This window comes from Megascapheus bottae, chromosome X (assembly GCF_031878675.1).
Source record: "Megascapheus bottae isolate mThoBot1 chromosome X, mThoBot2.hap1, whole genome shotgun sequence".
In the NCBI taxonomy this organism is placed as follows: domain Eukaryota; kingdom Metazoa; phylum Chordata; class Mammalia; order Rodentia; family Geomyidae; genus Megascapheus; species Megascapheus bottae.
Genome location: NC_143547.1, coordinates 51818831 through 51890919, shown reverse-complemented (window position 1 = coordinate 51890919; position 72089 = coordinate 51818831). Strand labels below are relative to the sequence as shown.

Below are 72089 nucleotides of genomic sequence, written 5' to 3'. Positions count from 1 at the left end.
GAACTTCTACTGGTTTGGGCTTTGTCCTTGAGCTATTTTTGCTCAAGGCTAGTGTTCTACCCTTTAAGCCACAGATGCACTTCTGGTTTTCAGATGGTTAATTGGAAATAAGAGGCTCTCATAGAGTTTCCTTCCTGGGCTGGCATTTAACTGCAATTTTCAAATCTTGCTTTCCTTAGTAGCAACTATTGCAGGCTAAACTACCAGCTTTGGCTCAATCTCATTTCTTATTTTTGCTTTATTCAGGTTTTATTTTCTTCACCAGTCAATATGTGCACGAGTTCATCTTCCTATTCTAGTCCATGAAATTACTTGGCATGTAGTTCTTCATATAGTGTCTAATAAATCGTTTGCATTTTTGTGGCATCAGTTGTAATCTTTCAATTATATAAATGTATTGTAATGTCACAAATTAGCAAATGATATTTAAAGGTAGACAATTCATGGTTATTTGAAACTGGATAGGGAAGGGGGTAAATCAAGATGAGCGGGGGGAGGGAGGAGAGAAATGGGGACCATGACATAAGAAAGGGTATCAATGCTTCTGAAGAAATGCACTTTCTATCTGGTGAATATAATGTAACCCTTCTATTAATTACAACAAAAATATATGGAAAAAAGTAGACACTTCAGAAAAAAGTTATGAATACTATAGGAAAATATTAGAAAGACTAATAGTTTCAAGTAAAGAGGAGAAATTTAAAAGGAATGAGAAAGTAAACAAGAAATTGTTAATTGTAATGCAATATAAATATGAAGTGAACTATGAATTCACAGATTTAACAGGCTAAACAACTCACAGACGGAAGAATCATTAAGAAAAGCACAAAACACACAATCCATAGAAAACAAAAGCACTAAAACTAAGAATATTAATAGCAGCCAGAATAAAAGGCATACAATGGGAGAAAATTAGAAATAAAATCAATCTTAGAGATTTTGCAAGTCAGAAGGTAATGCAGTAACATCATTAATGAAAAGCAACTGGACCATTATATATAGTAAAATATCTTTCAAAAATGAAAATGAAGCTGGGTGCAGTGGCTCATGCCTGTAAACCTAGCAACTCAGGAGTCTGAGATCTGAGGATCAAGGTTCAAAGCCAGCCCGGGAACAAATGGACCTGAGACTCTTATCTCCAGTTAACCTCTAGAAAATGGGAAGTGGGGCTTGGCTCAAGGGTGGAGTCGTAGCCTAGAGCTGAAGAGCTCAGGGACAGCGCCCAGGGAGAGTTCAAGCCCCATGACCCACCAAAAAAAAAAAAAGAGAGAGAGAGAGAAAGTCTAGCCAGAGCATAAGAACCTGAGTTCAAGTCCTAGTACTAGCACATAAAAAGAAATATCCTACTTAAAAATGTAAGTCAGGGCCCAGCACTGGTGGCTCACACCTAAAATTCTATCTACTCAGGAGGCTGAGATCTGAGGATTGCAGTTCAAAGCCAGCACAAGTTCAAAAGGCTGTGAGATACTTATCTCCAATTAACCCCCAGAAAACTAAAAGTGTTGCTGTTGGTCAACATGGTAAAGTGATACCCTTGAGCTGAAGAGCTCAGGGACAGTGCCCAGTCCGAGTTCAAGCCCCACAAACCACACACACACACACACACACATGTATATATGTATATATGGCACTGGTGGCTCACACATCTGTAATCCTAGTTACTCAGGGGCTGAGATCTGAGATCTAGGGAGTATGGTAAAGCCAGTCCAGGCAGGAAAGTCAATGAGATATTTATCTCCAATAAACTACTCAGAACAAGATGCAAGTGGCACTGGGGCTCAAGTAGTAGAATGCTAACCTTGAACACAAAGAGGCTCAGAAACAGTGCCCACACTTTTGAGTTCATGCCCCAGGAATAACACACACACACACACACACACACACACACACACACACACACACACACACACACGAAAAAGATTTCTTTCTCTCATACTTTCTTGATATTACTTCTTAGCCAAACTCATCTTTTCCTGCCTGATGTGAACTCTTATTGCACAAAAAATCCAAAGACTATAATTAGTATATGTACTTATGTGCCTAATTATATGCAGGTTCATCCTGTGTGTTATTTGATCCATGTGTATTCCCTCAATTGCTGAAGCCAATATTTAATCTTGTACAATTGAAAGAGAAATGCTAAACATTACATTTGTGACATAAACTCTTTGGCACATTTAAAATACATTAGGGAGCACTGATGAGAGATTTGAGAAAAATTTAAGAATTGGCAGTATTGGGGGAGGTATTAAGGCTCTGGAATGGGAATTTCTCAAGGCTAGAAAATGTTCATAAAGACTTGATTCCAGTAGATATGACAAGGACAAGCAATAGTTCCTTGTGGCTGCTTTAATTTTGTTTCCAAATCTTTGTCCTAGGACTTTTAAGTCAGTATGCAACCCATTGACCTCAGATAACTTTGTTTAGAATAGAAGTTATCTTGCTGGATTTTATCACTATCTCAAGTTTGATTATTGTAAATAACAGTTATAAAACTGAATTAAATTTGGCCTTCAATAATTTAGAATATAATGGAAAAGTTGTTGGTATTTTCTTGCTGGGAAAAATCTATTTGTTATCCTTACAAATTGAAGGAAGGTTTCTTTGGGACCTACAAAGGAGACGATATCTGAAAGAAGAGGGTTGTTCTAGACCCAAACTGTGAAAAATAGTCTGTAAAGAATAAACCAGGCCAGGAATGTGGCCTACTGGTAGAGTGCTCGCCTAGCATGCACAAAGACCTGGGTTCAATTTCTCAGCACCAAATACATAGACAAAGATGGACGTGGTGCTGTGGCTCTCGTGGTAGAGCGGTTGCCTTGAGAAAAATCAAAGGACAGTGCTCAGGCCCCGAGTTCAAGACCCAGGACTGGTAAAAAGAAAAGAATAAACTCGTAACCTCACAAAATAAGGTATACTAACTAATTATAATGAAGAAAAATCCTAAGAAGAACTACTAGAGGATTTGAGGGATGATTAGAATTCAGGTGAATTTCAATGAAGTAGTGCTTTCAAAGATAAAACGGAGTTATTTATAAAGAAGTGGACTGTAGAGTGGACTAGAGATCCTTTTGCCTTGGAAAAATTAAAGGTATTGGAGAGGTGTCATGTTATATCTAAAAACCCCTTACTGTTCCTTGGTAGAAATCAGGGTTATTATAATCAGTAGAAACCTTGGGCTCTCCTAGCAGAGGTTCACAATAGAACAAAATCTAGATACATAAGGCCATATAGTATGACGCTAAACGAAAAAAGGACCTCCAGGATAAAGAAACAAAAGCCATATAATGAGTGATTGTTGTCCCTAATGTACTATGTTATCTCTCATCTCTTTTTCTGTCCCTCGGTTATTTCATATTATTACAATATTTCACCTTGCTATCTGATATATTTTATATATGCTTAATTGGTTATTTGAAATAGGAGAGGGTAGGGAGGAAATCAAGTTGTGTGGGGGGAGTGAGGGAGGGAAATGGGAATCATGACATGAGAAAGGGTATCAATGTTTGTGAAGTAATGCACCTTCTATCTGATGAATATAATGTAACCCTTCTATTAATTACAATAAAAATATCTGAAAAAATTGACCTAAAAAAAAACAAAACAAAAACAAAAACAAAAATCAGGGTTATTCCTCTGGGCCCAAATCATTGAGATCCTTCTTGCGTATTTCTATACATCATTCTACCTGATAGTTTCAAACACTAGTGTTTCCTATAGTCTACGATCCTTAGAGGAAGCAATAGTAACTCACAGAGAGTGATATTGTGACTGGAAAGATAGATATGTAGCTAAATATCATATTTTTGAAAATATATGCCATTTACTCAATTCTTTTTGCCTTGTGAGAGAACTCAAGCAAAATTCAAAGCATAAATAAAATAAGTATTAAAAAAGAAAATGAGATGTGCTACAAGTGATCAGGTTTATAAATAACCCATGATTGTAAAGGAAAGATATTTCTCAAGCTAGTAATGAAGCAAGATTTGAAGATAATTTCAAAAGCCCTTCTTGATTTGTTTGACGTTCTACTATATATAATATCTAATTATCATGTATGACCTAACATGTTCTCTTTTTAGTCCTTATTTTATTGTTTTCCTTTCAGTACTATGTGGGAGATTGGAGTAATTTCATTTTGTGTGGTTACAAAGGATAGTTGTGTCTCAGATGTATTTATAGCAGAGAGGAATCCAACTTAGGAGAGAACACAGAGGGACAGCCAGGTGTCTCCACCTGGCGAAATGAAGGCGTGCATGAGCACGCTCATGTACATACAGAAATCTGGGGTTTCAATTCAATTCAGGATCAGAACAGAGTTGCTGAGCTTTTCGTTTTTTTCTTTTTTCTTCTGCCGGTCCATGGACTTGAACTTGCTTGGGCACTGTCCTTGAGCTGTATCAAGTCTAGTCCTCTACCCATGAAGTACAGCACTACTTCTGGATTTTTCTGTATATGTGGTTCTAAAGACTCAAATCCAGGGCTTCATGCATGTTAGGCAAACACCCTACCATTAGGCTACACTCCCGGCTCTCCTTAGCTTTTCCTGTTCAAGACTAGTACTCTACCATTTGAGCCATAGCTCCACAGTTTTCTGGTGGTCAACTGGAGATGAATGTCTCACAGACTTTCTTGCTGTGACTGGCTTTGAACCACAATCCTCAGCTACTCAGTCTCCTGAGTAGCTAGGATTAAATGTGTGAGATATTATTGCCCAGCAAAGAAGCGGGTTTAATTTCTTTAATTCTTTGCCGGTCCTTGGACATGAACTCAGAGCCTGGGCTCTGTCCCTGAGCCTCACTGTGCTCAAGAGGCTAACGCTCTACCACTTGAGCCACAGCACTATTTCTGGCTAAAAAGCTTTTTTGAGCACTAAGCTAGATATATTAAAGAGATTCATGCGGATATAGAGGCAAAGGCTTGCCTGAGATGGACTTCACTGACCAGTGCAATAAAAGATGGAGGGGAAAATGACATGTGCATAATAATGCATGCTATTGTGAGGAGGGTAAGACTGTGAAAGTGGCTTTACTTGTTCTAAGGGTACTACATTATCAGAGTATGGAAGAGAAAATAACTTCATACAAAGGAAATTTATGAGCAAGATATTCACAATACAAGGAGTCTGAGTAATTTATAGTACATCTGGCAAGAAACTACCATCTTTAAGAAAATGTACTGCAAATGATGCTGGCGGTGGGATTAAGCCAAAAAGACTGTATTCTTTCTTCTGTTCTGTCTATTAACATTTCACCATAATTTAATCAAACAAGAACGATTTGTCCCAGGTACCTCTATGTAATAATTTCTGAAGGAGTTCTTTACATGGGACTTTACACAAGCACTAAGAAAATTCAGATAGGCTCTTAAATTCTCTTCTAAAAGCTAAACTGATATAATTATTCAACTATAAAGATATCCAGAGGAGCTTTGAAACAGGCTTCTAGCTCTTCCTTGCCAAGGACATGTGATAAACTAAGCATGTATAATTAGGAGAATAAACTTGTGCGGTCCAACCTAGAATTTTCACCCTGATCCTTCCAAAACTGTTTTATGTGTCCGTGGATTTCATGTTGCTCAATGATTTGTGCTTGAGTTCCTCGGATAATTTGCAGAACATTCCGGTCAAATTTTTCTTACAGTTCTCAGAGTTCCCTGTATACCTGTGTGTATGAGCATGCATGCACATATGTATAGGTGCATGCTGGGGCTTGAACTCAGGGCATCACATTATTGCTCAGTTTTCATGCACATGGCTGGTGCTCTACAAGCTTTCCATTTTTATGCTTAGAGTTGATGGAGTATGGACAACCCGGTAGAAACATGGTTGGATAAAAGTAAGCTTACAGTAAATGACTGGATAAAACTAAAAGTTTATAGTTAAGAAAGTGAGGGAGAAGGGGCTGGGAGTTTAGCCTACTGAAAGAGTGCTTGCCTAGCATACATGAAGACCCAGGTTTCATTCCTCAGTACCACATACATAGAAAAAAGCAGGAAGTGGTGCTGAGGCTCAAGCGGTAGAGCGCTAGCCTTGAGAAAGTCCAAGAACAGTGCTCAGACCCTGAGTTCAATCCCAGGACTGGCAAAAAAAGAAAGTGAGGGAGAAAATTTAAGTAGGTCTGTTTAGTTTCTTTATAACCTCTGTAAACAGCATTTTAAGAGGTCCTATAGGTGAGGATCTCTTATAAAATGGAGGTATTAGGATCTATTCCCAGACAAAGTAGGTCAGAATCGATTTATGGACAGCTCTAAGACAGAAAGGAAGGTAGCAAATGATTGTAGTAATAGTTCATGCTTTATAGTGTGATTGGAGAAAGGATGTTCTAGTTTCTATAATATCCTGTGGGAGAACCAGGTTAAATAGCATATGGGAAGAAAAGAAAACAGAGGGGAAATTTTCTTCTGAGTTACTCATTTTGGGCATCCTTTTTTTTGAACCCTAACAGGAACCACAGTGGATATGGATTTATTTTCTTTCTTTTTCTTTACCTTTTTATTCTATTTTATTATCAGGGTGATATATAGAGGGATTACAGTTACATTCATTAAGTGGGGGTATATTACTTCTTGCACATTGATACCCCTTTCCATGTTTTTCTCCCACTTTCCCTCCCATCACCCCTTCCCAATAATTTTGCTTTTCCTCTTCCCATTTCAAATAAACAAATAAACATATATAAACTATGCCAAGTACCAAAGTCACATGTAATAACTACACAAGATAAACCATAGAGGAAAAAAGAGAAAAGAAATAACTTCACATAGTACATTAAGAACAGCAATCACACATTATATGGCTGTTGCTTCCATATCCTAGAGACCTTTCATTTAGACTCATCCTATATGACCTTATATATCTAGGTTTTGCGCTATTGTAATCCTTTGCTAGGAGAGTCCTAGATGTGTACTGATTATTACAAATGAGGGAAACTATGGAGACTTATTTATCAAAGTTTTTGTTCTATTGTAAGTCACAGCTAGGAGAGCCCAAGGTTTCTACTAATTATGACAAATGAGGGAAACCATTGAGCCTATGTTTCTTTGAGTCTGGCTTACTTCACTTAATATGATTTTTTCCAAGTCTTTCCATTTCCTTACAAATGGAGCAATGTCATTCTTTCTGATGGCAGCATAGAATTTCATTGTGTACAAATACCACATCTTATTGATCCACTCATCTACTAAGGGGTTGGTTCCATATTTTAGCTATGGTAAATAATGCTGCAACAAATATGGTTGTGTTAGTATCTTCTTTATCCTTCACTGACCTTTTCTGCAAAGTATCACTAAGTATTTTTTCACTGCATTTTTGAATGAAATACTGAGTTACTTATCTTGGTATTTATACTGATTTATAATTTATGGTGTATAAAAGTCATTCTTCAGAGTATAGTAGTGTTGGGGTTTTGTAGTATATCCTCAACAAAGAGCTGGCAGAGATATGGTGGAGGTCTGGTGGAGATACTTGGTGTTATTTTTTTTTGTCTGTCATGGGACTTGAACTCTGGGCCTGGGAGTTGTCACTGAGCTCTTCAGCTCAAGCTACCACCCTAGAGATACTTCTTTTTGAAATGGGGTTTTTCCATGATACCCATGTTAGATTTGAACTCCTGGATTTAAGCCATCAAAACCCTGCCCTTAACTTATTGAGTAGGATCACAGTAACTACTTCCATACCTGGTTTGCAGGAAAGAAAAACTTTAGCCAGATCTGGCTTGAAACTTTTGGACATGCAATCCTAGTTTTGATTTTCTTCTGAAGACTTGGAAAGGTCTTTTATTTAGGAAGGCTCACCCTGGTAGAAGATAATGTTTTTTCTAAGAATTACAAGTGATAAGCAATATATACTATATATATATGTATCTATGTATATTAACTATACAAGGTAGAAATTTAATAAAGTTAGAGTTTAATATGCCTTGAAGACTACATATGACTTTTGTTTATAGAATGGAATTTTTTATTGCCATACAAAGAGTGATTGTTGTCCTTAATGTACTGTGTTATCTCTCATCTCTTTTGCTGTCCCTTGGTTATCCATATTGTTACAATATTTCACCTTGTTATCTGATACGTTTTTTCTGATATGTTTTATATATGCTTAATTGGTTATTTGAAATTGGATCGGGAAGGGGCGAAATCAAGATGAGCGGGGGTAGAGAGGCGTGTGAGAGGGAAATGGGGACCATGACATGAGAAAGGGTATCAATGTTTGTGAAGTAATGCACCTTCTATCTGGTGAATATAATGTAACCCTTCTATTAATTACAATAAAATATATGAAAAAAGAATGGGATTTTTATGAAAACACCCTACTCCTTCCCTTTAACATTTTTGTTCTTACCCAAATCCACAAGATCTTTCTAGACATGCAACCATCCGAACGAATGTTTTCCATTCACTCAGGATCTGTTTTTGTGAAGTTTAAAATCAGAGGTTAAAATAAAAAGTATTCTCTAAATAAAGAATTTAAAGCTAGAGTAATGACTGCATCTGTTTAATTTCTTGTGTATCTACATTCTCCTGTCATATGGGCTGGGAATTCTTCCAGGGAGAGGAAAATGTTTAAGTATTTTATATTCCATTTCAACAAAGTTAATTAGCCTGCCGATATTTGGACAATATAAAGGGATCAAATTAGTATGATATTTGGCAGGAAGACGTGAACATGTGCACAGAGCTGAGAGGTGTGATTGACAACTTACCACCATGTGAAAATGGCTTTACTTTTCTTTGTAACAAACCATACTCATTAAGATTTATAAGATATGCGATATTTAGGGGAGCATAGCAAATAGATTTATTGAGGGAAATAGAATGGAGAGGTTTATGTACTGCTTATTTAAAGGATATTAAGTTACTAGTAGGTTTCCCAGAAAAGGAAGAGACAAAGATAAACAAATAATGTTCCATTTTACTTTGCAATTAAGTTTACATTCGATTCGAATTATCAGGTAATTTTGGAAGTTAATAGAAAAACAAATTAGTTCCTTTTTTTTTCTTTTTGCCAGTCATGGGGCTTGAACTCAGGGCCTGAGCATTGTCCTTGGGCTTTTTCAAGGCTAGAGCTCTACCATTTCAGCCACAGAAGCACCACTTCTGGCTTTTTCTATGTATGTGATACTGAGGAATTGAACCCAGGTTTTCGTGCAAGCTAGGCAAGCCCTCTACCACCAGGTCAAACTCCAGGCCCAGAAATTATTTCTTATTAGCACATATTACTTAAAATAAGGGTTTCCAAGCCAGTTGTTAGTAGCTCACTCCTGTAATCCTAGCTACTTAGGAACCTGAGATCTGAGGATCACAATTCTAGGCCAAACCAGGCAAAACAGTCTGTGAGAGAGAATCTTATCTCCAATTAATCACCAGAAAGCCAGGAGTGGCAATGTGGTTCAAGTGGTAGAGTGCTAGCCTTGAGCTGAATGCTAAGGGACAGCACTTAGGCTTAGAGTTCAAGCCCCATAACCAACAAAAAGAAAAAAAATATGGCTTCCATTATTTATTTTCATGCAGGACTACAATGCAGTTTGATCATATTCTCCCTTCAGTTCCCCATATTGTCTAAAGCTTTTATGGAATATTTTAAAACTCGTTTCCCTGAAAACTTTTATGTATGTATGCAATGTACTTTCACTCTCCTTTCCTCTCTTACCTCCTGGGTACCAATAGCTTTTCTTTTCTTTTCAATCCTTTCTTTTTAGCTCTAGATTCTGCATATGAAAGAAATCATGAAGTATTTTTTTCTTTCAGACAGTGGCTTATTTTTTTAACATGATGATCACAAATTATTTCCATTTTCCTGCTAGGGACCTCATTTCATCATTTTTATGACTAGATATCCCATTGTGTATGTATGCCACATTTTCTTAATCCATTCATAGATTGATAGGCACCTAGGCTGATTTCATATCTTATCCATTATGAAAAGTGCTGCAAAAAAAATACAGATGTCTCTATTATATGCTGACTTACACACTTTTGGAACAAACAAGTAGGGGTATATGCTAGTAAGTGCATAATAAGATTGTATTGTAGTTCTGTTTTCATATTTTTAAATAATCTTCTTTTTGAGTGCCAGACCTAGGGATTAAACTCAGAGCTTGGACGCTGTCCCTAAGTATTTTTGCTCAAAGCTAGTGCTTTTCCAGTTGAGCCACAGCTCCATTTCAGGTTTCTTTTGGTAGTTAATTGGACATAAGAATCTCATGGCCTTTTCTGCTTTGGTTGTATTGCTACAACAGCCCTCAAATCTCAGCCTCCAAGGTACCTAGGACTAAAGTTGTGAGCCACAGGTGCTTGGGAAAGAACCTCAGTATTTATTTTCATAGTGTCTGTACTAAGTTACATTCCCACATCAGTGTAAAACGTTCTTTCCCCTGAACCACATCCTTATTAGCATTTCTTGCTCATTTTCTTCATGACAACCATTTTGACTAGGAGAAGATGGAATCCCAATGTCATTTTGATTTCCATGTTTTTATTAAAGAATTTATTAACATTGATTTTTATATCACATTTTAAATGTCATGTTTAACACACAAGTATTCAAGAAGGGAATCTCTGTATACAATCACTGGCACTTAGGTTTTAGAACATAATTAAAATTAAGCTGAGGGTTTGTATGTCATATATAGATATTAGTCTATATAATAAAACATTATGTCTATAGAGCATATTGCCCATCATAGTGATTTCCATTTGCTTTCTGACACAGGATGTCGAAAACACTTTTTCACATGTCATGTTCCTTTCTAGGACCATAGTTCTTTGGAGAATGCTTTTCAATTCATTTGCCTATTTTTTGACTAGGTTATATGTTCCCTTGTTGCTTAATTTTTGAGATCTGTGTACACTGTGATTATAAATATTTTATCAGATAAATAGTTGCCAAAGATTTTTTTATTTTTTGTTTTATTTTTATTTTTTTTATTGTCCCAGTAATGTATAGAGGGGTTACAGTTACATTCGCCAGATAGTAGGTGTAATACTTCCCACACATTGATACCCCTTCTCATGTTTTTGTCCCCATTTCCATCCCCCCACCCCCTACCAATCATATTGTTTCCCCCCTTCCGTTTCCTATTTCAAATATACAAATAAACATGTATAAAATATACCAGGTAACAAAGTCAAATACAGTAACAATATGAGATTAACCAAAGTGGCCAAGATTTTTCTCCCATTCTGTATTATGCTTACTACAACTGAGCCATACCTCCAGCAGTATATTTCTTTTTTTTTCATTTTTCCAGTTGTGGGGCTTGAACTCTTGGCCTGGGCACTGTGCCTGAGCTCTTCAGCTCAAGGCTTGCATTCTACCACTTGAGCCACAATGCCACTTCTGGTTTTCTGGTGGTTAAATGGAGATAAGAGTCTCACAGACTACTGTGCCCAGGCTGTCTTTGAAACATGGTTCTCAGATCTCAACCTCCTGAGTAGCTAAGATTACAGGTGTGAGCCACTAGCACTCACCTGTACCACACTGTATTTTGCTGGTTAAATTTAGGATAAGTCTTACTTACTATCTAGGCACATTCTGAACTATGGTTCACTTAGATGATTCATTGTTGCTGGGATCACAAGTGCACAGCACCAAGTCCACCTTCCTTTTAAGTGAGTGGAGTCTGGCTATAAGATTTTCATCAATGCAGATTTGCAGTCAGGAACTGTGCCCACAGTGGATGGCTCTTATAAATACCTATTTCAAGCATAGGTAAGACCTGACTTCCAGTTATTTTGATTGATCACTCTGTCGTTTGTCTGACACAGAGTCCCACTTAATCTGTCTGTAACCTCCATCCAGCCTGGGATCAGACCAACTTGGACATCTCATCCTAGGAAAGAACAATGAGGGACCATATAGAGACAGCTGGAAAAACTGCTCACATAAGAGGGGAATGTTCAGAAACACAACAAATTAAAGAAACTTTGGAAAATGGGACTGCATTAAACTGCAGAGCTTCAGTATGGCAAAAGACATAGCCAGCAAGATAAATAGGAAGCCCATAGAGTGGGAGAAGATGTTGCCATACAACACTCCCAAGTGTCTTATATCTAAAATATACCTATAGCTCAAGAAATTAAATCCTTCTGAAATAAGTCCTCAAAGAAGCAACCATCCCATTAAAATGTGGACTAAAGACTTAAAGAGAGACTTCTCTGAAGAGGAAATAAGAATGGTCATAGACACATGAAGAAATGACCGACATCTCTGTATGAATGAAGTCTACTCTCATCAATTATTTGAGATCACAGTAGTCTATACTCCACAAAATTACAGGCAGCATCCTTCTTTGACAGAAGTTGATACTGTGTTAGAAATTCAACTCTATTATATAGGGAATTTTGAAATAAAGATGCTCAGTATGCTAATGATCCATTCACAAATTCTAGTTCCCCTTATGCCCATTTTATTCTTCGTTTCCAGATTGGCACAGAAACCCAGTAATTAAGAGTGGATCTTAAACCTGGTACAGTGGCTCACACCTGTAATCCTAGCTACTCTGGAGGCTGAGATTTGAGGATCAAGTTTCAAACCCAGCTGGGGCACTAAAGTCTGTGAGACTCTTATTTCCAGTTAATCACCTGAAAACCAGAAGTGGCACTGTGTCTCAAAGGGTAGGACAGTTGCCTAGAGATGAAGAGCTCAGGGACAGTGCCCAGGCCCAGAGTTCAAGCCCTACGACTGTTGAGAAAGAGAGGGGAGAGAGGAGAGAGGGAGCAAGCTGGTCATTCTGATACCCAATACTGTGTTAAATCAGACATTTCTATAATAAATTGATCCAGTGGTTCTTAAAATTTTATTATGTCATTGAAGCTTTTGACAGTATGTGTTTGCACATTTTCCTTCATTTTAAACATGCTTGGTTTTTTTAGAGCAATTACAGTTTTAGAGTAAAATGGAGCATATGGAAGTAAAGATGTCAAAATATACTTCCTGCCCCCATGACCTTTCACAGAGTTTATGACTGTTAATATCCCTCATCACAGTCTTACATTTATTAAAGTCAAGGTACCTCTATGGACATATTTTTAACACCCACAATTCATAGTTTATATCAGGGATAATTCTTGATATTGTGTATTTTACGGGTCATGGGAATGTATAATACATATATCCAGTATTATAATATCACACACAATAATTTCATTGCACCCCAAATCTTACGTTTTTTACTGATCAGCCTTCCTGTTCCCAATAAGAAACAACCACTGAATTTTTTCAATGTTTTTTTAAAATTTTTTTATTGTAATTAGTAAAAGGGTTACATGATATTTGCTAGATAGAAGGTGCATTAATTCACATACATTGATACCCTTTCACATGTCTTGGTACCCAATTTTTCAATGTTATCTACAGTTTTAGATTTTCTAGAATGTCATATGTTTAAAATACAGTATTTACATGCTCAGATTGGCCTTTTTAAACTTAGTGGTTTGACTTAGTTTTATTTTCTTCCTTTAATTTCATAGCTTGCCAGGCCATTTACTTTTAGTACTTAATATTCCATTGCCTGAATATATCAAATTTTAATTATTTATCTACTGAAGGACAACATCATGATGCTTTTAAATTTTGGTGAACACAAATTAAGTTGTTAGAAGAAATATCTGTGTACATTCTTTTGCGTGAATATATGTTTTCACTTCTTTTTGGTGAACATCAAGGTATGACTGCTAGATGTATAGAACAGATTTAGCCAGACACTGAGGCTCATCCCAGTAATCCTAGCTAATCAGGAGGCCGAGATCTGAGAATGGTGATTCAAAGCCAGCCTCGGCATTACGAAGCAGTGAGACTCTTCTCTCCATTTAATCTCTAGAAAATGGAAAGTGGCTTTCTTCCATTCTAATTTTTTGGCTCCCTTATCAAAGATTAGGTGGCCATAGGTCTGTGGTTTAATATCTGGGTCCTCAGTTCTATTCCATTGGTCTTCGGGCCTGTTCTTGTGCCAGTACCAAGCTGTTTTGAGAATTATAGCTCTGTAATAGAGTCTAAAGTTTGGTATTGAAATTCCTCCTGCGCTATAGCCTCTTCAACAAGTTGTGCTGGCAGAATTGGTTAAGCACCTGCAGAAAACTAAAGTTGGATCCTTCTTTGTCACCCTGCACTAGATTTAACTCCAAATGGACAAAGACCTGGAGGTAAAAGCTGACACACTGAAAACTTTACAAGAAGGAATAGGAGATACACTAGGCCTCCTTAGCACAGGTTGAAACTTTCTTAATAAGGACCAAGAATCACAACAAATCAGAGAAAGGCTGGATAAGTGGGACTGCATTAAACTGCAAAGATTTTGTATGGCTAAGGACATAGCTAGTAAATTAATTAGTAAGCCTACAGAGTGGGAGAAAATCTTCACCAACCATACAGCGGACAAAGGCCTCATATCTAAAATATATCAACAGCTCAAAAAAATTGAATCACTCCAAAACTAATCACCAAAGTAACAACCATCCCATTAAAAAAAATGGGCCAAAGACTTAAAGGGAGTCTTGTATGAAGAAGAAACCAAAATGGCTAATAGACACATGAAGAAACGCTCAACATCTCTGGTTATAAAAGAAATGCAAATCAAAACAAAGCTAAGATTCCACCTCACTCCAGTTAGAATGGCCAGGATCAGGAAAACGAATAACAACAGATGCTGGAGGGGATGTGGCCAGGAGGGATCACTACTACACTGTTGGTGGGAGTGCAAACTCGTTCAACCACTATTGAAAGCAGTATGGCAGTGCCTCAAAAGGCTAAACATAGAGCTCCCCTATGACCCAGCAATTCCACTACTTGGCATTTACCCAACCATCCAGAAACTAGGGCATACTAGACTTAGAAAAAAATCATATTAAGTGAAGTAAGCCAGACTCAAAGGAACTTAGGCTCAATGGTTTCCCTCATTTGTCATAATCAGTAGAAACCTTGGGCTCTACTAGCAGAGATTTGCAATAGAGCAAAACCTTGATACATAACGCCATATAGTATGAAGCTAATTGAAAGGACCTCCAGGATATTGAAACAAAAGCCATATAATGAATGATTGTTGTCCTTATGGCGTTTTGTATCAAGGTTTTGCTCTATTGCAAATGATTGTTGTTCTTAAGGTAATATGTTATCTCTCATCTCTTTTGCTGTCCCTTGGTTATCTCATATTGTTACAGTATCTCACTTTGTTACCTGATATATCGGATATATTTGTATTTGGTTGTTTGAAATTGGATAGGGAAGGGGGAAAACAAGATGAGGGGTAGGGGTGGGGGGCAGGGAAATCGGGGCCAAGACATGTGAAAGGGTATCAATGTATGGGAATGAATGCACCATCTGGCAAATATCATGTAACCCTTCTATTAATTACAATAAAAATATATGAAAAAAAGAAAATGGAAAGTGGGGCTGTTACTCAAGGGTAGGGCAATAGCTTTGATCTGAATAGCTCAGGGATAGCACCCAGGCCCAGATTTCAAGCCCATAGATTCCTCCCCAACAACAAAAAAAAAGAATAGATTTAGTTTTACAAGAAAGTTCCCGATATTTTTTTCCAGAGACACTGCACCAATTTTTCATTCCTTTCCACAAGGAATGAAGGTTGCTTTTGCTTTACTTCCTTGACTGGATTTAGTGCAAGTGTTCTGGAGTGTTGCTATTCTAATAAGTATGTGGTTATATCTCTGTGTTTGTTTTTGATTTGAATTTCTTTCATGATATTTGAAGTGGAGTATCTTTTCACATATTTAATTTGCCATCTGTAATTTCACCATTTTGGTGAGTTGCCTATTTTACTTTCCTTATTGTTGAGCTTTTGAAGTCCTATTGTTAAATATCACTTTGTTAATGTTTTCTTCCAATCTGTGCCTTATCTTCCTATTTTTTTCACAATATCTCCCCCAGAAAAGTTTGTTTTTTTCATAGGGCTTGAACTCTGGGCCTGGGCGCTATCCCTGAGCTCTACAGCTCAAAGCTAGCACTCTCCTCCTTGTGTCACAACTCCTGTTCCAGTTTTCTGGAGATTAATTGGAGATTTGCATGGCCGGGCTTGCTTTGAACCGTGATCCTCAGATCTCAGCCTCCTGAGTAACTAGAATTACAGGAAATTTCTTTTTTAAAATTTTAATGAATTCCTTTTTTTTCATGCCCTATATGTTTTGTATTGTATCTAGTATGTCACCTCTGCAACTGGAAGACATTGATATATTTCTCTTATCTGACAAGACTTTCAAAAGTTTTCATTTTTACATTTAAGTTCCTGGTCCATTTTTATGAAGGGAATATGATCTGTATCTAGCTTCTTGGTTTTGGTGGATGTCCAGTTGTTCAATACTATTTATTGAAAGGATCATTTCTGGTTATATTGCTCTTGATCTTGTCAAAGATCATATACAAGTTCTATTGCATTTGTTTTTAGGTAGTACTTAGAACTCTCTGAGAGAATGCTGTTGAAAAAACACATTCGTGGCTTCCACAGACATCTAAATGGCTGGAGAGGTGCATCCTGGGATTGTGTACTTTCCTGTCTTCTCAATAGAATATTATTTGTTCAGATTGTATATAGGCGATTCTGTCTATAAGCTGGCTGAGATCTTGTTAAGAGCTTAGGATCTCTTTTTAGTATCTACATTTGCCACTCTTAATGAGTTCCTCTATTATAGTGGCTTTAAATGGTATTTATGTGTGGCTAGCTCTCCAAATGCGTGCACACACACACACACACACACACACACACACACACACACACACACACATCTGTGAAGTTCATCATTAGTATAACCCAGAAATTTAGAAATGCAAAAATTCAGGCTCTACTTGGAAATAATGAACAAGAAAATCTAGGTGGGGTAGGGCCCAGAAACCATTGTCTTTACAAACTCTTTTATACTTTTGTGCCACTCCTGGGGCTTGAACTGTGGGCCTGGGTGCAGTCCCTGAGCTCTTCAGCTCAAGGCTACTACCCTACACCTTGAGCCACAGTGCCATTTCTGATATTCTGGTTGTTAATTGGAAATAAAAGTCTCACACACTTCATTGCTTGGGCTGGCTTTGAACTGCGATCTTCAGATCTCAGCCTCCAGGATTACAGGCATGAGCCTCGGGCATCGGTCCATATATTTCTCTTTGATTCATGTCATCCCTTCCCTTGTTCTCTCCCAGTTTTTTCCTCTCATCCCCTCTCATCCCCAGCCACAAGTTATATATTTCATTTTCAATGTAGTGTCTACGCAGTACCACTGTTGTATTTGTTCACCCTTTGTCCCTCCATGCCTGTGCCCCCTCTTACCCTCCGAAAACAGACAAATGAACAAACAAGACAAAAAGAAAAAAACAAATAAAATACCTCTTCTTTCTATTTCCTAAATTCATTTCTACAAATATCATTTGATATGATCAGAGGCACATTGTATCCTCCTTTGGTGTCAGTGTACGTAGGCTAGACTCTACATTTCTTTTTGTTGTTGTTGCAAGTCTTTTAATGGTTCTCCTGACTTCTACCATTTCTCTAAAGTCTATTATCAACAGAGTGGTAAGATTGATCTTTTAAAGATGTTATATAATTCCTTTCAAAACTTCCAGAACCAAATATGCAATTTACAGAATGGAAAACTAAAAATCATGTGGAGATAAATAAAGAGTACTAGGCACCAGTTTCTAAGATTTAGTAGGTCTGGGGCTGGATCTGGGAAATTGCAATTGTAATAAATTTTTCAATGAGTTGGAGGAGGAGGAAGAGGAAGAAGAGCCAGTGATCATATCACAATTACTAGGTAAACACCGGAGCCTGAAGAGTCCAAACTTCTTGAGGTCCAAAATCTACATTGGTTACATAAAAAAAACTATTATCATTTGCTCTTGTCTACTGATTCTGCTTCAAGGACAAGAAGCCTAAGCAGAAATCAGAAATTTAAAGGTACTAAGTGACATACTCAGCCAGGTACCGGTGGATCACATATATAATTCAAGCTGCTCAGGAGGCTGAGGTGTGAGGATCTTGGTTCAAAGTCAACCTAGACAGAATAGTTTTTCACATTCTTATCCCCAATTAACCAGCCAAAAGCCAAAGTAGAGCTGTGGCTCAAGTGGTAGAGCTCTAGGCTTCAGTGAAAAAACTAAGGGACAGCACCCAGACCCTGTGTTAAAACCCCAGTTATGACACGCGCGTGGACACACACACACACACACACACACACACACACACACACACACACACAGCAGAACGGGTGTACCAGATCCAGGGATTTTTTCTTATCACAAACTCTCTGGTCATTTTAACACTTAAGGTCTGAGAATTACTGGTTTAGCCCATCTGTATTTCAAGTAGAAAAACATTTCTGCAAACTATGGATTCTAGGCCAGGTGCTTCACATTTTTAATCTCACCTACTCAGTGTGGGTGGAGGTATCCGAAGGGAAGATCAGGATTGTGATTCAAGGACAACAAAGACAAAAAATCTGATGAATCCTCAGCTCAGTTGATGAACTGATGCTCTACCGTTTTGAGCCATGGCACCACTTTCTCATGTCACAGATTTCTTTTGAGGATTAAATAGTTGACAGGTGCTGCTACATGTAGGGTTCAAAGTGGGGATTTAGCTATGTAAAGTCTTTGGGTTCTTACCCACTTCAAAACTATCTTGATTCATACTTCTACCCCTAAAATGAATCACAGAGAATATTTGATTTTACTAAACATTCCTCTTCCTTGCTTCCACTTGCTTTGTAGACCATTTAGAATTTGTAGTATGTAAACTATTCTATGGAGGTCTAATACTGTGTCTTTATAATGCCATGATGAAGCCATAGATTATTTAGGGGAGGGAATGATATAACAAATACAAATGTGTATTCATTCACATTCATTGTCATAAAGGAAAAGAGTATGAGTGTGTATTTGTATGGTAGAAGTCTTTTGGTCATGATTTTTGGTTCTAGTTTGGTAATCAACTAGCTCTGCCCCTTTTTAAATTTTCTGGCTTTTTCTGTGTATGTGGTAGCCAAGGAATCAAACCCAGGGCTTCAGTGCATGCTAGTTAAGCACACTACCTCTAGGCCAAACTCCTGGCTCCCTATCTCTGTAGCCTTGAACATGCATTTCCACCAATGTGAGCCTCATTTTTTGTCTCATTGGTGAAATGATGAGGGTGGTCATCACTACTGATTGAGTTCTCATGATTTGTAGTTCTGTTGGATGGTTATGGTTAAGACTTCAGAAAAGGCTGGAAGCATATAGGAAAATAGTCTCCTGCTCCAGTTCCCTACACATTTAAAGCTAATAAACTAATGATGGCTATTAGTGGAGTAAAGCCAGCTCATGAAAGGGAAGAATTTTGGAAGAATAGAAGGCAGTGCTAAGAACACAGTTTTTTCTCCTTCATATTGAGCAACTTTAGCAGTCACTAAAAGGTTGATCCTCTTGCCTAGGCAGATGTTTTATGTTCATAATATAGTTATCAAGTTGACAACAGACCTCATTATTTTCCAGATACTATTTTTAAAAGTTGAAATATATTAGCTTTTTGATTTTATTACAACTCTTTTTAGGAAGCATTATTATTTCTCTCATTTTGTTGACCAAGGAGCAAATTCACAGAAATTATGTTGTTACTCAAAATCACATGGTTGGTAAATGGAGAACTTGGAAGATAAATTAATGAAACCTTTAAAAAAGTATAAGACCTTTTTAAAATGAAAAAAAAATAGTATCACTTGAAATAGGATAGGGAAGGAGGAAGATGAGGGAAGAGGGTAGAGGAAGGGAAATGGGGACAAAAACATGAGAAGGGGTATCAATGTGTATGAAGTAATGCACCCTCTATCTGGTGAATAGAATTGTAACCCTTCTATTAATTACACTAATTTTTTTTAAAAGGAAGCTACTGATTTTTTAGATATCTGAAATTCTAATTAAAGGAGTTTTCCCCTGCATCACACACAAGGGCTCAAAGGTAGCCAGATGACAGGCCAGTTTTACAGAGCTGATTTAGCTAAGTATCAAGGAATTTTTGCTATGTGTTTGTTCTGGTCATGGGGCTTGAATTCAGGGCCTGGACATTGTCTCTGATTTTTTTTTTGCTCAGGCTAGTGTGCTACCATTTGAGCCATAGATCTATTTCCAGCTTTATTTTTGTAGTTAATGAAATAAGAGTTTATATTAGAGACTTTTCCTGCCCAGGTTGGCTTTTAACTGCAGTCCTTAGATCCCAGCCTCCTGAGGAGCAAAGATTACAGGCTTGAGCCACTGACAGCCAGCAGCTAACAATCTTACATTAGAAAATCACACTTGTCACAGAGAACTTCCCAATCCTATGATCTTTCCTGTGTCTTGTACCCTTCTGTTTACCTTCATGAAGTCAGGTATAATGCTTCTTGGAGTGATCAGACTCCAGATTTTCCCTTTGTTACCACTTGGCCCTGCTATCTTGTGCTCAAATGTATTCTAGCCCCAACTCCTGACAAATCAGGCTAGTGCCTGGCTCATTCCTAGCATATAATCCAGCCCATCCTGTGTGCTTTACTACCTGATACTGAACGAACAAAGCAGCAGTCTATTGACTTTGTCAATATTTGCTTGCCTGCAAAGGAGAGAATTTTAATAGTCGCTACTGACGTAAAACTGAGCTAACCCCTGTCCCCACACAAAGCTGATGCCAATATTCCCCGTCCTTCCACTATGGCAATTTGCTGTAGTTGAAGATGAAGGATAGGCTGGAAGAACTGAAGAACCTAGTAAATCAAGGAAGAGATTTTGCACAGTCGGATGATACATTTGTCTTTGACAATGCAACTTTCAAGGAGAGTGAGACTAACTCTCTAGGGAAGTTCTTTCAGGAAGTGGCTGAGCTGTCCCTGGAGCTGACAGAACTAAAAGCGCTGTCTGAATTCATAGATAAAAAGCAGCAAGATGTATTGTGCTGCACCACAGAGGAGAGTGTGTTCAAGGAGAAGAATGATTTGCATATCATGAAGGCTTCTTTTGCCAGCCAAGCCCAGTTCATCCATCCCCAACTAACTGCCATCCAGCAGGAACTGACCACGGACTGTAAGTATTGGCGGGCTGAACACCGTATTCATCAGAGCCAACTGTCTGTCCTCCTCAGTCGCTACCACGCCATCATCAGCCATCACTTAGCCTGTGAGACAAAGTACAGGGTCAGGCTGAAGGAGAAGACGGTGAGGCAGGCTGAACTAGCAGGCCTGAAGCTCCAGGAGGAAGACCTGGAGAATCTGGTGGCTAGCTCTCTGGCTCCTCCAATTGTGGGGCATGATCTAGATGTCCTGAAGGCTAAACAGGGCCTGGCTCTGGCCCAAGCCCGTCACCAACAGCTACTGGACCTGGAGCATGAGATCAGTGAGTTACATACCATCTTTCTCCAACTGGAGATACTCATCTCAGAGCAACGGGAATTGATGGATAACATTGAGTACAACATTTTGCATACCCAAGACTACATTGAGCAGTCAAAGGAGACAGTGAAGAAAGCTTTTAAATATAAACGCCCATCACGTTTTTGGATGATGGTTTCCACTGTGGCAGGACTTTGTGCCTGTTGTACATGTCTTTCCTGTATGACTAGGACCCTAAATTGAGCAGGAAGTGGATCTTCTGGTGCTATGAGCAACTGCTGAAGAACAAAAGCATTATTTGCTCTCCTTCTATACCTACACTTCAGCTCTGCAGGTGAATGTCAGCATCTGGTCTGTCAAACCAAAATGTGACTTGCTTGTTTTCTCCAAGGGAGCTGTGCAGTGAATTTGTGGTTCTTCCTTGTTCAGAAGTTAGTATTTTCTCCCTTTTTATAGCTGCTTGTTCTAGGCACCAGGATGACATGGTTTCCTTCTCTTTTTTCCCATCTGAACTGTACTACATGTATCATTCTAAGGGAATGACAAGGAGAAGAATGGGACATTTCTCACAAAAACTTCAGTAAAGCAGGGAATGCCTTTCAAATGCTGATTTGGGCTATAAAAGATGGCAACTGATGGGCCAGGGTAGAGATGGCAGACTACTTAAAGGCAGTATTTAGATCCTTGGTTGAGGGACTGGGAATGTGGCTTAGTGGTAGAATGCTTACCTAGCATGCACAAAGCCCTGGGTCTGATTTCTCAGTATTGTATAAACAGAAAAATACAGAAGTACTATTGTGGCATTAGCCTTGAGCACAGAGATGCTCAGGGACAGAACCCAGGCTCTGAGTTCAAGCCCCAGGAATGGCAAAAAAAAAACCCCAAAACCAAAAACCTTCATTGAGAGAATAGAGGATGAAGAACTGGCTAGTGTAAAAAAATTATAGGAAACTAGAGGACAAGTTTGAATGTCCTGTCCAAAGATAAGGAACATAGAGAAAACATTAGCAGGAATGTAACTTAATATATGAGCTTTCTCTAAGCTAACCCACCTCTATGTTATTTTTATTGTAGTAATAAAATTTTCCATTCTGTGGGTTTTCAAGTAGCACTAAGTGAAATCCACAGGTAAGTAGTATGTGTGGAAGAAAAAAAAACCCCAAGGATGTTTATGGGCAGAGAGATTTCCTTGCTATAGATCGAAGTGGACCCTGATCAGGACTTGTGAAGCTCAGTGTGGAGTAGACAGCCTTTATGGGTGACCAGAGAAAGCGTTAGGATTAATTACTTTCAATGACTTGGAGGGACTTGAGACTAGGCATTATTGTCTCCTGCCTATAATCCTAGCTTCTCAGAAGGTTGGGAATTGAAGGATTTCAGTTCAAGACCAGAGTGGCAAAAAAAAGTCCAAAAACTGTATCTCCAGTTAACCAGCAAAATGCGAGAATGGAGGCATGACTCAATGAATAGAGAACCAGCTATGAGCAAGAAAAGTAAGTAGGAGTGAGAGGCCAAGTTCAAGCCCCCAATCTTGATACATGCACACACAGACTTCAGCTCAAGCACAAGTTTATTGTAGAATGGTACATTTAAGTGATTCATTATTCTTTCTTTCTTTCTTTCTTTTTTTGTGTCATGGGGCTTGAACTATGGGCCTGAGCGCTGTCCCTGAGCTCTTCAGCTCAAGGCTACCAGCCTACCCCTTGAGCCACAGCCCCACTTCCCCTTTTCTAGTAGTTAACTGAAGATGAGTCTTAGGTTGTTTAGTGCTCAAGCTGGCTTTGAACCTTGATCCTCAAATCTCAGCCTCCTGAGTGGGTAGAATTACAGGCATGAGCTGCCACCACGCCCAACTAGTAATTCATTTCTTTAAGGAAGATATTTTCTGCAGTCAGTTCCAAAGAACAAACACAGATTTGTATTTGCATCCTTCTGTTTCAATAACTATAACACCTTTAACTTGTATTTCCCTTTCTTTAAATTCTATTTCTCTATAATACTAACCTGCATACTATCATTATTTTCATGGTTTAGTGTTACAACTTCTTTAGAGAAATGCATCTGAAGGGACAAGATTCAGAATATTTTTAGATACCTTGCTTAACATTTAAAACTTAAATGAAAATTAAATCTTGGGGCAACGTAATGTGTAAAAGTGACTTTAAAATGTTCTAAATGCATTGTATATTGTTGTAATCCTTGTTGAACTGTAGTGCGATTGATAAGAGATGGCTGTCAGTCTCATTTTATGGGCACTGGCTGGAAGTTGAGCTTTCAAAACACTACATAATTTGGGGCTGGGAGCATAGCCTACTGCTAGAGTGCTTTCCTAGCATGCATGAAAATCTGGGTTCAATTCCTCGGTATGACATAAACAGAAAAAAACCAGAAGTGGTGCTGTGGCTGAAGTGATAGAGCACTAGCCTTGAGAAAGCCCAGGGATAATGCCCAGACCCTGAGTTCAAGCCACAGGATTATCAAAAAATTATTTTCAGGGCCAGGAGTGTAGCTTAGTGGTAGAGTGCCTGCCTAGCATGCACGAAGCTCTGGGTTCAATTCTTCAGTACCACATACACAGAAAAGACAATAAATGGTACTGTGCCACAAGTGGTAGAGGGCTAGCCCTGAGAAAACCCAATGACAGTGGTCAGGCTCTGAGTTCAAGACCCAGGACTGGCCAAAAAAATGTCATTATCTTGCTATTTCCCTGGACAACTCCATCATCAACAATATAAATGAAACTGATGTTTACATATTGTCATATGACTTAAATAAATGCATGAACACTCACAGTAATATGTTTTCTTACACTATGTGTATGCATTTGGCCATAAAATGGGATGTTAATCTTCTAGGATGCTGGAGAGCAGTTTTTGGATCATGAAAAGGAGAGCTTTTATTGCCTATATCCTTTGAGTATCTGTAAATTTCCATATTTTTATTGCTATTTTAATGAAGATTGTTGTTGAATATTTTGCCAATGTCACTGGTCTTGATTGAGAGAATGAGAATTGGAGGAAGAGATTTTTATTTCTAAAAGTGTATTTATTGTTATTGTAGAAGTGATGAACAGAAGGGATACAATTACATAAGTTAGATAAAGAGTGCATTTCTTTTTGAACAATGTCATCCCTTCCCTCACTGTCTCCCAGTTTTTCCCTCCCATCCCCACCCACAGGTTATATAGTGTCTAGTAAGTACCACTGCTGCATTTGTTCACCCTTTGTCCCTCCATTTCTATTACAACCCCCCTCCCTGCCCATCCCACAAATAGATAAATGAACAAACAAGACAAAAGGAAATGAGAGCAGAAACAGCAACTAAGAAAACAATAAAATGATTTCTACTTCTCAGAGTTCATGCTCACAAATCTTATTTTATATAATCAGACACATATAGGTATTGTATCTATGTTATCTACTCCTAAGAATAGCATCATTTGGGCTCACTCTGTGTGAATGCCTAGAGACCTGTATAATTTATCATAGCCCAGTGTATTTTGTTTTCTTTTATCAAGAAGAGATTTTTCCATTGCTAGGTGATGCAACTGAACATTTCTTTTTGTTCTTTCCTTTTTCCCATATATTTTTATTGCAATTAATAGAAGGGTTACATTATATTCACCAGATAGAAGGTGCATTATTTCAAGAACATTGATACCCTTTCTCATGTCTTGGTCCCCATTTCCCTCCCCTTACCTCTGCCGCTCATCTTGTTTTCCCCCCTTCCCTATCCAATTTCAAATATCCAAATAAGTATATATACAATATATCAGATAACAAGGTGAAATACTGTAACAATATGAGATAACCAAGGGACAGCAAAATAGATGAGAGATAACATAGTACTTTAAGGACAACAATCACTCATTATATGGCTTTTGTTTCTATATCCTGGAGGTCCTTTCATTTAGCATCATACCATATGGCCTTATGTATCTAGGTTTTGTTCTATTGCAAATCTCTGCTAGGAGAGCCCAGGGTTTCTACTGATTATGGCAAATGAGGGAAACCATTGAGCCTATGTTTCTTTGAGTCTGGCTTACGTCACTTAATATGATTTTTTCTAAGTCTTTCCATTTCCTTACAAATGGGGAGATGACTACTGACCATTTTTTTGTCAGTTGTACAGCTTGAACTCAGGGCCTGGGCACTGGCCCTGAGCATCTTTGTGCTCAAGGTTAACACTCTAACATTTAGCCACCGTGCCACTTCTGATTTTTAAGTGGTTAATTGGAGACAAGAGTCTCATGTGGACTTTTCTGCTTGTGTTGGCTTTGTACCTTGATCCTCAGATTTCAGCCTCCTAAGTACCTAGGATTACAGTCATGAGCCAATGGCGCCCTGCTTGAACATAATTTTTGAAATAACACTTTTAATCCACTGAGGCTGTATCTAGAATCTGTGTGTGTGTGTGTGTGTGTGTGTGTGTGTGTGTGTGTGTGTGTGTGTGTTCTGGGGCTCAAACTCAGGGCTGTCTTGAATATTTTTGACCTTAAACATTTTCGGCTCAAGACTAGTGCTCTAGGCTTTTTTGATGCTTAATTTCAAATAAGTGTCTCAAGGACTGTCGTGCACAGGCTATCTTTGAATTGCAATCTTCAGATCTCAGCCTCCAAAATAGCTAGGATTACAGGCATGAGCTACTGGTGCCCAGCTTGTATCTAGAAACATTATTCTAGGAAAAAGAATGTATCATGTTTGTATGTGTGGGGAGAAGGGGTGTGGGAAGTTGAGATGGTGGTAGAGATTTTAGGCAAAGTGCACAGTAATAACTTTCTATTTGAACACACAAAGTTCATGGATTGTTTTTTATCTATTTATAATAATGAAGCAGGAAAGAATAAAATATTTTTGCCAGGTATGGTGTGTCATACTTGTAATCTTAGCTACTTAGAAGGCCAAGATCTGAGGATCATAGTTCAAAGTCAGCCTGGGCACTAAAGTCCATAAAACTCTTATCTCCTTTTTTAGGGTTGATGGCAGTGCCTCAAAAGGCTAAACATAGAACTCCCCTATGACCCAGCAATTCCACTGCTTGGCATTTACCCAACCATCCAGAAACTAGGGCATACTAAATCCACTAGCACAACAATGTTCATTGCAGCACTATTCACCATAGCAAAGATATGGAACCAACCTAGATGTCCCTCAATTGATGAGTGGATCAACAAGTTGTGGTATTTGTACACAATGGAATTCTATGCTGCTGTCAGAAAAAACGACATCGTCCCATTTGTTAGGAAATGGAAAGCCTTAGAAAAAATCATATTAAGTGAAGTAAGCCAGACTCAAAGGAACTTAGGCTCAATGGTTTCCCTCATTTGTCATAATCAGTAGAAACCTTGGGCTCTACTAGCAGAGATTTGCAATAGAGCAAAGCCTCGATACATAAGGCCATATAGTATGAAGCTAATTGAAAGGACCTCCAGGATATTGAAACAAAAGCCATATAACGAATAGTTGTTGTCCTTAATGTACTGTGTTATATCTCATCTCCTTTGCTGTCCCTTGGATATCTCATATTGGTATAGTATCTCACTTTGTTATCTGATATATTGAATTTATTTGTATTTGGTTATTTGAAATTGGATAGGGAAGGGAGAAAAAAACAAGATGGGGCGTGGGGGGGGAGGGGAGGGTAATGGGGACCAAGACATGTGAAAGGGTATCAATGTATGTGAATTAATGCACCCTCTATCTGCCAAATACCATGTAACCCTTTTATTAATTACAATAAAAAATATTTAAAAAGACTCTTATCTCCAATTAATCACTAGAAAACCGGAAGTAGCGCTCTGGCTCAAGAAGTAGGGTGGTAGCCTTGAGCTGAAGAGCTCAAGGATAGTGCCTAGGCCAAGAGTTCAGGTTCCACAACCAACAAAAAAAAATCTTTATTTATACATGTTTTCCAGGACTGTGTCTGTTCTTAATTGAGCCACACAACACTATTAGTAGGTAGGTAAGAATAATTCTGTTTCATGGCTAAGGCACCTAGATAATCCCAGGAATGTGAGGTAAGAAGCCTTAGTTATTATCCCTGTGAATTTTGTACCATCACACTCCTCATGACACAGGCTTTAGTAAATGGGACTCTGCAGATCCTGACCTCCTGCATGTGTGGCTAACTGTAAGCTCATCACACAAAGGGCATGTGGACATTGACTTTGGCTCATGTCACTCTTTTCACAGGTGACTTCCTCAAAAGGCACTCAGATCTTTGCTCAGAGTAATTAGAGTTGGCAAATATTAGCATGTGGTGCCTTAGCTACCTTATCACTGGAAGGGAAGTCAGCTCAGCCACACCTTGCCTCACCCACATTGTTTAAAATCGTGAGCTGCCCACTACTTCATTCAGTTGGTGCTAAGTGAATCACTTTAGCTCATTCACAGGCTCTGGGAAGTATGTCTTCAGAAATTACCAGAAGACAAATGAAGAAGCATATGTGGGTGCTTGTGAGTGCTGTGGCATAACAGTTCCTATCAGTGAACACATGCATGCACAAACTTACTGCGTTTTAAAAAGAGTATATAGGGGGCTGGGAGTTTGGCCTAGTGGTTAAAGTGCTTGCCTAGCATGCATGAAGACCCGGGTTTGATTCCTCGGTACCACATACATAGAAAAAAGCCGGAAGTGGTGCTGAGGCTCAAGTGGTAGAGCTCTAGCTTTGAGAAAGTCCAAGGACAGTGCTCAGGCCCTGAGCTCAAGTCCAGGACTGGCAAAAAAAATAAATAAAAAATGAAAAGAGTATATAGGGCCAGGAGTTTGGCCTAGTGGTAAAGTGCTTGCCTAGCATGCATGAAGACCCAGGTTTGATACCTTGGTACCAAATACATAAAAAAGTTGGAAGTAGTACTGTGACTCAAGTGGTAGAGCTCTAGCCTTGAGAAAGTCCAAGAACAGTGCCCAGGACCTGAGTTCAAGCTCCAGAACTGGCACAAAATAAATTATATATATATATATATATATATATAACCTATCATATTAAAAAAATTTTGTGCCAGTCCTAGGGCTTAAACTCAGCGCTTGGTTATGCCTCTGAGCTTTTAGGCTCAAGGCTTGAGCTCTATTACTTGATCTACAATTGTATTTTCAGTTTTTTTATTTTTTGGTGATTAATTAAATATTAAGTGTCTTATAGACTTTCTTGCTCTAGCTGGTTTTGAACCGCAGGTCCTCATATCTCAGCCTCCTGTGTACCTAGGGTTACAGAGGTGAGCCATTAGTGCCCAGCTGAAATTATTATAAAAGTAAATGTTCTTTATAGAAAAAAGTGAATTTTATACAATAATATGATGAAAAAAATTGTTTTGTCAGTCATGGGGCTTGAACTTGGGGCCTGGGCTCTATCCCTGAGCCTCTCTGTGCTCAAGGCTAGCACTCTACCACTTGATCCACAGCACCACTTCCTTTTTTTTCTGTTTATGTACTATTGAGGAATTGAGGAGTTTCATGAATACTAGGTACGCGCTCTACTGGTAAACCATATTCCCAGCCCCAAGAAATATTTTTTCAAAATAGAGAGAAAAAGAAAAAAGTTATTAAAAACATAAAAAGAAAAGAATGATCCAGTACATCTACTTTGTTTTATATTCTTTTTTATTTGCCAGTTTAAAAAGTGCTTCAGAGATTCTATGTCCATAGTTACAATGCAGTTATGAATTATCTTCCACAATTTATTCTTTCATTTTTAAGAGACTGGGAACATTTCCTGAGATTTTCATATGTTTCTCAAGTTATCTGCTGAGTTTGTGGTAGTAAATTATTTATATTATAAAACAAATGCTTCATGAACTTGGGCTTTGCTGCATGCTGTAGGTGGTCCAAAGGCAGATGTGACTTTGCCTTAAGGGGTTGTGTGGGAAAATAAGATATAAACAAAACAATTTAATATCCAGATTTATGAAACAACTCAAAACAATATTACTGGATATCACAGTAGTGTTTTTTTCCCTGCCAGTCCTGGGGCTGGAACTCAGGGCCTGGACATTGTCCTTGGACACATTTTGTTCAAGACTAGCATTCTGCCACTTGAGCCACAGTACTACTTCCGGCTTTTTTTGTATATGTGTTTCCAGGAAATCGAACCCCAGTCTTTGTGAATGGTAGGCAAACACTATACCAGTAGGCCATGATCCAGGCCCTCACAGTTGATTTTTAACGTAGAGAGACTTGTGTTTATTCAGTTGAACAACATTTATAATTAATGCTAAGTTATGAATTATTAATTCATTACAAGTGGATTATTTAAGAAAGGCTTCATTTATTCATTAATTGTTTCAATCTTTCCTCACTTTAACTAGTTTGATAGATCTTATCTCTTGTTCAATGTTTTGCAATTTTCAAAATGTCAGTGCCTCATGAGAACTTACAAACTTTGTGAAGCAAAATATTTACATTTTACCAGACTTTAGTCTTCCTTGTTTGTTTTCTCTTCACATGTTTTATGGATTTTGTCCATGAATATGTGCTTACCAGTGTTGCTTTAAGAATAGGGATGTTTCATGAAGTAGACATAGAAATGCAAGACCAAGCTGCTGCCAATGGCTCACGTCTGTAATCGTAGCTACTCAAGAGGCTGAGATCTGAGGATCATGGTTAAAAGTCATCCTGGGCGTGAAAGGTCATGAGACTCTTATCTCCAGTTAATCACCAGAAAACTAGAAGTGGTGCAATGTGCAATAGAGCAAAGTGGTAGAGTGCTACCCTTGAGCTGAAGAGCTCAGGGACAACGCACAGACCCAGAGTTCAAGCTCCACAACTTACAACACAAAACAAAAAAGAAATGCAAGACCAATAAAAATCAACTTAGGGAGAGCATGTAAAAGCTCTAAATGAGTCAGAGAATTGTGTATTCCCTACAGACAGATATCAGTCACAGGAAGTGAATAATAGAGTATCACAAACAAACCCATGAACCTACTTCATGGTTCTTGACGTTGCTATTCCACAGTTTTTTTCTCCTTTGGAGTTAAGAACGCAGCATACATTTTAATCGTTGTCTTAACTGAGTGCTTTATTTCTCATTTTATTGTCTAGGAACATTTCAGTATTAATGATTGAAACCACTCTTCTTTAAACATAACTAGATGTGGAGGGTTTGGGGCAGGTCAGATGTCTACATAGGAGGGCTGGGAATTTGGCCTAGTGGTAGAATGCTTGCCTAGGATGCACAAAGAGCCAGGTTTGATTCCTCGGTACCACATACCCAGAAAAAGTCCGAAATTGTGCTGTGGCTCTCAAGTGGTAGAGCTCTAACCTTGAGACAGTCCAAGAGCAGTGCTCAGACCCTGATTTCCAGCCCTAGGACTGGCAAAAAAAATAGAGTTCTATATAGGAGGCCGAGATAGGGAAATGTAAGTCGGGGTCTGAGTGTTTATATGACAAGAAGACACTGGGCTTTTCACAGAGGGAATAAAGCAGAATCAAGAACAATGAAAGAGAGAAGAGAGGAGAAAAAGAATGGGTGAAAGCAGTATAAATTTGTAGTTGCACACAAATAGTGCTCATATATCACTTTGGTGGAATTTAGAGCTCTCAACGGCTTAGCATTATTTTCACTATCTTAATCTCTCCCAGTACCAAATCAGGTGGTAAGATATCTCAAAATCTTGCTATTTTGGCTCATCTATTAAATAGTAGTAGGACTCAGGTACCACTGCGAATATGGCTAGAAAAGGACTCCTTATATACACAATTTTCTGGGATCCTGGCAAGAGAATATTAAACCACCACAGCTTGGCTCAGTAGATTATGAATTCACAAAGAAAACCAAGATAATTTATAGTGAGAGGTTTTACCTTGTAGGTTCGTGATGATATATGGATAATACAAACCAATTCTTTTCTTGCATTCTTTCTGGTAGTTTCCTCATAGGTGTTTTCATCTTGGGAATAAAGCCTTACTCAAAAGGGGGCAAGCCACTTTGGGCCCATTTCTGTTGTGAGTCAACAGTATATACAACATGCATTATGTATAATCAAATGTCTTCCCAATGTGACAATTTATTTGGCAGTCCATGGAACAGCTTAATAGTAAGGTATTGGGTCAGAACATTGTAGAGTAGGCTCATGAAAAATTGTTAACACTGGTACTTTTGGGAAAGTGAATGTTTCCAATATAATGAAAGGAAGCAGACACTGATGGTGAACAATATTTCCTTGATTCTGTATTATTACTGTAGATGAAAGCAGTATCACAGAGGGCTTGACCTACTTTCATACCACCTATTAGAAATTCAGTGTTTCTGATATTAATCACATTGAGTTTTAACTGCATAAATAATTTACCTAAAAGTACCATCTATAAAATTACAAGGGTCTGATAGGTTTGACAAAACAAAATCAAGGTTAGGAGAACTTTCCATAAGCTGATTAAATTTATTATGGTTATGCCTAATTAAATTGTATTTTGGGAGTGTGAGCGTAGTCTGTAGATACGGTTATGTAACCTTTTCCTTTTCTTGAAATATAAACAGCAAATTAAAATGATTTCCTCATGATTCTTTTTTGATATGATCTGTTGTTTGTCCTTGGGTAGTGTTGTTTAGAGGAGAAGGGATAAAGATATGCCAATGATGTGGCACTGAATAGTCTTTGAGGTCATCTACAAATCCTTATTTTTGAGATGATAAACCTAGAGATTCTGTTTGCATTATTTAGGGGCAGAAATGGGCACTGAACTTTTAATTCCCTAGATGATTTTAATGCACATCAAGCACTGCCTTCTTTATTTCTTGTCATAGGTACTCGGGAGGAAGAAAGTAGATCCTTATTGCTTTGATTTTTATTTAAACCATATGATGTGACTTGACAATGGCATATCAGCAAATATGATATATGCAAAGTTTTGAATTGCATCAGTCCCTTGTAACTGAATTGGGAAGAATGTGCCTGGAATGACTAGTCCATAAGGATTGAGACTTATATGAAACAGAGCTCACAGATTAGATATTTGAGTGAGAAGAAATAGCTGCCTCAGCCACTGAATCAGAGTGGTTAGTTATTGTATCACTTTTGTATAAATGTCAAACTGGTAGAGCTGAGTGAGTAGCCCAAGATAATATCAATGACAAAAGAGTAGAATCCAGGACTCAGATGCTTGAGATACTGCTCTTTAAAGAAGCTTATCCTAAAGAAGTAAATGATCTCTTTTCTTTCCTGCATAACTTGAGTGAGTAGAAAACTATTTTTAAATCTTTTCCAGGAAGACATGTTCCTTGTGTTTTCCAATTAAAGTCATTGTTTCATTTCTAACTTCTTAAGCTATTATATGCCCTAGGACAATGTCTTTCCACTCTCTATGTTATTCTGCTATTATTATCTATTTTCACTTTAATTCTTATATCATATGCAATTATGATCCATTAAAACATTTTTTTTCTAGAATTTTCTTTTAATTTGCTCTTTGCCAATTCTGGGGCTTGAACTCAGCCTGGTTACTGTCCTTGGGCTTTCTCAAGGCTAGCGCTCAACCCCTGAGCCACAGCACCACTTCTATTTTTTCTATGCATATGGTTCCATGGAATTGAACCTAGGACATTGTGTATGTTAGACAAGCACTCTACCAATAGGATACACTGCAAGCCAGGTCCTTTCCTTAACCCAGCTTCCACCATCTCTGTATATGACACACATTTGTAAGTATCTGTAGATTACATTTTAAAATTGACATAGAATTGGAACATGATTCAAAACAATGTGGACACTACAATAACTGTATTTAAGTAACATAAGGCACAATACTCACTGCTCTCCAAGAAAAAAAAACTTGAAGAAAGCAAATTAAGGTAAAGAAGTTAGTATGATAATCACAAAGTATTGATGAGAATTGAAATGTAGCACTCCAATCACCTCTGTAATTAAGTGACTACCTCTCGTGTATCATCTGAAATTACACTGCTATTCACAGTCTTAGGAAACTGGGATTAGTAGTGGATAATACATTTGCACTGGATAATATTCATTAACCACAACTGGAATAAACTTATAAAGGGAGTAAGAATAGGCAGATTAGTGTTTCTTCAGAATTTAAAATGGTGCATTTATATTTAGTGTTCAGGGTTCTGTATTTTTTTTTGCCAGTCGTGGGGCTTCAACTCAGGGCCTGAGCACTGTCCTTGGGCTTTCTCAAGGCTAGAAATTTATCACTTGAGCCAGAGCACCACTTCTGGCTTTTTATTTAATCTGTGTTGGTCGTGGGGCTTGGACTCTGGGCCTGGGCGTTGTACTTGAGTTCTCACCTCAAGACTACTACCTTGCCCTTGGAGCTACTGCACCACTTCCTGTTTTCTAGTGATTAATTTGAGATAAGGGTCTCACAGTCTTTAGTGCCCAGGCTGGCTTTGCACTACGATCCTCAGAGCTCAGTCTTCTGAGTAGCGGGAACGACAGGCGTGAGCCACCACTCCCTGCACTTCTGGGTTTTTCTAAGTATGTGGTAATGAGGAATCAAACCCATGTGTTTGTGCATGCTAGGCAAGCACTATACCACTAGGCCAAATTCCCAGACCTCTTCTTTTCTTTTGTACTGTAATGGGGGCTTGAACTCAGGATCTAAGAATCTTGTTCACAGCTGGCATTCTGTCAGTTGGGCCATGCCTCCAATCCTCTTAAGCTAATACTTCACTTTTTCCAAAGGGAACAGTTAGTGAAGCATCTGCTTTGCTCAACTCTACTCCACACCTGACAGTTTTATATAGAATAACTGTTTGTCATTGTGAAATTTGGAGTACCTACTTTGATAATAATACAATCAGAAATATCTTCTGACATCAATAGTTGGAACAATTCATTGGTCTCAGTGAGAGTTACAGTGAAAAATATATCTTGCACAGTGGTTAGGAGGGCTAAGAATTGCACATTTTTTTTTCCAGTTCTGGTGCTTGAACTCAGGGCATGGGCACTGCCCTTGGGATTTCTCAAGGCTAGAGCTCTATCACTTGAGCCACAGCACCACTTCCAGCTTTTTCTGTGTATGTGGTACCAAGGAATTGAACCCGGTGCTTGCTAGGCGAGCACTCCACCACTAGACTACGCTCCTGGCATCCCTCTCTCTCTTTTTTTTTTATATTTACCATCATCCTGATGATATTGTGCTGAAACAACTTCATGATTTAGAATCCTACTGGATATTTTCCATGGCAAGGATCAACATCAATTGATCTTTGAGTATTTCCAGAGCACCTCTTTTCCAGCATTTAGACGAATGTGCACTATGTGGGACAAACAATGACACTATATGAAGGAATTTGCTAGGATGTGTTGCCAAATTGACCCTTGAAGTGTCAATGGTTCAACATAACAAAGAAAGTCTGTTTCTACTTCAGGCTGTATGACCAATCTACCTCAGCATAAGAATATTATCCTTACAGACTTTCAGAGATCAAGGCAATGGAAGAGAAAATTTCATCATAGAAGAATTTCTTTATCATAGGGGGCCGGGAGCGTAGCCTAGTGATAGAATGCTCTCCTAGCATGCACAAAGCCCTGGGTTCAATTCCTTGGTACCACATACACAGAAAAAGATGAAAGTGGTGCTGTGGCTTAAGTGGCAGAGTACTAGTCTTGAGAAGAAGTGCCAAGGACAGTGCCCAGGCCGCGGGTTCAAGACTGACTGGCAAACAAAACAATACAAAACAAACAAACAAAAACTTCTTTATTATGAAATTAGGATTTCTGGAGGAACAGCCAGACAATGACTCTCAAACATTTTGGCTTAGAAATTATTATTCAGAAGTGGTGCTGTGGCTCAAGTGTTAGAGGGCCACCCTTTAGCACAAAGAGGTCAAGGATAGTACCCAGGCCTTGAGTTCAAGCCCCAGGAATGGCAATAAAAGAGAAGTTAGAAGTTGTTTGCACCTTATTGACCATAACTACTGTCACAGTCCTAGTTGATATCAAAGGGGCTAAGAAAAGTGGTGAGGGAGACACATAAATATATCTTGAGTACTAAATATGTTTCTTCAATGCTTCCTGGCTATTGCAGGGGTAAAGCATCTTTGTTCTGCCATGACTTAACTGCTGTGATGCTTTTTCCCTCCACTATAGGCTCAAAAACAAGAAATTCAAGTGATTATGGACTGAAACTTCTGAAAGCATAACTTGAATATTTGACTAATTGAATAACATACCATTATATTGCCAACTTAATGTTTATTTCATTATTAAACTGATCCCAGGTTATAAATGACCTCCTACTAGGCCAGTCTATTCTTAGGTCTCACTGTTTATTAACATTTCCACATTGGGGACCAACTTTCTAATATATCAACCCTTGAAAATAAAAATGAAATCCAAGCTAAGTAAATTCAATATATATATATATATATATAATATGGTTATTTTCCATTGTTTTTGTTTATTCAATGTCCCTAAAACCCTAAGCTAGTATGAGTTATGTGCTAGCACATGCTTTACTGTAAAGACAGTTCCTTGATGTGTTTTATTTTTTGGGGGGGGTGAACCTGTTACCAAGGTATAATTCTTTTTTTTTTGCCAGTCCTGGGCTTGAGCTCAGGGCCTGAGCACTGTCCTTGGACTTTCTCAAGGCTAGAGCTCTACCACTTTAGCCTCAGCACCACTTCTGGCTTTTTTCTATGTGTGTGGTACCCAGGAATCGAACCCAGGTCTTCATGCATGCTAGGCAAGCACTTTAACCACTAGGCCAAACTCCCGGCCCCGGTATAATTCTTTTATGTGCTGGTCCTGGGACTTGAACTGAGGGCCTTAGCTTTTGTGCTCAAATGTAGCACTCAATTTCTTGGGCCATATCTCCCCTTCTAGCTCTTTTGTGGTAAATTGTAGATAAGAGTCTCACAGACTTTCCTGTCCAGTATGGCTTTGAACTACAATCCTCAGATTTCAGCATCCTGAGTAAGTAGGATTACAGATAATGAACTAATCTGACAACTATTTGGTCTCTTGTTGGATTATGAAAATCCCTTAGGAAAGCTTATTAGTTTGCAGTCTCTATTAGTTGTTAACACAAGCTTTCATAATAATTGCAGATTTGGCATATTGTAAAGGATTTGTACATTTAGAAGTGGGAAATAAAATACATAATTACTCTTTTCTTCTAAGAACTACAAAGAGCCCTAAATTGGTATTTAGTTCATAAGATTTTTTAATCTTATATGCAGCAAAGCACTCATTTACCTCTGGTTAAAAATAAAATTCAACTTAATTCTATACAGTTTCATTAAACACACATATCTGATGTTTTGAATACAGGATTGACAAAAACACTATTTCTCCCACAGCTAGATCTTTTTTAGGCAAATATAATACAAATAAAATGTAGTGTTACAGGAACTAAGATATAAGTATTTACAAGGTATTTTGGGAACACAGAGAACTATTAAATTCAAAATGTAATGTCACAGATATCTTCAAGGAAGATTATGCAAGCTAAAACTTGAAAATGAATAAATGCTGTCTAGTCAATCCGAGGTAGTACTACATACAATGAAAATAAAGAATTTGAATTTTAAGGAGGTGCTTAGGAGCTAGTTAAGGATTTTACTAACACCAGAGATTGGAAACTTCTAAACAGGCAGTACACCCCATGGGAATCAAACATGTTTGGGCAGATCTGGATGGCTGTTGATTTATTTGGAGTAGGGTGTGTAGTAGAAACCTTTTAAAACATGATTTAAAAAAGCATTAACTTGGGGCCAGGAGTTTGACCCAGTGGTAGAGTGCTTGCCTAGCATGTACGAAGACCCAGGTTTGATTTGTTGGTACCACATACATAGATAAAAGCCAGAAGAGGTGCTGAGGCTCAAGTGGTAGAGCTCTAGCCTTGAGAAAGTCCAAGGACAGTGCTCAGGCCTTAAGCTCAAGGCCAGGACTGGCAAAAAATCATTAATTTGTATAGACTTTTCATGTAGGAAATTCAATATTTTTCAGCATCACACATTTCTGTACATAAAGAGTGAAGTTCAGTTTGCAGTACAGATCCCCTACATAATGTTTAGTCACACAATTAGTAAAGGAGAGGGATAAACTCATGTATAGTCAGCTTTAAATGTGGCAATTATATTAAAACATGGCCTTCAGGGTGTTGCCTTAATCTAACATGAGTGATGTTTTTGTAGACACTAGGGATTTTCAGCACACAGAGGAAAAGTTCTGTGGACACACAATGGGAAAATAGCCAAAGAGAGAGGCATCTCAAAAAACCCAACTTCCAGAACTGTGAAAGATAAATTCCTGTTGCCAAAATCAGTCTGTAGTTCATTGTTATGGAAGCCATACAAAATTAATGCACCTGAGCAAGTTAGACGTTATCGACAAAGATGGTGATGAATAGTTAGGGCATTATATGTATCACATTTTCATATATATATATATATAATTGTATACACAGATATATAATCAGCATGACAGTAAAAATTAAGTTAATCTGGGAAAAATTCTTTTTTCAGTTAAAGAATTTATTAACATTTATTTTTACATCATATTTCAAATGACATGTTTAACGAATAAATATTCAAAAGGGGAATCTATACAATCACTGGCACTTAGATTTTAGAACATAATTAAAATTAGGCTGAGGGTTTGTATATGATAGATGCATACTTATCTATGAAATAAAACATTGTCTATAGACTCATAGATTTTTATGTCTATGTAGTTGTGTTTATATTTCCAATACCATGTCCATAGCACTGGGTACACAAATATTGACCTGGGAAAAATTCTTTTTTTTTCATATATTTTTATTGTAATTATTATAAAGGTGATCTGGGAAAAAATCTTAAAGAAAGAAATGTCAAGTTTTTAGAACACAGAGCTAAAATGAATGCAAATCATTATTCCTATTACACATTACTTAGCTCTGAAATTAGAAAGTGAATTAAATCTAACTTAAATTACATTTTGCATGTCCATAGCTTTGAGTAATAAAACATGGACTATGTAGTGCTAGAGCCTTATTGGTTCTAATTTTGCTTTTAATTACTTTTTCTTCTTCATTGTGATTTGACTTGAGTATAAAAACATATAATTTGTGCCTTTTTTTCTTTTTTTTATTGTAATTAGTAAAAGGGTTACATGATATTTGCCAGATAGAAGGTGCATTAATTCACATACATTGATACCCTTTCACATGTCTTGGTACCCATTTCCCTCCCCCCACACCCCTCACCCGTCTTGGTTTCCCCCCCTTCCCTATCAAATTTCAAATATCCAAATACAAATAAATTCAGTATATCAGATAACAAAGTGAGATACTATACCAATATGGGATAACCAAGGGACAGCAAAGGAGATGAGAGACAACATAGTACATTAAGGACAACAATCATTCATTAATTTGTGCCTTTTTGTTAGGTTGATATCTGTAATAGTGATTGAATTAGCCCATTAGATGGTATGACATTTGGAGGTATTTATGGAACTGCTTAAAGAAAGGAAGAGATAAAGATAAGCATGCAAAAATATAGAAAATTCGCTCTCAATTTAGAATGTTCCTTGATAATAAAAATGTCACCAAAGGAACCTTCGTTTAGATAGCTTTCCTCCACAAAGCTTTCATGAATACTAATGGAAATGTTTAGTCCAGGATATGAAAAGGTTGCCTTCTATTAAAGTAAGAGGAGACCTGCAGTCTGTTAGAAATTTTTTTCATGAAAATTTCTATTACCTTTCCCCCATTTTATAAGCATATATTACTTATACAAAAGCATTCCATTGTGATATTTCCATGTATGCATAAAGTATACCCAGTCAAACTTATCCCCTCCCCCTGATTACTTTTTTCCCTCTTCTTGAAACAATTTCAATTGTTCTATTTTCACATATGTGAATATGGTCAAAAAACTCTATTACCTCTTTTTTAAATTAACAATCTTGAACAAATTCTGAATGTTACTGTATTTCTTATTACTTGAGTGAAGCATTCTCTAAAGTTTTTTTTAAAATTTGAATGAAAAACTATTAGGAAAATGAAACATTCACTCAGTGATATATATTTTAAAGGGTCTGTAGTCATAAAATTGCAGAATGTCAGACTGAAAGGGATATTAGTTATTATATAGGCTCCCCTGCTACGAATATTTGCATTTTGACGAGATCGGGCGCGTTCAGGGTGGTATGGCCGTACAATATTTGCGTTTTGAAAGAGAAAGGATACCACAAAAATGCAAAACCCTTCAAGCTTTAAATAAATGAATTAATAATACCTTGTATTCAAATTTTGGAAGCCCTGCTTTCCTTCAGCCCTTGTATGGCAAGATATGTGTGCACTGGAAATAGGAGCTACGTGTAGGAGGAAGAGAGTAATCATTATTTTCTCATGCAAAGGAAAAATTAAGTAAACTCCTGTTCTTCCACTTGCGAAATAAATTACAGATTGAAAAGAGAGTACATGAAGACACTTTTTAAAGGAACTATAAAATATCTTGAATTGTTTATGATAATACAGTATTCCTGAAAGTGAATACTCTAAAAATATTTTTAATTTTATTTTATTGTTAATGTGATGAACACAGAAGTTACAGTTACATAGTACTGAGAACATTTTTTTTTGTTGGTCGTGGGACTTGAACTCGAGGCCTCAGCGTTGTCCCTGAGCTCTTCAGCTCAAAGGCACGGCCTTATCCCTTGAGCCACAGTACCACTTCCGGTTACCTGCTGATTCATGGGATATAAGAGTCTTAAGGACTTTTTAGTACTCAGACTGGCTTTGACCCGCGACGCTCAGATCTCAGCCTGTTGGGTAGCTAGGATTAAAATGTGAGCCACCACGGCTGGCTGTGAGTATATTTCTTGTTGAACATTGTTTCGCCCTCCCTCGTTTTTCTCACATTTTCCCCTCCCTCCATCCTTGCTCAGGTTGTAAAGTTCATTTCCAACATAGTCTTGTGAGTATCACTGCTTAAGAGATATCCTTAAAATATTTTAAGAATTAAAAACAAGAGGTGTTCAGGAGTTTGGCCTAGTGGTAGAGTGCTTGCCTAGCATGCACGAAGACCCAAGTTCGATTCCTCGGTACAACATACATAGGGGAAACAAAGCCAGAAGTGGTGCTAAGGCTCAAGTGGTAGAGCTCTAGCCTTGAAAGAGTCCAAGGACAGTGCTCAGGCCCTGAGCTCAAGCCCAGGACTGACCAAAAAAAAAAAACAAAGAAGAAAAAGAAGAGGTGTTATAGAGCAGTGAAGTTATTCTCTATGACAATGTCAATGTCACTATGGTATATGTTTGTTTAAAGCCACCTGAAATGTCTAATTCCATGAAAGAAACCTCAAGTAAAAACTTTGATAATGATGTATCAGTTTATTTTCCTCAGTGCTAACAATATACCACTTTGATTTAGAAATTCCAGATGGGTTTATGGAACACAGAGCAGAGAGGTCCAAAACATATAGGAAAATATGCAAACTCCAGAGGGCCCCTGCTTCTAGTACTGGGTGGAAATAAAAGCAACATTTTTTTGCCAGTCCTGGGCATTCTCCCTGAGCTGCTTTTGCTCAAGGCAAGCACTCTACCACTTGATGGATAGGACCACTAGCTTTTTTTTTTTTGCCAGTCCTGGGCCTTGAATTTAGGGCCTGAGCACAGTCCTTGGGCTTTCCTCAAATCTAGCGCTGTACCATTTGAGCCACAGTATCACTGCTACATTTTTCTATGTATGTGGTGCCCAGGATTCGAACACAGGACTTCATGTATGGTAGGAAAGCACTCTATCACTACGCAACACTCCCGACCTGGCGTGATCTTTAGTAAGAAATGTATAATAGGTTGAGCCTAGCAGAAAGGTCCTACTTCAGGTATATAACTAATACCCTGGGAAGTCAAGCTTTCAACATTTGAACCATTAAGGGTAACACACATCCATAGCATTCATGTTGAAATAATAAAAATGAAATGAATTAACAAATAAATAGGTGTTTCTAGTTGTATGGACAATAAACAGAGAAGTTATATAAATGACATTTCTTATTGCTTGATAGAAATGTTAGGTAAATAATGAATAATAGACTTGATGAGCTATTTTTTTCTTTTTCTCTTTCTTTCTTTCTTTTGTCCTTTCTTTCTTTTTTGGGGGGGGGGGTTCCAGTTCTGGGGCTTGAACTCAGGACCTGGACACTGTCCTTGAGCTTTCTCAAGGCTGGCTCTTTACCACTGGAGGCACAGCCCTACTTCTGTTTTTTTTTTCTGTGTATGTGGTACTGAGAAATCAAACCCAGGGCTTTGTGCATGCTAGATAAGTACTCTACCACTGGTGCCTGCAAGGATTTCCTTTTTTATAGGATGAAAAATAATCCATTATGATATATATTGGTTATTTGTAGGTAGCTTATGTACACTACGGATATATTTATTCATCAAAGTTCCTGGTCAGTCAATCTATAGATATTCATTTTTTTGAGGTCAGCCAGTGGAAGTTTACTTTGTTTCTTTCATGGTGTCACGTTATTGAAGTTTTGCATTGCTGTCTTCAAATTTATTTATTTATTTTTTTGCCAGTCTTGAGGCTTGAACTCGAGGTCTGGTCACTGTCCTGAGGTTCTTTTGCTCAAGGCTAGCACTCTACCACTTGAGCCACAGCACCACTTCTAGCTTTTTTTGTTTATGTGGTACTGAGGAATTGAGCCCAGGGTTTCATACATGCTAGGCAAGCACTCTACCACTAGCCACATTCCCAGCCCTGTCCTCAGATTTAATGTACCCATATCCTGCAATCTTTACTGGCTACCTTCCTGAAGTGAATGGTCTTTACCTGTGAGAGTTCTTTTTCTTTTTTTTTAATTTTATTGTTGGGATAATGTATAGAGAGGATTATAATAGCCCAAAACCTATGTACATAAGGTCATATAGGATGAGACTAAATGAAATGAACTCTAGGATATGGAAGCAAGAGCTTTATCTTGTGTGATGGTTGTTCTTAATGTACTATGTTATTTCTCTTCTCTTTTTTTGCCCTTATGATTAATCTCATGTTATTACTGTATCTGACTTTGTTATCTGGTATATTGTGAGTTTTTATAGGCATTACAGAGCTTCTAAGAATATCCATATGTTTTATTCGAGTATTCTTGTTCTTTTTTTTGGTTGGGAAGTCTTAAAAATGTGTCTTTCCTCAGTTTCACCAGAATAAATCATGTGCTGAAAGCCTACCATCTATTTTTTCTGAGGACAGTACTCTGAAGAAGTGTATGAGGTTATTTCTTCTCCTAAACAAGTGGAATTCAAGCAGCTGCTAATATCTCTATGTGCTTTGGGCACCTATATTCTATGTTCAGCAGCCCACTTACGCCATGCATGGTGAAATGATGGTGATGTAGTTGGGAATGGTAGTAGTAGGGAAAGTGTCCTGTATTAGAGTCTGTTATCTGGTTATTAGGATCTGCAAGTAGGATCGTCAGTGCATGCTGTCTTGGAACTTTTTTTGCTTTGCTAGTACATTAGAACTCTCAATTAGACTCTGTTGCATTAAAGATATTCTCATCTATGAGGATAACAAAAACCCAGTATTTCTATGGGAGAATGAGAGAAGAATCTTCTATTTAGTCACCTTGCTCATATAACTCTATTACTAAGTAACTCATGCTAATATTAACAGCTTTTGGCAGCCTTGTTTCCAATTCCCCACTCTTGGATATGACTTAATGTACTTTTCTTCTACATTTCCCTCATTTGGTCATAAATAAGGTAATCAGTGAGTCATAATAGCTAATACTTTTTGAGTGATTACTATGTCCCACATGCTATGCTGAAGGTCCCCCCACACTAGCAGTATTTCTATTAAGCATCAAACATTACTGTTTCCATTTTATAAGTAAAAACATTCGAAGAGAGCTTTTGTAATCTATTCACAGTCACAATATTAATAAACGTTGCACCTAGGAGTTAGACTTATAAGAAGAATGAAATACTGAAAACACTAGAAGACAATTTTGAGGGTGTTCAGGATTTGGATCATGCTAAGGATATGACTATTTCTTCCTCTATATCAGTCAGTAAATAAAACCTAGGAATATCTCAAGTGAAAGGAAATTTAGTCACCTAACTTCAGTCTCTGAAAATCCAAGAGAAAGAGGTGTTTGTCTAAGTTTACACAGCTATTAAGTGGATGAAGCAGAATATGGCCTTGGGTTTCCTGGAATTCTTTTTTTGTTAGTACTGAAGGTTAAATTAAGGAATTCACACTTGCTAGGCAAGTTATTTATGACTTAAGCCATACCTAAGTGAGAGTATGTTTTCCCACAATATACCCACTATTGAATCTTCCACATTTCTCATTAAAACTCTTGTACGGCATCCCACAAGTTGTCTCCATTGTCTGAGATATTTTTTAGAAGCTTTTGTTTCATTATGTGTAAATAATTTCTTTCTTTTTTGGCCAGTCATGAGGGTTGTACTCAGGCTTGGGCACTGTTCTTGGACTTTCTCAAGTCTCTACCACTTGAGCAACAGTACCACTTCTGGGTTTTCTGTGTATGTGGTTCAGAAGAATCAAACCCAGGAATTTGTGCATGCTAGGCAAGCCCTTTACCATGAGGCCACACTCCCAGACCTCAATAATTGTTTTAAAAGTTTTTTATTCGCATATATTACATTTATAAGAGGAGTTTCATTTTGACATTTTCCCTTATATTTTTATTGTAATTAATAGAAGGGTTACATCATATTCACCAGATAGAAGGTGTATTACTTCACAAACATTGATACCCTTTCTCATGTTATGGTCACATTTCTCTCCCCCTCCCCCCGCTCATCTTGATTTCTCCCCTTCCCTATCCAATTTCAAATAACAAATTAGGCATATATAGAGGACAAAGCTAGAAAATTAACTAGAAAGCCTATAGAGTGGGAGAAGATCTTCACTAACCATACAACGGACAAAGGCCTCATATCTAAAATATATCAAGAGCTCATTTTGACATTTTTGTACATGTGTTCAAGGCATGCAATCAACCTTATCTCCTCTATCACCTTCCCTTTTTCCATACATCTTCTAAAACAATTTCAACAGGATTTATTGTTCTGGGTTCAGATATTCATATATAATACTTTGGGGCTGGGAGTTTGGCCTAGTGGTAGAGTGTTTGCTTAGCATGCCCAAAGACCCAGGTTTGATTCCTCGGCAATGTCTTTGGGCTTTCTCAAGCCTAGAGCTCTTGAGCCACAGCACCACTTCTGGCTTTTTCTATGTATGTGGTACTGAGGAATCGAATCTGGGTCTTTGTGCATGCTAGGCAAGCATTCTACCACTAGGTCAAACTCCTGTCCCTGTCCCACAGTTTTAATGAGGTTCTTTATTCTATCTTTTTCCCTAGATTAAAGTACTTCAGTATGATTCACATCCCATCTTTCTCTTTCTCTCTTCCAGCTCCCTTAGAAATCTTATCTTTCTACTTGACTTGGAGTTACAAATTCAAAAGATAGAGAAAAATAACTGCAATCAATAACTTTTCCCTAATGGCAATTTTATAATTCAGTTACCAAAGCCAAAAATATTTTATGTAACTCACGAATTCATCTCATTATTACTTAATGGATGATGTCTAGGAGCTAGGTACCATAGGAGATAAAAGAATAGGTTCTCTTCTGCCATCAAGTGGAGAAAGGCAAAAATTATATGAGGTGAAATTACAGAACAGTGTTACCATTGTACTAAGAACTGTGTGGGGCTGGGGAAACAGACATTATGGCTCAGGAATGGAAAGAGATGATGGTATCTGAAGTAGATCTTTCCAGAGGTAGGTTTGTGTAGGAAACAAGAAAAAGAATGGCATTTCATTAGTAGGGAATAACAGGCATAAAGAACAGAATCAGGTTATTTCAGGTTCAATGGATGGAAAGTCATTCAAAGTGACTGAAATGGAATATGTCAGAAAGAATTGATAAGGGTGAGTGGGATGATCCATCTGGAAAAGCAGGTTCAAATGAAAAGTAATAGAAAACTATTGGATTAAATGTGAATATTTCCCCTCTCTTCCTCCCCCCTCCCTCTTGTCAAACAAGGGCTTGAAGTCTGGACCTGGGCGCTGTCCCTGAGCAATTCAGCTCAAGGCTAGTACTCTATCACTTGAGCCACAGCACTACTTCTGATTTTCCAGAGGTTGAATGATGATGAGTCTCACAAACTTTTGTGCCAGGGCTGGTTTTGAATTGTGATTCTCAGATCTCAGCCTCCTGAGTAACTAGGATTACCGGTGTGAGCCACTGGCGCCCGGCTAAATGTGGGTATTGCTTTAAAAATACAAAAAGTGATACAAAGGGAGGTGTGTTAGAGGGTTATACACAGAACAATCATTTTAGAGTGTGATTAGTGAAGGTGAACAAACAGATGTGGATTAGTGACCGGAAGAAAGAATGCTAATAGCAAGATTCGCCAATAATTTTAAACATAACATCTCTTTTTCAGTTTCTCATATCTAAACTACCTTTCAAAAGATCCTGTACTACTCTATACCATGGAGACATTTGGCCAATTGTGGATAATGTTAGGTGCATTTATTATGAAGAAGTTCATATTTCTCTAGTAGTGAAATTTTCTTTTTTTTTCAGTAGCACTGTTGGGTGTGGGTTAAAGTAATCACTCCAGTTTGCTTACCTGATACTCTTTCTTGAAGAATATGTAGTAATGGAATAAAACAAAACTTAAAGCTAGGTATTAGTGGCTCACATATGTAATCCTAGCTACTCAGGAGGCTAAGATCTGAGGATTACATTTCAAAGCCATCCTGGGCAAGAAAGTCTGTGAGTCTTTTATCTCCAATAAGCACCAAAAGAGGAAAATGGAGTTGTAAATGCAGTGACAGGGCATTAGCATTGAGCAAAAAAAAATCTCAGAGGTGGCTTATGCCTGTAATCCTAGCTACACCCTAAGATGAGAATTGAGGATTATGGTTCCATGCCAGCCAGGGCATGAAAGTCTGTGAGACTCATCTCCAATGAACCACTGGAAATCCAGAAGTGGAGCTTTAGCTCAAGTGGTAGAGCTCTAGCCTTGAGCTGGAGAGCTCAGGAACAGTGCCCAGGCCCAGAGTTTAAGCCCCATGACCGACAAAAAAGAAAGAAAGGAAGGAAGGAAGAAAAAGGGAGGGAGGGAGGGAAGGAGAGAAAGAGAGAGAGAGAGAGAGAGAGAGAGAGAGAGAGAGAGAGAGAGAGAGAGAGAGAGAGAGAGAGAGAGAGAGAGAACAAGATCAGAGACAGTTTTCTAGCCACAAGTTCAAGTCTCAGGCTCAAAAAAACCACTAAATTAAGATTTCACTTTTGGTGGTAATTAAAGATGTTTTGTTATATTTTATATGATTTATGAAGAGATTTAACAATTCAACACATCTTAAAATAGCAAATATTTTATAGCTAAAATTATATAGTTGGCAGTGACCAAAATAAAATAGTAGACTATGACAAATAATTGACCACATTAATATGTGGACAATATTTAGATGAAAGAAAATGACATCCCTATTTTTTCTCTGCCGTTTAGGGCAAAGATATGCTTTTTAGGTTCCAAATTTAAGTTCTGTACTTTAAGAAGTTAACAGAAATTTTGTTACATGAATGGTCAAGGGATTTTTGAGTCTTGTCCTATGAAGAGTTTGAGTAACTCTAATTTCCATTTTTCAGTGCCTGTAAGGTTGTCATTCAGAAAAGCATTTTTTAAGTACAGAGGCTCTCTTTCAGCAGCAATGAACAAAAGCTTTAGAGGAATCTAAGCAAGTCTTTGTAACACAGCTGTCTCCAAATCTAATAGACTGTTGTAGGAGCTAATCAGTTTCTTATTATAAGAAGTGTGAATGCAGAGGCTGGGTAGAAGGACCTGAAGTATTGGAATGGGAAGTATAACCACAGTATATTTTAACATTACTTCTAATCTCCAATTTGCACGTTCTAAACATCATCTTGAATAGTTATGGTGGACCTACTATTGGAAGCCCAATTCATTCTTTACATACCATCTTTGACAGAATATATGCCCTTTAGCCATGGGGAAGAAATTTCTGTTACAAATATTCTTGCTGCCATCTTTCCCTTCTCATTTTTCATATTGTACTTGAAGGACAATCAGAAAAAATCATTTTCAGTAGAATTATGCAACAATAATGGGCTGGGAAGCCAGATCAAATGAAGATTTAAAAGATATTATGTGCAGAGAAACTAGTTATGGAAACAGAAGTTGGTCTAGAATTTCTTAACAGTATAACTTATGCTGGCATATGCTATAAAAATACTTTTGTTTTGTTTTGTTTTGTTTTGCCAGTCCTGGTCTTGAGCTCAGGGCCTGAGCACTGTCCTTGGACTTTCTCAAGGCTAGAGCTCTACCACTTGAGCCTCAGCACCACTTCTGGCTTTTTTCTATGTATGTGGTACCGAGGAATCGAACCCAGGTCTTTGTGCATGCTAGGCAAGAACTCTACAACTAGGCCAAACTCCCGGCCCCTAAAAATACTTTTGTAAGCCAGGCACCAGGGACTTATGCCTGTAGTCCTAGCTACACAGTAGGCTGAGCTCTGAGGATTGTGATTCAAAGCCAGCCTGGAGAAGAAAGCTTGTGAGACTCTTGCTTCCAATCAACCAACAACAACAACAAAAAAAACAGAAGTAGAGCTGTGACTTAACTGGTAGAGTGCTAGCTATGAGCACAAAATCTCAGGGACAGTGCTCAGGCTCCGAGTTCAAGTTCTAGAACTAGCACAAAAAAAGACTACATTTCTAGTGTATCTAGACAAGTACTTTACATGGGTTTATCTAATTGTATGCATAATCTCAAGCCTCATATATCTAATACCATGCTGTTTATATAGCAGCCTTTTCCCATCTCATACAGTTATCTTCACTTTGGGAATTATAACACTAATTTGAGACTGTTTTTCCAAATGGTTTTATCCTTTTTCTACTTGTTTAGGGAGACAGGAAGAAGCAGTAAAGTATACTTTTTGTATGCTTGAACTCAGGGCCTGGGCACTGTCCTTGAGTTTACTAGAGGTTAATACTCTACCACTTGAACCACAGCATCACTTCTGGCATTTTTCTGTGTATGTGGTACCAAGAAATCAAGCACAGGGCTTTGTGTATGCAAGGCAAACACTCTACCACTAGTCTATACTCTGGGCCCCCAGCAAAGCATATTATAAAAAATACTAGTATTTGTTGTCAGAGATTTAACCTTAGTTTGCTGGAAGGCTAAAATCAGGTCCTCATTTCTCACAATAACATTTCAAAAGGATGAAAGATAATAAATGATCTGAAAACTTGAAACAACTTCAGGAAATATCAAGGGAATCCACTTAAAGATATAGGCAGAGGTAATTACTGCCTGATTAAGACTGCAATTGCTCAGGAAATAAGGTCAATTTTTGATAGAATCAATACACGACGTATTTGTGTACTAGTAATAAAATGTCATTATAACTAGAAGTAAGGAATAATGGTAAAGGAGCAATCCTGATATTCAGTTCCTAGGCAAAATGGGTAAGGAAATATGACTTCTTATGTGGTGCACGATAATATCAAGGATATTCAGGAAATAACAAGAAAGATAAAATTCAGGTGTGTGGTTATGCAAACATTTGTAGTTGTTTGTGTAACAACAGGATTACATGCCATGCCATGTAATCCTGTTTTCCGAGTACCCACTATATTAGTTAGGTATGGGGAGGTGGACTTAAAAAACTGTCTACCAAAATAGAATAAATTCATTCTGCCAGGTGTTACAATCTACACAGAAAGACACAAAGATAATATATATATATATACAATGTAAATAGATTAAAAATAAAAATAAAATAAGTTAATATACAATACCATATGAAAAAAGAGAAAGGAAAAAGCAATTTTCTTTCATGAGTCTGCAAGCGATACTGGCATTTGAGATGAGTTTTGAAGGAAAAATGATGTATTTAACATTTTTGTGTGTTTAGTAAGAGTTCAAGTGACAATGAAGTCACATGGCATGGACTAGAGTACTATTTTATCACCCTTTTTAATAGACTGAGACACATGATACTGAATTGTTAAGAATAATGTACTTATTAATAACTTTGGTCTATTAGTCAGACAACTTGGTTGGAATCTCAGTTTTAGTATTTAGATACTGCATAATTTAAAATGTTACTTCCTCTTTCTGAAGGTTAGAAACAGAAAGTAAGGCACTTCCTAACATCACTGTGAGAATGAAATAAATAAATGTTTATTCTGTGCTGAATTACCACAGAGTGTGGTAAACAGTCACTCCAATTATTATTATGTATTAGTGACATAGGAGGTGGTACAAATTCCTAAGTGTCCTAATGCCTTCTCTTCTAAGGGATTTGGGTCCTGGGTTAACTAGCTCTTGTGCAAAGTTGTAATGGAATTAAAAGAAATACTTTACAAAAATCAATCTTACAGTCATAGGTAGAAAAGGTACACTAGGAGATTATACTAGAAAGGGGGTACTTTGGGAAATATTTTATGGGCCAATTAATAGTCTCAGAGGCCTAAGATGCATGGGTGTAAATAAGAAAGAAAATTTCAAGAGAAACAGAAAGTATTTGAACAGTTCTAAGTTAATTCCCATACTGAATAGTCAGCACCTAAAACATTACTCCTGATCTGCATTCTACATTGATCATTTTGGCCAATATCACAAATCCTTTTCTGATATATTCATCATTTAGAGGCTCCCAAACCATTTATATTTGCAATTTAAAAAATGGAGAAACTTTAGATATCACTAAACCTTTACAATTCATATTTGCCAGATGCTCTGAAAAGAAACAGTAATACCAGAATGAATACTGATACTTGAAACATAGCTTCTGGGACAGAAAGGAGTGTAAATTGCTATTTAACAATTACAGTTCAGTTTTAGTCAACACGATATATTTTATAGAGAATACTCTTTTCAGCCAAATGGCCATACATATTCTCATAACACGAATGTAAACACATGACTAAAAGTAACAATACAGACATGGAATGAGATATAGACACTATTTGTCAAGCCAGAACAAAATACAACTGGCTCATACACTTTCTCTTAGAACTGGCTGATTCAGTTCAAGTCCAATCAGAATCCCATTCACCAGGGGTTTTTTATTTTGCTGATTGCATTTCCAGGCTGCTCCTCAGTAATGAAGCTTTCATTCATCTGTTCAAATTGTACTCTCTATAGAGCAGAAAATTGTATACAGAAGGTACATTGGCTGAAAATGGGCAATTCTTTTAATAGTGATTACCTGTTACATCTGTTTAGTCTAAAATTATTTGGGGCAGGCAAACTGGGAGATGGGTAGGGAATGATTTATTTTTTGAACATTTAACAATGCCACTATTATATACCCACATTTGCAATTTATAGAATGAAAATATTCAGCTTAAATCAGAATATTTTTACTTTTCAATCTATAAACCTTTCAAATCTTAAGAGAATTAATTACCTTTGTGGCTATTCACTAATTATTTCTGTTTTTGAGTGGAACTTGAGCTATATTATGTAGGTTAATGGAATAGAATAATGATAGAATTTTTAATGTTATTTCTGTCACTTTACCTTTTCATTTTCTTTGCAAAACATCACTCAAGAGTTAATTTAACAAAGCTTTATCCTGAGTTGTGACTTTGGATATAGGAAAATGAATCTTTGGGAAAAGAGGATGTGAATTTTTGTATTTTAAAATTCTCTGCAGGAGGATTTTAGAATGACCAACACAAAATGTACTTAGGATGAAGATGTATTTTTGAAGCATTAATACCTATTTTCCACATGTTTATCAGACCTGTATAGCATATGATATCAAGTAGGGAAAATAAAGATTTATAAGAAAACATAGACTTCAGTTGTTAAAAAGCTGAAGTAGAGCCGGGAGTGCTCACCTAACATATACAAAGCCCTGAGTTTGATTCCTCCATACCACATACTCAGAAAAGCCGAAAAAGGTACTGTGGTTCAACTGGTCGAACGCTAGCCTTGAGCAAAAAGTGTCCAAAGGACAGTGCCTAGGCTCTGAGTTTAAGCCACAGGACTGATCAAAAAAAAAGCTGAAGTAATTTTGAAAAATAGAAAAGAAAATCCTCTTCATAATTCAGAGATTTCAAGTCATTATCATTATGTTTAAAAGTTTCCAACACTGTTCTTCATGATGTTTCTTTCTGTAGCGGTTTTATATGGGTCTGGCTGAGGTCCTGGCTAAGTCAATTTCATTCCTGTAGTCTTTCCTCAGGATTTTGATTTGGAATCAGTGGAGTTATTTCTTGAAACATCAAAATCAGAAGTGCTGGGCCGGAAGTTTGGCCTAGTGGTAGAGGGCTTGCCTAGCATGCACGAAGACCTGGGTTCGATTCCTCGGTATCACATATATAGAAAAAAGCCAGAAGTTGAGCTGAGGCTCAAGAGGTAGAGCTCTAGCCTGGAGAAAGTCCAAGGACAGTTCTCAGGCCCTGAGCTCAAGCCCAGGACTGGCAAAAAAAAAAAAAAAAACAAATACAAAAACAAAACAACCAACCAAACCAAAAAGAACCAGGAATGCCTGGAAGTCATTATAGATTGTTTAGTGTTAAGGACTAAACTAGGGCTGTTATGTTCAAGAGTATATAGAAAAGACCATAGAGAAAAGAAAGATTAAATGAGTTTGAAATTTGGTGGAATTAGGGCAGTGTAGAGATACATAATGGCATTTGGAACAAAATCAGGGTATTTTAATAACCTAAATACATATTTTTGTTGTTTGTAGTACTTGAACTATGGGCCTGGGCATTGTCCCTGAGCTCTTCAGTTCAAGGATACCGCTCTACTCCTTGAGCTACAACACCATTTCCCGTTTTCTGGTGGTTAATTAGAAATAACTATCTCATGGACTTTTGTGCTCGGGCTGGTTTGAACAGTGATCCTCAGAGCTCATCCTCCTAACTAAGATTACAGGCATGAGCCACCAGCACCCAGCCCTAAATACAATGTTTTAAAAGTCCATGAAATAAAAGTGAGCCCAACAGAGTTGCCCCAGCACTAGAGAAAAACTACAGAAAGTTGAAGTGTCTGTGAGTATGAGCCCCGCTCAGTTGTCAATAGCCTGTCAGATCTACAATAAAAAGAAAAGAAGGACTCAACAAACTCCATCTCCATCCAAAATGTCTGAAGGTAGAAATCTGGTGGAAATAGGACCCTAGACAAAAAAAGAAGAGGCTCATAAGGAAGAACCAATGTACATACCAGAAGGAGGATGAGAACTGGAAGAGAAATTGGCTCAAACTTCTATAAAAAAAATGAATAGACTGAGGGGCCGGGAGTTTGGCCTAGTGGTTAAAGTGCTTGCCTAGCATGCATGAAGACCTGGGTTTGATTCCTCGGTACCACATACATAGAAAAAAGCCAGAAGTGGTGCTGAGGCTCAGGTGGTAGAGCTCTAGCCTTGAGAAAGTCCAAGGACAGTGCTCAGGCCCTGAGCTCAAGCCCACGACTGGCAAAAATAAATAAATAAATAAATAAATAAATAAAAATAAAAAAATGAATAGACTGGGCCATAGTATCACATGACAGGAGATGATAGTGACTTTGCAGAAAATTGAGGAAGCCATGGAGCTTCCAGCACCATTTCAGCTTCAGTCATCATTTCTCCCCCATGAAACACCAGTACACTGAATGATGAAGATAAAGCTCATAGCTTTCCTCTTTGTTACTGAGTCTGTGAGTTCCCTTTTCTTTTCTTTGTGCCAGGCCTGGGGCTTGAACTCATGGCCTGGGTACAGTCCCTGAGGTTTTTTTTTTTGCTCAAATCTAGCATTCTAACTGCTTGAGTCACAGCTCTATTTCTGGTTCTTGGGTAGTTAACTGGAGATGAGAGTCTCATGGACTTTTCTACCTGGCCTGGCTTTGAACCATTGTTTTCATACCTTGGTCTCTTGAGTAGCTAGGATTACAAGTATGAGCTATAAACACCAAGCCTAATTCACTTTTCACAGTCCCTGTAGCAAAGAGGCTAATAACTTTACCAACCACAAAAGTATTGAGAAAGTCTCAAGAAAAATCTTTTGTGCAGCAAGCAGAATGTAGCCTAAGTGATCTTTACCTAAGTCTCAAGCTTTCTGTATGAACTAGAACGTCCAGTTTCCTTGATAGAGATCTTTGTACTAGAGGAACCACCCATGCAGGTAAAGATGCCTACTGTACAGGTGCTTCACCTTGTATATTTTTTGTCAGTTCTGGGCTTGATCTCAGAGTCTGACCACTGTCCATGGGCTTTCTTCAAGGCTAGCACTCTACCACTTGAGCCACAGCACCACTTCTGGCTATTCTATGTATGTGATCCGAAGAATAGAACCCAGGGCTTCATGCATGTTAGGCAAGCACTCTACCCCTAAGCTGAAATCCCCGCCCAAGGTGCTTCATCTTCCACTCACATTAACTCAGGAAATGATGTCAAGAATTGAGAAAATGCCTTCCTACTTCAATGTACTAAATAATCAGTCCAGCAATGTGGACTAAAAAGACCCCAAGCAGTGCAAAATAAGCCATACCTGCTGGGGTTGTTTTGAAGGTAAGTACACCAAACTTTCATTTCAAGCAGTACTCTGACTCAAGAGGCATTCGGGGAAATTAAGCTTATATTTTGAAACTTCTTTCTGTGCGAGTATAGTGGCTTATACTACCACTTGAGGCCCACCTCCGTTTCTGGAACTTTGCTTGATTGGAGATGAGAGTATCTTACTTAGACTGACTCTGAATTGTTTCTTAGGTATCAGCCTCCTGAGTACCTAGGTTTATAGGTGTAAATCAGTGACACCTAGACATACTCCGAAAAATTTTAAGACAATTCACGTTCACATTTTAAGACAACTCATATTTTAAGACACACACTTCCTAATGAATGTAACTGTAACCCCTGTATACATTACCCTGAAAATAGCATAAAATAAAAAAGTATAAAAGAAAGAAAGAAAGAAAGCCCAAAGACAGTGTTTAGGCCTGAGTTCAAGCCCTAGGACTGGCAGAAAAGAAAAGAAAATGTCAAAAAAAAGCTATGTATGATGTGATATGCTTGGGTTTTGTGCAGAACACAGACACTTTATTTAAAATTGTTTTGTTTGAAGGGTCACATGAGATCATCTAACAAGTTAACCTAATATTTGCCGAGACTTCTGGCAGTTCACCAAATATCCACACTTCCATCAAGCTCAAGATCTGATGGACACATACACAGTTAATACATTGTCTGAGGATGAATTTGTCAGCTTCCTTTAGCATATCACAAGTAGCTGCTACTACCAGGAGATACAAAGGCCATCCCTTGATCATGTGGTAAAAATTTTTGAGAAACAAAATACAGTCTAGGGATCCTTACCCAGTAATTGATTAAAAATTGTTCCCAGCCCAAGTCATATAACTTAAATGTGTGTGTGTGTGTGTGTGTGTGTGTGTGTGTGTGTGTGTGTGTGTGTGTGTGTTTGCACTACTGGGTTTGAATTTAAGACCTTGGGCTTGCCTAGCTGGCACTGTTCCATTCCGGCCATACCCCTAGTCCAGTTTTTGCTGTTAACTCAAGAACTTTTCTGCCCAGCCTGCCTCAAATCATAATCCTTATTCTCTCAGCGTCCTGAGTAGCTCAGATTATATAGACCACCCCCTGACACCCAGTTTAATTTTTTTGTATTGATCATAAGACTTGAACTCTGGGCTTGTGTGCTGTCCCTTAGCTCTTCAGCTCAAGGCTAGTGCTCTACCACTTGAGCCACTGTGCCACTTCCATTTTTTTCTGGTGGGCACTATCCTTTGGCTTTTTCAAGGCTAGGTCTTTATCTCTTGAACCACAGCACTACTTCCAGCTTTTTATGTGTATGTAGTACCGATGAATCAAACCCAGGTCTTCGTGAATGCTAGGCGAGCACTCTATCCCTAGGCCACACTCCCGGCAACCTACCCACTAATTTTTGATAGTTTTTCCAATTGAGTGGGCATATACTACTAGGACAGAAAAAGCCTGAGATGTGACACTAACTTTGCTAAACATCATCATTCACAGACATGGTATACCAGATTCTATAGACAGTGACAAAGCTTTTGTCTCAGCAATAACAAAGCAGGTTATTAAACCCTTAGGGATTCTTCCTGGAGACCTCAATCCACAGATATGTTGGAGAAATTGAGCCCTACTTTACAAAAAGCTATATAGCACAAATACATCAAGAGATAAGTCTAACACACGAAAACCGTAGTCCATTTCCCTCTTCCACATTAGTGTGGCAATCAAAAGCAGGTTGTACTTGATTCCCTATGAAATTATATGGGGGAGATCTCTAGAATTTTTTTGGCCAGTCCTGGAGCTTGATCTCAGGTCCTGGGCACTGTCCCTGAGCTTCTTTTTGTTCAAGGCTAGCACTCCACCACTTCAGCCACAACACCACATCCAGCTTTTTCTTTTATGTGGTTTTGAGGAATTCATCCCAGGGCTTCATGCATGCTAGGCAAGCACTCTACTGATACATTCCAAGCACCTTTTAAGAATTTTTTTAAAGGAAGTTATTCTCCTCAGACTTAAAATTTGCAGGCTTCACAATTTGGATGTATCACATTTGGGTAAAAAGAGCACTATAAGAAAATGACCTTCCCAGCATGGAGCCGTGGCTCACACCTGTAATCCTAGCTACTCAGGACGCTGAGATCTGAGGATCAAGGTTCAAAGCCAGCCTGGGCACTAAAGATGGTGAGACTCTTATCTTCAATTAATTACTAGGAAACCAGAAGTGTCTCTGAGGCTCAAGAGGTAGGAAAGTAGCCTTGAGATGAAGAGCTCAGGAACAGTGCATAGGCCCAGAGTTCAAGTCCCACAACTGACAACAACAACAACAACAATAACAACAAAAGAAACCTTCCTTAACTAGCATGGAATCAACTGTTATCCCATTAGATGGCAACATAGCTGGAAGGCCACAAATAGGTCTTTAAAATGTGGGTTCTAGGGAATAGACCTTCAAAATGATTAATTTTCTTGCTGGCATTCCCTGTTTCTACCTTTACATTATTCATGCTACATTCTGTTTGTAGACATGTCTCTTACAGTTTTTGAGCTTCACCAACAAACTGCTGGATATACCAATTCTATCCACCACCAATCTATTGGGCAAAATTTCTCCAAATGATTGTCTAGAACCTGGAGAATGCATTTTTTCCCTTCATAATTGGGAGAATATCTCCTTTCTTCCTTTAAGAAAAGTGTACTCTGGGATGTATTTAAAGCAATATGCTTTTTGTTCAGTGTGTGAACAAGTCAATGCCATTCCTAGGATGGAATGTGCTGTACATGATGTTGTGTGTTTAAAGGCAGAACAAGTTTGGTCAGGAATGATAGAAGCTCTATTCTTCAAAAAGCTAAATGATACTCATAGTGATACCAAAAACCCCTTCAACCCCTGGATCAGATCCTTTGTCTTAATAATCTCAAAGTCCACAGAAAAAGAGGGAGAAATAAAATGGCACTGATTAGCTGGGTACCAGTGGTTCACATCTGTAATTCTAGATACTCAAGAGGCTGAGATCTGAGGGTTGTGGTTTGAAGCCACCTGAGGCAGGGAAGTATGAGACTCTTGTCTCCAATTAACCACTCAAACACTAGAAGTGGCACTGAGGCTCAAGTGATAGGTAGAGCACTAGCCTTGAGCACAGAGAGGCTCAGAGACAGTGCTCAGGCAATGAGTCGAAGCCCCACAAACAACAATAGCAACAAAAAATGGCAATGATTTATTGAAGAAAAAGCTAAACAGAGATTCCAGTAGAAAGGAGGTGTCCTAAGTGAGGGCCTGCGCCTGAGGGGCCATGAGTAGGGGTTAATTAGTTATTTCCAGGAGAGAAACACAGAGGCTTCACACAGCCTGCAGGAGCTCTCTGTGTATCCTTTATCCCCTCTGACTGGGTGCCTGTTCCAGTTCACACTTCAAGGATCCAAAAGTCCATTGTTCGTGTGCAAGTCCTACAAGGGAAATGGGTCAGGACGTAATGTCCACGGGTACGCATGCAAGACTGCTCAAGAACATGGGAATGTGATGTCTAGAGGCTTTCACAGAGGACTGTTCAAGGCCATGGTGAGGGCTGCAGAACTTCCATGATGGGGAACAGGTGAGGGAGGGGAGCTATTCTTGCCCTACTTGCCTAACCAGGCCCTTTTCCTGCTTCCAATGAAACTCTTTGAAATGGTTGGGTCCAGAGTTCTATGCTGGTTAAGAGCTCTTCATCTTTATTTAGCTGAGGGATGTGAAATGCAATTGTCGCTCTGAGCCTATGTGGTTTGTCAGCAATATCCCTTCCAACAAAAACAGGCAAACCTGGTGCTATGGAGATGGTGTTGGGAGTGGTGGAAGTCATAGCTGGCCTTATTTGTCCTGTAATTGGGTTATAATAGATGTATCTAGTATCATCTATATCTCCCAGTGTCTCTTATTTGTTAGAAATTCTCCTAAACTAGGGTATTGTGAAAAAAGACCCAGACACAAAATAGCTACTACCTTTAATCAATCCTGTCAGATCATCTTCTTCCTAAATGCTGAGACTATACAAATATGCAAGTAGTGCTCAAAAATGGAATGACCTTGGATGCCTTGACTGCTGCTCAAAGAGGAATTTGTATTGACATTAAGACAGTGTGGCTTTTTTTTTTCTGTCGGCCATGGGGCTTGAAACTCTGGGCTTGGGTGCTGTCCTTGAACTCTTCAACTCAAGGCTACCACCCTACCCCCTGAGCCACAGCACCACTTCTGGTTTTCTAGTGACTAATTGGAGGTAGGAGTCTCACAAGTTTAGTGCCCTGATCCCTGATCTCAGATATCAGGCTTCTGAGTATCTAGGATTACAGGCTTGAGCTACCAGCACAGGCTTCCCTTGGTGCTTTCTCTCAGCAGGAAGTAGCTACTGAAGAAAGGATAAATTTCAGCCTTTAGCCTCCATAGAAATGGGATGAACACTGAACAGCTGGGGAGGTTAAAGGATGACTCTACTCCATTAGTCTGCCAAACTCAATTTTCTCTCTCAGCAATGTGTAACTTCCTCTGAATCTCTCTCCCTCATAGTCACAATATGACTCAATAAGGGCAGGCTTAATGAATAAACATCTCACGATAACAACCATATCTGCCTCTCAGACAAACATTGCCTCCTTCTTATGGTAACTGGACACCATCCACTAACCGGGGATTCAAGTAGAATATGGCTTTGACTGGGACTATCAAATTACACATATTTGATTGGGCTAAACTAGCCCACATATTTGGTTTCAGTACCTCTACAAAATTATTGCCATTTTTCCAGTTATTTAGTTTTTTGTATTTTTTAAACATTTTCCTTTGCAGAATAGCACTCAATTACTTTACAGGTTCCATTTCAGTCAAAGCACCTTCTGATTACCAAGTATTCTCATAGAGGTCTTTGTATAAACTTTAGAAAACATATTGTAATTCACATACATGATAATTTACCTATAATTCTAACCTTGAAGGTAGTTAACACTGGTGGTGTACTTTCTTACAGAATATGTATGTACATATGTATTTATGTATGCATGCATACATATGTAGTTTTCTTCAAGTAGTTATACAAATGGGTTTCATTTTTACATGCCCCATTTATGTATATACCTTGATCAAAGTCATCCCTTCTATCATTTCCTGCTTCGTAGCTATTCCTTTTCCACCCACTCCTCAAGTTTCTGTAGGAACACTGTGTATTATGGCTTTATTTTTCTGCCCCCTTCCATTGATACCAAAGCTCTTCAGTGATGACATGTTTGATCTTCCTGGTATTCGTTTTTGTTAAACTGCTTGTTAATTATTTAAACAGAGTATATCATGAAATATCACTTCTGAGTATACCATTCTTAAACCACTTTGATCATATATATTTATGCATGCATATATAGCCCTGTGTGTTACCAAATATGATAAATCTTCCAAATATGATAGAAAACATTCTATTTCTGTCTCTGAACTTGGTATGTTTTTTTTTCCAGGCCCATTTATTTCCCTTGAAGATAATTTATTAGTGAGTATGCATAACTGATCTATTCTGTCTCAAGATAGGTAGATAAACAGCCTAGATAACTGGTAGATAAACTGAGCACCTCACAGGTACTCATTCTTGTCACCCTAGCTACTCAGGAGGTTGAGGTCTGAGGATTGTGGTTCAAAGCCAGCTCAGGCACAAAAGTTCAAAACTCTTCTGAGACTCATCTCAACGTAACCACCAGAGAACTAGAGAACCACCAGAGTGCCCACCAGCACTGGGGCTCAAGTGGTAGTGCACTAGCCTTGAGCTGAAGAGCTCAGGGACAGCACACCGGCCGAGATTTTAAGCCCCATGACTGACCAAAAAAAAAAAAGTAATAAGGTATATTAAAGGAGGCCATTGGAGCCTAGAGTGGGGCCTAGTGGTAGAGTGCTTGCCTAGCAGGCATGAAGCCTGATTTCTCGGTACTACATACATAGAAAAAGCTGGAAGTAGTGCTGTTGCTCAAGTGGTAGAGCACTAGCCTTGAGAAAACACAAGAACAGTGCCCAGGCTCTAAGTTCAAGCCCCAGAACTGGCACAAAAGGAGGTCGTTATCCTCTGAATATTTGAAATAATTATGAGCATTCATTATGCATACCCAATAATGCTTTACTTTGTGACATAAATGAAATAGCAAGTGTAGGGGTTAGTTCTCATTATGTCCTCTAGAAAACCTGTGAATTTAGCACATTAGTTTTGACTGTTATTTCTGCTGCTACCACAAGGTGGCAGTAGTGGAACCATGCAGATGGGCTGTTTGGTTACTGTCTTTTGTCTTAATTTATCTTCTGTTGGATTTAGGGTAGCCCAAACATACTGTGCCCTCCCTCAGTTTAGCAAATTGGGAGTTATTTACAATCCATGTCCATTAGTGAAAAATGTTCCTATCATGCCATTCCTGTGGAGTAGCCTTTCTAGACAAAGGAGTCATATTTTTCCTCCTTTATCTCCAGTAAGCTTGGCCTTCTACTCCTGCTTATTCCAGAGTTTTAAAAAATAGAATTCCAATTTTATTTCCCAGAATAATTATTAGCACATCAGTATTGATTCTCCTTCCCTGCATTTTGATTGATTAAAGAACTTGGAGTTCATTACTGAAAAATGGCACCTGGTTTGGAGCAAAACCCGGGTGTTCTGGCAGCCCAAGTACTAGTCACATAATGATCATTTACATGGAGTCCTATAGTGAAATATTGTTGGTTCTCTTGTGTAATGTTAACAAAAAATATTTTTCTTAGAATCTCTTAAAGAATATTAAAAAGAATTTAATTCATAATCCGTAGCAGCACCTTTTCCAAGTCCTCTTTCCATCCATTCTAAAGACTTTCACTTACCAATTCTCATGTCTCGAAGTCTCCCTTTACCCAATCTGCTTGTATTTTAATTTTTCTTAATCTCTACATGTAGTTGTCAGGTAAATTCCAGAATCTTCCATTGAATTTAAATTGCAGATAGTGTAAATATTTAGTCTTGAACATTGGTTAAGATATAGTTGTGTTTATTATTTATTCCAAGTGCAAAGTTCATTGAGAATTCGCTTTTGACCATCTATCTCTATCTCAACATACACTCAACATACATGTGTTTATACACGTGATATGTGTGTGTGTTTATGCTTTTAATAGTCTAATTCTAGTCCCCCCCTTTTTTTTGTCGGTCATGGGGCTTGATCTCTGGGCCTGGGTGCTGTCCTTCAATTCTTGAGCTCAAAGCTACCACTCTGCCCCTTGAACCACAGCCCCACTTCTAGTTTTCTGGTGATTAACTGGAGATAAGAATCTCACGGACATTTTAGTGCCCGGGCTGGCTTTGAACCACGATCTTCAGATCTCAGCCTCCTGAGTAGCTAGGATTATAGGCATGAGCCATCATACCCGGCTTAGTCACTCCACTTTGATTGTACATATCAGCATAAATTCTCTCCCCCCAATTTTGTGCAACAAGATAAGAATACTTCCTAATTCCTTACATTTTTTTGGTTATGCCTCTCTGTCACATAATTGCTTGGTCACTGGCTAAGGACAGGATTCTTCTTAGAAGGTAGGGATATGAGACAAATCTGAATTGGGAAGTAGAGAAAGATATAGAATCTAATACTTCAGTAAATATTTAGCATATAACAAAAAATGAAAAGTAGCTGATTGAATAAAAGTATGTCCTGAGAGGATCTATTTAGGGTCCTTAAACACAAGTATCTTCAGGTATATTTAATATATTATAAATATAAAACTAATTTATAAAACTAAACAAATGACCATTTCCTTTTTTTTTGACCAGTCCTAGGGCTTGAACTCAGGGCCTGAATGCTGTCTTTAGGCTTTCTCAAGGCAAGAGTTCTAACACTTGAGCCACAGAACCACTTCTAGCTTTTTTCTATGTATGTGGTACCAAGGAATCGAACCTCGGTCTTCGTGCATGCTAGGCAAGCACTCCACCACCAGGCCAAACTCCCGGCCTGACCATTTCTCATAATTAGAACTATGTCCTATATATTTCGAGTTATCATTCATAATTGAAGCAAGAGGTTTGAATGTTTAGGAATAAAGTGACTGTTTTCAGAATTTAAATATTACCTAAATTTAAAAATCTTAGTAGTTGAGAGTTAAAACTTTTGCTTTAACTCAATTTATGTTAAGAAAACTAAGTATATTTAATGTGCAAATACATAACAAATTTCTTGCAAGGTATAAAGATAATGGCTTATTCAATTAAAAATATTTATAACTAGGGCTAGCAATGTAGCCTAGTAAAGTGCTTGCCTGGCATGCACGAATTCCTGGGTTCAATTCCTTGGGAGCACATACATAGAAAAAGCCTGAAATGATTCTATGGCTCAATTGGTAGAGCACTGGCCTTGAGAAAGCCCAAAGACAATGCCCAGGCCCTGAGTCCAATCCCCAAGACTGGAAAAAAACAGTTATGACTATACTAACAAAGAAAGAGAAATAGAGTCCTAATTTTCATGCACTTGCGTTTATTTGTGGGATTATTATCCTCATTATCCTCCAGTTACCTCATGTTTTCTTCTGGCATTTGAGTGTTTTCATGCACTGATTTATGACGACTTAGGAGGTTTTCTTCCTTCATTTCTAGAAATTTCTCCTTGCTCATCTTCTTCAGGAGGATCTTCATTTCTATTTAGCTGGATGCTTTTTCTTATAATATCCATCAGGGTGTTTTTGGCTCTGGCAAAAATTGGAGAAACAGAACCACATTGCTTTATAGCAGACTGGATGGAAGCAGATGAAAATTGTGGCCCTGATGTAGGATGACGGCTTGTAATGGTAGATGATTTCTGAAGAGTAGATGAGATTGATTCTAAGTTAGAAGATGTGGATGACTTCATATTTGGAGGTTGTGCCCTCAAATGTCCAGCAGATTGTGCAATGGTAGATCTTCCTGAAAATTCCGAAGCTCTTGTTGCTCTTACATTTGAAGATCTTGGAGGAATAATGGAAATTTTCTGTGATTGTGAAGGTGGAGCTCTTGAAGATGGAATTGGAGATTTGGTGGTATGTGAACATAAGCATGACCGGCGAGGGACTGAACTTTTTGCAGGTTGTTGAATTGGATGACTTGGTTTTGGCACAATTATTGATTTTGTTAAAGGTGGATTCTGACAGGCATGAGTCATTGGATGTGGAGATTTTGGTGTTGACACAACCAAACATCTTGGTGTTTGTACAAACGATGACCTTGAATTTGGAATAACTGATGTTTTTGGTGGTGGTACACACCGTGACTTTGAATTTGGAATAACTGAAGTTTTTGGTGGTTGAACATAAGATGATCTTGAATTTGGAATAACTGACATTTTGGGTGGTTGTTCACATGAAGACCTTGAATTTGGAGTAACTGAAGTTTTTAGTGACCATGTATATAAAGAAGTACTGCTAGTTAAATCTGAACACGTGTCCATTATTTCATCTGTATCTGAGATTACTGAACTAACTGATACAGATGAAAATTGTACTTCTTGATCTTTTTTAATCTGATCTGGCAGTCTCCTTTTATACTCAAAAGGTTTAGAAACAATGTATGATGAAGTCTTAGGGGAGATATCTTCAAGATCTGTTGGAGAAGTAGTTTCAGTACATTCTGATGGTACTTCGGTTGAGAATGACAAAGCAGGCGATATTACCTGATGTGAAGTATATATAAATGGACATGCCACCACTGGAGTTCTTAATCGAGGCAAGCTTTTAGGTGTTAGAGGAGTTGGTGAAGGAGGTGCTGTGCAACCTACAAGCACTATTTCAGGGTGAATTTGAAGTTGAGGTTGAACTTCATAAGTACCACCTCCATACCTGATATAGTTAGAATTTTCTATTGTTCCAGAATTGTTTCTTTTCATGAGAGGAGGAGTAGTTAAAACGGTTCCTATTGTTTTTGTTAGAATCTTACTTATCTCAGTCAGTTGGTTAGTGGAAACTGAAGGATTTTCTTTTGGGGGCTTCACATGTGAATAAACAAAGTTTCCACAAGTGGCCTGTGTGTGATTCAATGGGATCTCCCCTTTAACTTGAGGCATATTTTTTGTTACATTGGTATCATCTAGATGCTGATATTCTTGCTTGCTTTTGCCTTGATTTTCTCTAATTTCAGGTCTAAACTTTCTTTTACAGGTTTCACATAAGTACACATTTTCACGGTGGTTAGCTACTGCCTGGGAGTTGTCGGAATAAGTAGGCATTGTCTGTATGCTAACGTCTTGAGTTTTACATAATCTTGCAAATGATGGCTTGAGAAAATCTGCTTTCTCTGTTTGGACAGTGATGTTTTGTGAATGTCGATTATATTGAGTAGAGTCCATGCAGTCTTTCTGATTTGTATCCTGATATTTCATATCAGTAGCCATCTGGATGACATTTTCTTGTAAGGCCATAAGTCTAGATGACGTTTCATCCACTTCTTTGCATAGATTACCAAGCACACCTTCTGCATATTTGTTTACATTAGTTATTTGTGTCGCGATATTATTTATTGACATCTGGATCCCACGAACTACCTCTTTCTGAATTTGGTGAGGCATTGTTGACACATTTTGATCTTTGTTATTCTGTTTTTGATTTAATGACATTTTAAACTGTACAACTGGCAACTGAATGACACCTGTATAGAGAGATCTGATAAATACTTTTGGTAAGATAGTAGAACATGAACATAAAAATATCAATGCATTTTTCCTCTCTCTCTCTCTCTCTGTTTCAGTTGTGAGGCTTGAACTCTGGGCCTGGGTGCTGTCCCTCAGCACTTCACCTCAAGGCTAGCACATTACCATTTGTGTCACAGAACCACTTCTGGTTTTCTGGTGGTTAATTGAAGGTAAGAGTCTTATGGATGTTTGTGTCTGGTCTGGCTTTGAATCGTGGTCCTCAGATCTCAGCCTCCTGAGAAGTTAGGATGTCAGGCATGAGCCACCAGCGCCCAGCCTATTATTTTCATTTTTATTATAAAGGTGATGTACACCGGGGTTACCATTACATAAGTCAGATATTAAGTATATTTCATTTTAAACTGTCACCTCATCCCTCATTTTCTCCCTTTTGTCCCTCTTGGCCCACCTCCCGTCAAGTGTTCTTTACTTCACAGAATGTGATATAGTTCATTCTTTTTTTCACAGAAATAGAAAAATCAATCCTAAAATTTATATGCAATTACAAGATACTCTGAATATCCAAAGAAATCCTAAGCATAAAGAGTAGTGCTGGGACTGAGAGTGTGGCCTAGTGGAAGAGTGCTTGCCTAGCATGCATGAAGACCCTGGTTTGATTCCTCAGTAGCTCCTCTATGTATTACAAAAAGTCAGAAGTGGTCTTGTGGCACAAGTGGTAGATTATTAACCTTGAGAAAACCCAAGGACAGTGCTCAGACCCTGAGTCCAAGCCCCAGGACTGGCAAAAAAGGAATAGTATCACAAGATCTGACTTCAAATTATAACACAGAGCCATATTTAACAAAAAATCGCATGATACTATAAATAAAAAGACAAGCTTGGGGTTTGATTCCTCTGTACCACATTCACAGAAAAAGCCAGAAGTGGCTCAAATGGTAGAGCACTAGGCTTGAGCAAAACTGCTCAAGGGCAGTGCCCAGGCCCTGAGTTCAAGCTCCAGGACTGGCAAAAAGATAGAATAAAAATCTACATACAAGGTGCTGGGAGCATATCTCATTGGTAGAGTGCTTGCCTCACTTGCCCTGGGTTCGATTGGTCAGTACCACATACACAGAAAAAGACTAGAAGTGGAGCTATGGCTCAAGTTGTATAGCACTAGCCTTGAGCACAGAGAGGCTCAAGGATAGAGCTCAGGCCCTGAGTTCAAGCCCCAGGACTGGCAAAAAAATATCTACATATAAGCCCACAGAGATATAGTCAACTGACTTTGGATCAAAGGCCAAAAAGAATGGCTCTTGTAAAAATGGTGTTGGTAAAATAGCATATCGACATGTAGAAAACTGGTTTCTACCTCTCACACTGAACAAACTGTTTACAAATGAATCAAGTGAATTTTTTTGTTAGCATACATTAATTGTGCAAAGGTGATTTCATTGTGACATTTCAGCATTGTTAAGCCTTCTTAAGAGCACAATTCTTTTCCCTGACTCCTGTTCATAAGCATATAGCCTTATCAGAAATCACCTGTCCAAAACTGGTAATTATCCGTAACTGATAATCACTAGACTATCAATTACCTAGTGGAGATTCAGCAAAAGGTCCTCATTCTTGGAGGTTAATTTTGCAGCTGTGGTGGCGACAACTTGTTTTTGCCTTCCCCTATATAATCTCTCTCTACCATCAGTCAAGCTACAATTTGCAGCATGCTATTCTACACCCTACTGTTCTGTTGGGTCCAGCACACTTCACTGCACACCCATATCTGGTGCAGGATGGCAGTTTGGTTCTCCTAACATACACACTCTTCTGCTTGAACCAAGTGGTGATCTCTTTTCAGGCATTCTTATATCTGACACTGATACCCAGGAAGGGATAGTGTCAGGAGTTGTTGCATATCCTCTCCTTCTCTTTCCAAGGATCAGTCTGCTTCCTGGATGTCACTCCTTCAACTCTAACTGGCGAAAGGATCCCACATTGGACTTCCCACCTCTATCATTGCTGGCCAAGTATCCACCACATCATCTCCACTCTACATCTGATAAGTGATTTCCATCTATGAGTCTGCTGTTTGTCTCTTTCAATGTGATACCATGCTAGATGGATCCCCTAGGCCTTTTGGTGAGTCTCTTCTCTTTTCAGGGATGCCTGAATTGACAATTTGGCTCTCAGATGGAAAGATCTCTTGTGGGCTAGAACACCTTCTATCTGGTGTATCCTTTTCTCTACATTTTGGTGAATCCCTTTTACACCTTTACTGACTCGCTCTACACCCTTACAGACCCTGTCTACCTCCTTATGGACTTGTCCCTCTTTGTCCTTATGGGCCTTTGCATAAACCTTATGGACTCCTCATGGACTCCTCTCCTCTACGGACACTCACCATCACCTTACAGACTCTGCTCCTGTATGTCTTCACTAGACTTTTCCTTTTGCCCATCATAGGCCCTCTAGTAATGTTTTACCTCCATTTCCTCTTTGTCTTCTACCTGATAAAATTTCTTTCAGACTTCATCTAAAGAAGCATGCACATATTCACCACCACAGGACTGTTGCTGCTAGCATCTCATGAATGAAATGCATAATATCACAGCCTTTTACCACTAATACCAATGCCACTTGCCAGCAGCAAGTAGCCAGACAGATTTGATGCCCCTTTATATCTATCAAAAGACTGGAATGATGGATCTACCTAGGAGAAAAGCCCTCTTCCCCTGAAGGATAGCAAATAGCCTTAACAAAAATCACCTGCCCCAAATTTCTAATCACTTGTAATTGTTAATCCCCTGACTGGCAATTACCTGACTGTGAGTCAGAAAAAATTCATTTATGAGGTCACTTCTGCATCTGCTACAGCCACATCTCCTCCTGCCTTCCCATCTATAATCTCTCTCCACCATGAGTCACTCACTACTCTACTCCCAAGTGGGGCCCAGCACGCCTTGCTGCACACCTACATCTGGTGCAGGTTGGCAGTTTGGTTCTCCAAATAAACTCTCTTCTGCCTGAAGTGCATGGTGGTCTCCTTTGGGAAACCCTTACATCTGGTACAGAAACCCAGGAGGGCATAGTGTCAGGAGTTGCAAGATCCCTTTTGCTTCTTTCTCCTGTTGTGGGTCAGTCCACCTCCTGGCCACCTCCTCCTACAAGCCAAACTGGCGAAAGAACCCCATGTCCAACCTTTTGCCTTTACCATTGCTGGCCAAACATTCACTACACTGTCTCCTTTGTCTGGTGAGTAACTCTTGTCTATGGGCTGTCTCCTTCTCTGTCTCTTTTTTTTTTTCCATGCGGTGTCATGCAAGAGTGATTCTCCTGCACATTTGGGCCTGTCTCATTTCTGGGATGTCTGAATTGAGAATTTGGCTCTTAACTGGAAAGACTGCTCGTGGATTGGGATACATTCCACATGTTACCTCCTTTTCTCTACATCCTTGTGGACCTCCTCCATATCCTTGAAGACTCCCTCTATATCCTATGGACCCCTTCTGTATTTTTTTTTTGCCAATCTGGGGCCTTGAACTCAGGGCATGAGCACTGTCCTTGGGCTTTCCCAAGGCTAGCACTCTACCACTTGAGCCACAGCGCCATTTCTGGCTTTTTCTATGTATGTGGTACCAAGGAATCGCTATGGAAAATAATGCTGCAATGAACATCATTGTGCTAGTGGGTTTAGTGTGGGTCTGTTTTTTAGCTTTAGCTGAAAGGAATTGAACCAAGGCCTCACTCTACCACTCTACCACTCTACCACCACTCTACCACTCTACCACTCTACCACTAGGCAACATTCCAAGCCCCCCTTTTTTTTGTAATGAGAAACCTACACAAGTTTGCATTCTTACCAGCTGTGTACCTACTTCTTCACCTCAATGGCTGTTTTCTTGATTGCCTTTCTGAGATTTCATCTCAATCCATTAATTTTTTAAACAGAATGTATATCTGTATTTACTTATGATAAATACAACTCTACATGATTTACAGCAGACAACACATTGCTAGAAAAGGAATAATACATTACAATGGTATACTTTATAATCTCAAACATTATGTGACTGCTGTAATCCATTAGTTTAATTTGAATTTCACTTACAGCTGATGATGCCGAATATTTCTTTATGCATCAATTATCCATTTGTACTTGTTTTTCTGATAGCTTTCCCATTTGTTTGTGCATTTATTAATTGAATTATTTTGTTTTAAATTTTTGGAGATACTTGTATATCTTAGCTATGAATCCTTCATCTACTGAATAACTGGCAAATATTTTTTTGTTATTCTAAAATTTGTCTTTTGGTTTCAGTACTGTTTCATTTGATGTACAGACACTTGAAAATTCAATGTATTCTCATTTGCCAATCGTTATTTTCTGGGCAATTGCAATACTACTGAGAAAATAAATCATGTGCCTATAATTTCTAGTTACAATTTTTAAAAATCTTTTTCTATAGTAGATTTAAATTTTCAAGTATTTGAGTATTTTGATTTATGTAGATTTGATTTTTTTATACAAGATATATTAATGTAATGCCAGGAGAATTGATATAGGCACTGTTTCTCTAAATAGAGCCCCATTTACTCAGAGTAAAAGAGCCAGAATTGAAAAATGAGATTACATAAAACTAAAAAGTTTTGGTACAATTAAGGAAACAACCAGAATCAGGAGAATACTTATAGGCTTGGAGAAAACTTTTTTCATTTGTTTATCAGATGAAGTACTAATATATGAAATATATAAAATGATAAAAATTCAACACCAAGGAAATAAATAATGGAATTGTTGAATGGAAAAATAAACAGTTTTCAAAATAATATAAGTGTTTAATCACATGAAAAATTGGTTAATGTTCTTACCCATAAATGAGCACAAATCAAAACATAATTGAGATTCTATCTCACCCCCAAAGTTTCTATCAACAATTTAGCAAACACCCATTATTCATAAAGTTGTGGAAGAATAGACTTTTGTATAAACTGTTGGTAAAACTGTAAATTATTCAAATTTATTATAAAAATCAATATGGAATTAAAAAAATAATATTTCCCCTTTTTAAATTTTGTGCCAATCCTGAGGCTTTAACTCAGGGCCTTTAACAGGGCCTGGGCACTGTCCATGAGAATTTTTGCTTAAAGCTTGTGGTCTACCACTTGAGCCATACCTCCTCTTCTGGCTTTTTAGGGCAGCTAATTGGAGATAAGAGTCTCACAGAATTTCCTACGAAGGACTGTTTGAAGCCGTGATCCTCATATCTCTGATTCCTGAATAGATAGTATTACAGGCTAAAACCATAGGCCTCCAGCTCTTACTAAAGAATATGTTGAAAGGTATCCCATCTTACCTTGTACTGGAACATCCGTAACTTACAACCACTGTGGGATTAGTTGATTCCAAATCCTTGCCAGGAACATGCTGCCTTAGGTAGTAACTTCACAGCTCTGAGGACAGGGCATATCTGTCTTCAGCTTTTAAGCAGTAGTAACATAGCAACCCTGCTCTATGTCACAGTGCTATGTTGAGTCAGCAGTGAGAGAACAATGTTGCCTAGTAGCGGGCACACCCCTGGGCCTACATGCTCCTGAAGCTAGTTTCATAAATTTTGAAAGGTAATATGGAAAGTGGAAATAAGACTATACCTATTATATGTGATTATGTCACTTAATAATTTGAATTAAATGTTTATCTCTTTTAGAACTGTAATTATCTGCCTATAATCCTAGCGACTCAGGAGGATAAGAGTTGAGGATTATGGTTCAAAGCCAGCACAGATAGGAAATTCCATGAAACACTTTTCTCCAATTAACTACCAGAAAACAAGAAGTGGCACTGTGGCTTAGAGTTTAGAGTGCTAGCCATGAGTCAAATTGCTCAGAGAAAGAGCCTGGACATCGAGCCCCACAATTAACAAGAAAAATAGGATGTAAAAATGGGTTTTGTGTTCTACTGGATGAGACAAAAAAAAATCAGTGCAGGGTGTGGTGGCTCAGGCCCTGTAATCCTAGCTACTCAGGAGGCTGAGATCTGAGGACCAAGGTTCAAAGCCAGCATGGGCACAAAAGGACCTGAGACTCTTATCTACAATTAACTTCTAGAAAACAGGAAGTGGGACTTGGCTCAAGGGTAGGGCGATATCCTTGAGCTGAAGAGCTCAGGGACAGCGCCCAGGCCCAGTTCAAGCCCCATGACCTACAAAAATAAAAAAGAAAGAAATCTCTGTAATCTCAGACGAAGATACATGTAAAGAGAACAGCTAGTTAAGGGAAATACATGTTTGAAGAGGGTTACTGTTGGAGCATATTCACAGCAGGGAATTTAAACAAAAAATATTAAGCAAAATATTTCAATGTAAATTTTGTTAAGCGTCTAATCATAAGTGGAAAAAAAGAGAAAATAGTTTCACATGGTATATTAACAACAACAACCACAAAGATAAACCTTTTGTTTCCATATCCTAGAGCTCATTTTGTTTAGTCTCCAAGATAAAATTTTTGCTCTATTATTAAAAGAAACAGAAGATTATTGATGTGTATTTCCATCTGTAGGTCTTCTAAGACTAGTCTTCCATTGGACTTAAGGTCTGCTTTTGTGTAAGTACAAAGCTGGTTTTCATATTAGGCTCTGTAGTAAAGTTTGATATCTACAATTACAATTTCTTTTGCTTTATTGCTCAGAATTTTTTGGCTATTTGGAGCCCTTCTTATGGTTCTATGTGAATTTATGGATCATTCTCTCAATTTCTAGATGATATTGAGATTTTGATGGTTATTGAATTGAAATTTTAGGATGCTTTTGGCAGCATGGCCATTTTATGATATTAATTATGATAAGCCATGAACATGGAAGCTCTTTCCACTTCCAGCAGTCTTTTTTCAGATTATTTCTTCAAAGTTTTATAGTTACTGTTGTCTGAACTTTTCACTTCTTTGCTTAGATTTCCCCATAGATATCTTAAACTTAATTTACTTTTTATTTAATTTTATTTTTGAGTCCATTGTAAATGTAATACTTCTTCTAATTTCCCTCTACATTTGTTCATTATTGTTATACAGAAAATCTGCTAATTTTATGCACTGAATTTATATCCTGATACTTTGATAAAGATACTTATCAGTTTTGGGCTACTGAAGAGGTTGAGATCTGAGGATTGAGGTTCAAAACCAGCCCAGGTACCAAAGTCCATGAGATTCTTATCTCCAGAATCCCAGAAGTGGCTCTGCAGCTTAACATGGTAGACCACTAGCCTTGAGCTGAATAGCTCAGGGACAGCACCCAAGCGCTGAGTTCAAGCCTCATACTGACAAAAAAGAAAGAAAGAAAGAGAGAAAGAAAGAAAGAAAGAAAGAAGAAAGAAGGAAAGAAGAGGAAAAAAAAGAAAAAAGAGTTTGGGGCAAAGTCCCTAGAGTTTTGTAGATGTGAGAGCATATGTCTAAATAGGAACTACTTCATATTCCTATTTAGATCGCTTATGTACCTTTCACTTTTCACGTAGAAATTCAAGCAGAACATTGACTAGAAACAGAAAGAGTGGCCACTTTTGTGATCCTCTTGAGTATAGAAGAAATGTATTCAATTTGTCACCATTTAGTCTAATGTTGGGTGTATTTTTGTCATATACAGTCTTATCATGTTGAGATATGTTCCCTCTATTGATAGTTTCATAAAAATGTTGGATTTTATCAAAAATGT

General features: G+C 38.1%; 2 protein-coding genes across 2 annotated transcripts; one reads left to right on the top strand and one right to left on the bottom strand.

The window, feature by feature from the left end:
* The first annotated feature begins 20679 nt into the window (after window positions 1-20679).
* Window positions 20680-57365, top strand: LOC150041087 (syntaxin-3-like). Its single transcript, XM_090327127.1, has 2 exons — window positions 20680-21456; window positions 57186-57365. The coding sequence occupies exons 1-2, from the start codon at window positions 20680-20682 to the stop codon at window positions 57363-57365; spliced, it is 957 nt and encodes a 318-aa protein (XP_090183253.1).
* Window positions 57366-62252: 4887 nt separating this feature from the next.
* On the bottom strand, window positions 62253-69826 carry LOC150041086 (uncharacterized). The gene is made up of 2 exons (XM_090325946.1): window positions 69745-69826; window positions 62253-64421 (listed from the first exon to the last, which is right to left on the bottom strand). Exon 2 carries the CDS (start codon window positions 64373-64375, stop codon window positions 62351-62353), a length of 2025 nt encoding a protein of 674 aa, XP_090182072.1. The 5' UTR covers window positions 64376-64421; window positions 69745-69826; the 3' UTR covers window positions 62253-62350.
* Window positions 69827-72089: the final 2263 nt, after the last annotated feature.

Bases quoted from the DNA above. Each gene is read 5' to 3' on its own strand.
- LOC150041086 (XM_090325946.1), bottom strand. From the start codon at position 64,375: ATGTCATTAAATCAAAAACAGAATAACAAAGATCAAAATGTGTCAACA.
- LOC150041087 (XM_090327127.1), top strand. From the start codon at position 20,680: ATGAAGGATAGGCTGGAAGAACTGAAGAACCTAGTAAATCAAGGAAGA. The intron at 21,457-57,185 runs GTGAAGAAAGCT...TGCCTGTTCCAG, and splicing joins TTGAGCAGTCAAAGGAGACA to TTCACACTTCAAGGATCCAA.